At 42.8% G+C, this 72,089-nt stretch overlaps 2 protein-coding genes across 6 annotated transcripts; both read right to left on the reverse strand.

Annotated features, from left to right (window-relative positions):
• Nucleotides 1-1,650: 1,650 nt before the first annotated feature.
• On the reverse strand, nucleotides 1,651-27,609 carry tspan17 (tetraspanin 17). The gene is made up of 8 exons (XM_080415345.1): nucleotides 27,049-27,609; nucleotides 19,532-19,582; nucleotides 16,269-16,415; nucleotides 14,811-14,981; nucleotides 12,244-12,369; nucleotides 11,505-11,552; nucleotides 7,590-7,706; nucleotides 1,651-7,097 (listed from the first exon to the last, which is right to left on the reverse strand). The coding sequence occupies exons 1-8, from the start codon at nucleotides 27,136-27,138 to the stop codon at nucleotides 7,032-7,034; spliced, it is 816 nt and encodes a 271-aa protein (XP_080271471.1). The 5' UTR covers nucleotides 27,139-27,609; the 3' UTR covers nucleotides 1,651-7,031.
• Nucleotides 27,610-32,560: 4,951 nt separating this feature from the next.
• Nucleotides 32,561-53,041, reverse strand: synpo (synaptopodin). Of its 5 annotated transcripts, none has more exons than XM_080416184.1 (4): nucleotides 52,957-53,041; nucleotides 47,113-48,610; nucleotides 38,464-40,595; nucleotides 32,561-35,600 (listed from the first exon to the last, which is right to left on the reverse strand). In XM_080416184.1, the coding sequence occupies exons 2-4, from the start codon at nucleotides 47,303-47,305 to the stop codon at nucleotides 34,770-34,772; spliced, it is 3,156 nt and encodes a 1,051-aa protein (XP_080272310.1). In that variant the 5' UTR covers nucleotides 47,306-48,610; nucleotides 52,957-53,041; the 3' UTR covers nucleotides 32,561-34,769. The 5 variants fall into 5 exon arrangements, with proteins under 5 accessions (XP_080272310.1, XP_080272306.1, XP_080272308.1 ...); XM_080416180.1 differs by having other exon boundaries at nucleotides 32,561-35,603; XM_080416182.1 differs by lacking the exon at nucleotides 52,957-53,041 and adding an exon at nucleotides 52,766-52,784 and having other exon boundaries at nucleotides 32,561-35,603.
• Nucleotides 53,042-72,089: the final 19,048 nt, after the last annotated feature.

A 72,089-nucleotide genomic window follows, 5' to 3' on the forward strand; every position in this document is an offset into this window, starting at 1 on the left:
TTTTTTACTTCAAGTGATTTTCACTTGAAGATCAGACCACTTAGTGACATTTATATAAGGGATACAATTCACTGCTGATGGCAAGATATAGCTCCATTTCCTCCATGAATAAATAGCAGTATTTTTCACAAGATTATAATCATGTGCCCACAAACACTTTTCTCTTGAAAGTCATTTATTTTCAGCGAACTTGTGACAAGCTATGAATAAGGCTTATGAAGCAGAATCATAAACCACCTCCGCTCATACAATATGATTGTATTGTTGGACTTTGTTTCTGGAGGAAATGGAGTTATAACTTGCAGCCATCATTTAATTGTACCCCATGTAAATGCCACTAAAATGGTCTGGTATACATCCCCATGCTGTTTGCTGTAGGGGATATGATGTCAATTCCTGTACATTAAATGCTCCTCATGGGTTATTGGGTATAGCTGGTGGACACATAATTATATGATAGCCTCTAAGAATTAAGTTAGGCAAAAGCAGAGCTTGTGAGACTGCATTGAAGTATTATGGCATGCTGCTAGTAGGAAGGAGAATGCCATGTAAAATCTCATGAATTCTGAACAGCTTTTCTGATGTTTCCAAGACCGATTTATACCGTCTTACAATGGTGTCTCCAGCTGAAAATAGCATATCTACAAGCTCACGTGTCGCATCTGCTGTCTTAGACGGCGTACAACAGAGCACACCAATATACACCACACTGACCCCTGTGGACAGAATTTGGAACTTTATTTTTGTGTTTTCTTGGAAAGCCAATTAAAAACTATTTGGATGTAAGGGCCCAGGGGGAACTGTACAGCTCTAACATTCTGTTGTCGTGGTTGCAGCTCCAGTCTGGGCATATTTTAACAACCACAGTACAAAGTGCTGATTTAAATAGTTCCACAAATATATTCTGAGCTTTCCTGAACTGCCGAATTCATTTGTGAATGATTAAATCATGAATCGCTTAAAAATTAAACCCAAAATAGAAAATGTAAGTAGACCTTTATGGGAGCGCCCAAAACCCACTTCAACTATAAGATGGCCTGGTAATTCCTCATCACATACTTGTTTTTTTTGTTTTACATAGAGACAATTTGTTGCTAAGTCCTTTTCTTTTTTTTATTTGGATAAAACAAGCCATTGTATCAGAGATATTCATATTTGCCTCCCTCTATAGGCTGACTCTAGATTGACACCCATCATGTTACAAAGCATCTTCTAAATCCATGGTCCATGGCATAACCACAAGTGGTCCATGCAAAAATATTTAAAAGGGGGGGGGGGGGGGGGTAAAGGTTTTTTACTAATAGTCGTAGGGTGGTTTTTTTTTTAAGTGGTGTATTGACTGTTAAGGGCTTGATATACTTTGCACTGTGTGACACGACATGATTAGCTTGAAGCTCAGATATTTTCTGAAACCAGTGTTCAACTACAACAACAAAGTACAAATCCGGATCATTAATGTTAAATATTAATTTATAAACAATAGAAATGACTGTTAGCCGACTGGGTTTGTCCAAAAACGGTTGAGAACCATAGTTCTCAACCAAGTCATTTACTTTGCTTTAAGTCTAGAGAAAACAACAAATGATTTGTACTTATGCCAAACACTAAAAGATAATTAAAACAAAAACAATTCCACCCTTTTTTCATAAATCCTTTATTTTAATATATGAAAGGAGCATATCGTTTAACACAATATACAGTGTAACAGACCATGTTCCACAATTATTATACAAATCTTTTGTTTCTTGACAAGGGCTACCCTTTGGAATAGGCAGGACTAAGTTAAAGTAATGGATGGTCAGTATGATCAAAGTTTCATACATTCTCCGGCAAGCCAGGGTCAACCAAGAAAGAACACAAAACAGGGAACAAAAAGCTTGGCTTATTTAAAAAGAGGAATGCTTGGTGTGTCTGTGAAAGAAAAGTGTCCATAAAGAATCACATCCACAAATCCTTTTAATTGGAAACAAAGATGCAGGAGTTGCAAGTCAGCTGTCTCAAGAGCAAACCCCCGTCGCTGGCTAAGAAAGGCTTTCACACAACAGAAAGAAAAGCGAAAACATAAAAAGAGAATTACGGGTGGTGCTTTGACCAACAAGTGATATGGAATGACACCTGGAAACTGTGCTGATAGCCACTGTACAGAAAAGAGTCCATTACGCCAATTCTCTGTGGATTACAGACTGATGTGAAGCGATGTCCGCACACCGTGAGGTAGACGCGGTGATGTTCTACACCGCCGCAAAGCATTGTGGGAAATGTAAACACAAACATTTTAACCTACTAAACCATACACAGCCTGAACTGTGAAAAATACTTTTTTTTACACCATAGATAGATTACCATTGACGTTACCAGACTTTAATCGTATGAAATGAAAAAAAATTAAGAAAATCTGAAAAAGAAATTGAGCCTGTCAAGACTCAGCAATTTACACGTCATTAAAATCACCAGAAGCACTGTGCTGTATTTGGAATAGACATGTTTGGGTAGATAGTGGTGATATATTTGACTTTATAAAACCATTTTGGCATTAAAATGTCAAGCATAGAGGAAAATCAAACAGTTTTGTTTTCAATTATTAAAAAACACAGTAAAATTAAAATGCATGTATACAAAATCACTGGTAGGCCTTCCACACACATCTAGGAGATAAAGAGGTGACAAAACAGAACACACGATGGAATGCTCATGTACACAAACAAGATTATGAAAAAAAAAACTCTTAATAGAAAGCCATAATATAAAACATAATAATTATCTCTCTAAGACATAATTTTCTTTAATTCACATTCCTTAATTTCACATCTGTTGTGCATTGTGCTGCATAAGGGTAGAGAGAATAAACCAAGTGTGGAGGAATAGGTCCACTCAGATAAAGACTATAGCTATATTCACGGTTTGCATAAGGCTTCTCCTCGGGTAATGCCCCGAATCCACAACAGGGAGAGGAGAGAAATCAAATCAGGCATTTCACGTTGCAAGGCCATTCGGATAAAAGGACGAAACATAATTAGCAACTGAATCCCTCACCCATTTGAGGAACACAACAAGATCCACTAGAGGTGGTAAAACAAACATCAGATTCTAAAGTAACTCAACAATCTGAATATGAAATACTCTGCCAGCTACTGAGTTTAGGGCAGGGCGACATGGACAAAATCTAATATCACAACATTTTTTACCAATATCGATATAGTGACAATAATGGTATTGTGACCATAATATCAAAATATAAAATAGGGATTTATAGGGAATAATGATAGGAACTGAAAATAGGGAAAACAGCAGATCTAAATCCCAGACAATATCTAGTCTTATATATCAACCCATTTCCCAGCCTTAATCTAGTTGTATTCATAAACTGATGCCATTGCTGCAGGGTGAACAGGGGAGCACTGCAGCTCTCCACAAGACAGACAGCCTCGGCTTTCCACCTGCCCTCGGCCGGATCCATAAAATCACTGCGAGGATGCCCTCTATTTCATTGTGCACAACGGAACAACGATCCCCGCGAGCACAAACAGAGCTTTGTTGTGTGGGAAGAGATCCTGAGCGAAGGAAACTCTGCCAGCTATAAGTGGTTACCGAAATTAAACACTTCTTCCAAGAATCACTGAAGCAAACGGGCGCAAACGAGCTGCCACATGAAAACTGGAGGAAAACACAATGAGGAATTTTCACATGATCGTCTGATAAAACTCAGAGGCAACGATTCCTTTTTTTTAATATCACAGTTTCTGTCAATTAATCGGCGCCAGTCTGAATTCAAAGTATCAGGGTTATCATAGCACCGCTGTGACTTTTCTCACATCCATACTGGTGTCATACTTGACCACTTTAACCCATCAAGACCTGAGGCGATTCTTAAAAATGTTTTCTAAATCCTTTTTTTTTTTTTTTTTCAAGATTTAAAAAAAATTGCAGATCTACAAGCTCATAGCGCGGCGCGCTATGAGCTTGTATATCTGCTATTTTTGAATAGTCAAAGAAATCTAAAGTGACACAGATGCGTTCCAGGTCTTAATGGGTTCCCATTTTAGGCATGTCATTATAGATGAAACTTTTCCTAAATGTTAGAAGAATAGCAAAAATACCAGATCTACAAGCTCACAACGCGTCGTGGCGCGCAGTGATCAGGTATTTTCACTATTCGTACAATGAAGTATATGGCTTAAGTGTTTAACAGCTGGTTCACATGGCCACTTGTGTGCAACAATTTACAAGAGTTTTGTGTGTTTATGCCCTGAGGGGAACATTCCTGTCTGTCAGGTGGGGAGAAGTTGGGCAGAATTTAAGAAATAACACGGCTCTCTGACAAAGCTTGGAAATGGGACAATTTCATATGCTATTTTGGAGTGAGACCAGACTTTTTCCCCACTCTGCCAACCACAAGATGATTGTTCTTGGCCTACTGTACAGCGAGAACCATTTTTAAGTCAACAAGCCATAGATTATTAAAAAAAGAGAGAGCTATGCAGAAATCCATTCTCTTTCCTATAAAGCCGGCTTTGGGAGGGCAGACAGTCCCGGATTGCATCCGGGCTCAACCCTCTCCCAGTTAAACCCACATGAGCTGCGGTGGAAAGACGGCCTGACAGGAGGACAGATGAGGAAGATCCAGAGAGATGATACCGAAAGTAGTACAGAAATATCCACGGGATTTCACACAAGCCTGACTCTCAGATACACACTGCTGGAGCAGGGCTCTTGTGTGCCTGCACGGTTCACTAGCTTGTAATGCTACCAGTCTTTCACTTAACATCACAATTCAAAATGTGACGTTTCTGTTAGTGTTTTCTCTCCTATGGGCAGAAAAGGATGTGTGTTCACTGTATTTGTATGGTTGAATAAATCCCACACAAGTACTACCTTACTGTGTGCATCTCACACAAGATACTAATACAATCTTAAAAATAAAATAAAAACTGTAGTGGTTAAATGCAGAACAGAACATACAAACGATCGCGCTGACCCAGTCACCCCTACGCATACCAATAATGTCCATGTTCTACGAGTGATTAAATGTCCAATAGAAAAAGGGAGAAGGGCTACAGTTCTTCCCCTGATTTAAAAGCAGATGACCGTCTTAGGATATGGAAGCTGTTCCTGACAATGAAAAATGAAGGGTAAAAAGTGTAAACCTTGTGTGGACAAACATTGAAACCCAAGCCCACATTAGCGTATGGTAAAAAAATATCTATATGGCAATATTTGTCATAAACCATCACTGGTAATGCTTTGATAACCATCTTACTGAACGGATGCAGCATGTGATATACTGTAGTGTACTGTATGTAACAAGATTGATATTAATATAACAAAGGTCACAACATACATAGAGCGAGATTTAAAAGATTAACAGGATACTGTGACATTTTTTACGTGCTTTGTTATTGGACTTAATCAGGCACTTGTCACATAGTGGGGATCAGCATTAGCACACAAATTGACCAAGAAATGGCTCGTTAGCGTTCGTAGAATTCCAAACGGAAACGAAATTGTAACAGACAGCTGAAATGTGGTCAATTAGCTTGTGGCTAGCTGCCACCTTTTAGTTTCCAGTAGGATCACTAATGAAGCTAACGAACCATATATTGGATCACTGTGTGTCAATGGAGTGACCTGTGACCAGAGAAATGAAATAACAGCCACACTGAAAATGTCACTGTATCTCTGGGGGGGGAGGGGGTAATCTAACAACTGGCTTATTCTCTTACTTCCATACACAGTGGACAAAATGAAAGCATCAAACCATAATTGCTAACACAAATCAAGTAAAAAAAAAGGCCCCGATCCAGCAATCCCACGTGCTTCAGGGACGCTCAGAGATAAACAACATGAAACCCCCTTTTCCCTGTACAGTGTAGACCTATTATATTAACCAGGCCATCCCATAATGATACACTACAATAGCCTTCAGCAAAACCACACCATAAGGGAAACAGGGCATCATTTGAGCAATTATAGGATAGTTTTTTTTTCCCACCAGTCTATCTAAATTGAACATGGGGGGGAAAAAAAATAATATATATATATATATATATATATATATATTTCAGCCTGCAGTATAAAACAGGCAGTTCAGTAACATGCATTGTTTGTAGAACCTGAGGTCCACGTTGACACCGGCTCACAGATATGACATCAGGACCAGGGTAGCAGAAATTCCAAGTCAAGAATAGAAAAACAATAAAACACTCAAAATTAATGGCACTTTCATAAAAAATAAATCTTTGAGCTGGAATTTCAGTTTAGTTCCCTGAACCGTGTAGAAGTCACCCACTCGTCCCAGCCAGTGTGTCCAAGTCTTTCAGTGGTCATGAAAGGTTATGATGAGGAAAATGACACCCGATGGGTCCGTGCGCCCACTGTCCCCGACAGCCACTTAATTCTCCCCAGCGGGGGAGCAGGGACAAGTGGGAGGAAGGGAGAACGAATGAACAAACCAAACCTTGGAAAAAGGCATTTTCGGGGACGTGCGATTACTTCTCAAGTTGAGCGCCTGAGGCTGTGTGACAATGCAAAGTGTGACCGTTAAAAACCTGGAGTTAAACCCCCCCCATCCCTCTGTGTTTTAATGTTTGGCGTGTGGCTCTATCCGTCTCTTTTCTCACTTGACAGGAGTCCTCACACAACGGTGTCCCAGAAATGCACCCAGCTGAAGAACCAAATCAAAAGGAAAATACAAAGTCTGACTTTGAAGCAGGTTTTAAGGAGACGGCCGCAGGAGGTCCCCAGTGTGTCAGAGTTAAGACTCAATCCCCTGGCTCAACAGTAAACAAACAAGGGTGTGTGTTGACTGTCTGAGTAGTAGGAATGTTTTACCTGCGATTGTCAACCGGGAAGGTAAACTGTGCATGTTTTGGGATGTGTATTTTTCCTGTGTGCATAACATTACGTCTACGTACATGTGTGTGTGTATTTGTGTTGCCTGGGCTCAACGTGGAACGTAGGTGGTCGTATTGTCGTCAGCGGTGTGGTGCTGGGCTGTCTGGGGAGCGTCTCGCCTCTTCTCTGGGGGCCTTGCGTCACCAGTTGGCTTTGACTGCTTTGACGTCGCTCACCAGGTTCTGAGCCAGGCAGATCCCAAATATCTACACATGAACACAAGCCAGGAAGGAAATGAGATCACACCGACGCACCTGACTGCTTAAAAGGGGGGAGGGAACTAGAGGTGAACTGGTCAGGGTTGCCAGATCTGCTTATTATAATTTCCCCGCAAGATTTTATTTGAAAATAGCCGATCTACAAGCTCACAACGCGTCGCATCGCGACGCGTTGTGAGCTTGTAGATCTGCTATTTTCAAATAGCTGATGTATATGTTAAAGTGCTCATGTGGCCCATAGTCGCTTCTTTTGGGCTGGTTTTCCTAGGCCTGGTTGCTTGTTTCTCTTACAGAATCTGGCAACACTGGAACTGGTCTGCAATGACCTGATGGCTGGGCGTGCTTGATGTGGAGAGTTTTCACCAGCAGATGGCGGCAATGACCCAAAATCACAAAGCACTGCCGCATTCTTGGCTTTAGATAAACATTTTACTGCAAGAGGCAGACCAGCTGTCTGCATGGAGATAAAATACTTCTTACCTGTAAAAGTGCAACACCGACAAAGACCCCGGCCACAACTATCAGGTTGTCCTGAAGCCACTTCTCAAACTGCACCACACAGCCCTTGGTATAGATATATTTCTGCTGGTCCAACTCCTTTTCATAAAACATACAAAATAAATGAAAACGTTACAAAAGTCTGACAAATAGGTACATTTAAAAAATGACCTAAAACATAAATAACTGGGTTTGAGACGGATCTTTGGACTTTGCATAATGAGTCAAAGCAAACCTAAGCATTTGGCCTATGACTAACACACACACACATCATTGCGTACATTTCCTGTGGCACAGATGGCCTGCTGACAGCTTTATGAGGGAACAGGACATACTTATTCTGAGATCACACTTTTGTACTAAGGAACCAACTTAAATTTTATGAAGATAAATAAAATAAATAATTATGTTAGTTCAGTGTTAACCACTCAATATTTTATACTTTGTCATAGGATGCCGTCGTGTGGCCAATCTACAAGCTCCCATTTTCGCTACTTTTGAATAGTTTTTTAAGAATTAGAAAATTACTGAAAATGTCGACCTATAACAGCATGCCTAAAGAATTGCCTTTTACCGAGTCAAATTACCACATGTTCACACAACCGTAAAGCCACTCTAAGCAGTTACTGCTTTTTGCATTTGCAAGATGGAACACATCAAAGCACTTAATTTGAAGGTGTGGCACAATATGCTGAGAAGATGGACAGCAGATCGCTGACTACTGCAAGGACTTGTCATAAAATCAGGAAGGGCTTCCTGACTTACAGTACAGATGGCCGTTTTGTGTTGGGACATTAAGCCAATGACGTACGAGCTCCATTCATGGATGACAACAGAAAAGGTGTAATTTAGAACCTCCATTGACACTGAGGTGGGGGGGGGGGGCGTTTCCCACAATGGTCTCTTTGTTACTCCTGTGGAGATAACTCCACCAAGAAACTCTTTGTTCCCCATTTTCCTTCTTGCAAAAACCTGGAAAATGCCTCTCAAACCAATTGGATTGTTAAAGGCAATCCCTGGGCGGCCAATGAAATGTCAGGAAGCCATTTGTTGTTGTGACCATGACCCACCCCCCTGGAGCCATTTCAGCCGCTCTGTCTTTGTTGTTTTTGTCATCCTCCCTCTGTCCCTGCCCTCTTCCTCTTTCCCACCGTAGACACACCGCTAACGACATGGCAGTGGGGGGTGCTGCCCTACGGTATGGATTTTGACCATGCCAGGTCTTTTTTTCTGCTGCACTAGAAGTCGTTTTTTATTTTCAGTAGCTTGATTTTATTGTATTTCATAAACAGTTTTTTAGAGATGAAAATTACTAGTGTGTACTATGTGAACTATGTCCTAGTAATGCATTAAATAGTACCATAATAGCTGCTATGCCATACCAGTGCTTTACCCCTTAAGAAGCATTTAACTTGAAATTTGAAGGAAAAGGAATATAACGTGATATATATGCTACAAATTATACCGTGACATAAATTGTATTCCATATGCCGCAAAGCCCTACGACGCGGGAACGTAGCGTGACGCGTTGATCGATGCCACTGGCCTTCGCTGCGCTTACAGAAAAAAGAGCGTGCATAGGAAATGGACCGTGGCGATTGGCAGGTGGCTCACTGTGTTGTAGCGCGCCTAGCAACAGCACTCCTGCTGACTGCAGTGCAGTGAGTTGTTACCACCACACCCACACATACACACAAGAGGACTGGCATAAGCCACTGAGCCGCCAATTACAGAGCATAGATAGGCTGGTCTCTGAGGCTATAACTGGAGCCTAATTATCCCTGTTAGAACGCCAATCTGTCATTAAGGCAAGGAACAGTATGCCGGCAAATTAACCCTATACATACTCTACCTTCTCTCTTCCTGTGTTTGGTGGTCGGATGTCATTCGAATATATACATGAATCTCAGCAGTGAATGCCCCGTCGTAAGAATTATAATAAAATCCCTTATATTTATGTGTATGTCTATGCTGAAGGAACAGTTAAGTTAAGTGATCACATTTTAACCACGTTCAACCTGACGTCCCTATTTTGGGCATGTCATCAAATCTTCCAAAATAGCGATAACGGATCTACAAGCTCACAGCACATCGCATTGACAACAGGACTTAACCCATTAAGACCGGGAACGCATCCGTGTAATTTTAGATTTTAGCTATAACCATTATTTTATACGCCAAAGTATTCAAAAATAGCAGATATACAAGCTCATAGCACGGCACCGAGTGTCACGCTATAAGCTTGTAGATTTGCTATTTTTGAAAAATCGATAACATCTGTGCAAATATTTGAATATCCTATATATATATATATTTTTTTAAGGGAACATTTTTAACTCAAATCTTTGCTAATGGCGGGTCCCTGGAACAAAATATTTTCAGATGGGGGGTCCGTGGCCAAATACATGTAATTTTGGAGGTCCTTGACATGAAAAAAGTTTGAGAACCACTGATATTATAGCAACATACGTTTTTCAGAGAACTGTTCGGATTTAGAAGACATTTGTAGATGCATTCCCGGATCGAAAGGGTTAAACCCCCCCCTACGAAAAGGAATCCACCATAAGTACAGACCGTTTCAGATAACAAGTGGACTTGGTCTAGACTGGCACCACCACTCCTAAACAGATGATGAAATCCTTCCAATTGGGCAACTTTGCTGAGTGAATACTCTCTGGCATGCCTCCACTTAGCAGCTCTGCATCATGTTGTTCAGGGCAGAGAACCGTTGCCTTCCAGCCATGTTATACTACTTACTTATGTCTGTCACCACCAACAGTGTGTACCATCGTCTAAGCTATAGTTCTTGGAAAAACCATCACAACCCGAGATGTAAATTTGACAAAATAAAAAATAATGAGCTCTAAAAGTGAGATTATGGGACTTAAATTATATAGCTGTTTAAAGGGAAACCTACATTGTTTTAACCTGAATCCTATACCCTCTAGTCTATACAATAGCAGAAAAGATATAGTACTTCCCAATGTGTTTGGTATGTTAAGAGAAAAACACAGCCAGCCTGCATAAAACTATATATTCTTTTCCCAGCGCCAGGAGGAGAGCGATCTCTCGAGACGGAGCGCATTGGGAAATGTTACAGTATGTCAGAATCTCACATATCTTCCTCACAGTAGAATGCTAGGACTGAAGTTGAAAACTGGTGAAGTTTGGGCAAGGCTTTAAATAAGTTCCTCCTGACCTCTAAACTGTGTTATTCTGGGTGATGGACCCAGGTAGAGTGAGGGATAGGTATACGGTCAGACCATTTCTCTAATCTCTATCAACAGTTATTAGATCTAATCAATTTAATCAATTATAAAAAATAAAAATATATTTTTTTGCAGTGCAACACGTTGTGAGCTTGTTGATCGTCTACTTTGTTATCCATCTGCATTTTTTCATGTTGATTCATTGTTATAAATTTTTATGATTACCGTATTCAAATTATTTTCTTTCAGTGTTAGTCTGTCTGTTTGGAAGATGTAAGTAAATGGGTAATGGTTTAACAGGCTAACTGTCAGTACTTTGTAACGTATGTGATGTGTAACTTTTCCTTTTGATGTGTCACCGTCTTTTATTGTTAGTTTTTTTGTATTTTCTCTTCTCATTTGATGATACACGAGTCTCTTGTTGATCACTAGATCAACAGATATTTAACCCAGAGATTTGCAAAAATGATCAAGATTTTTCAAAAAAGAACAGATCTAAAATCTCATCTCGCTATGAGCTTGTATATCTGCTATTTTTGAATAGCCAAAGTATAAAATATGGATAAAGTGGTTACACAGATGTGTTCCCGGTTTGAATGGGTAAAAAAAAGGAAAAACTTATGAAGTTGCCCTTTATGCATGTAAAGCATGATCTAGAGCAGTGGAAAATACAAGTAGACATACTAACCCCTTGGAGACGAACATCATATCCACACTGTGTGTTGATGACGTCCTCCTGTAACAAACAGCATATAGCACACATTAACGTGAGGAAACAATGAAGAAACACAAAAAAACAATGCACTTTTTGACTAGTAACTTGTTGACTGTGTCACCAGCTCATGATAATGGAGGAATTCTCCACACCAGAGAGGTTAAGGGAAATTACACAGTTGTGTGGTCTGAGCACATTTTTATACGAAGTATAGAATTGTGTTTAATCAGACTAATTAATCAATAAATTAATTTGAATATATCTATAGTTGCAGCCCTTGCAAGCTCTGCCCTTTCTGGTTGAAGATGTGCTACCTGGTGTAATGAAACAATAGAAACATGAATACACTCCGAGCTTGGTGGCACGCCATTGAATAGCATCTCACTGGAGTATGTTACATCATTTCTAGGTGGGGAAGCGTTGTGTTTTTGTATACCAGTGGTTTTCAAACATTTTCAAGGTTGTTGCTGAAAACAGCAGATCTTCAGTACAAGCTCATTGCTTGTAGATCTGCCATTTTCAAATAGCTTATGTACTGTATACAAGGTTAAAGTGGTTAAACACATTTTTGATACCATCTTAACTCATTTTGCCTTGCACAAAACCTTTTCAGAAGGGTGTCCACGGCCAAATACATATCAAATTGCGGGTCCTTGACATGAAAACGTTTGAGAGACCACTGCTATAGAGAGTGTATTGAGGGTGGTCTTACGGCGGGGTCTTTGACACAGCAGGAGAAGGGCACGCCACATCGCTCTCTGCTGGGGTTCAGCTCAGTGCAGTTGAAGTAAATGTTCATATTCCAGTCGTTGGGACCGTGAGCGCCGCAGCATGACCACTGTGCCAGGGGAGGACAGGACAAAGTAACAACACTATTATTCACTGGAACTATTATGAACTGAAATATCACAATCTGTTCCGTCCATTGATTGTGTTCGATTGATGGCTGTCGGGTGTCCTATCACATAGTGTGGTGGGACACAGTCACACAGTGGTGACTGACGACATGCATTAGGAACAGGATTAATCTCACTTGCTGCCCATTGCTCCTAATAGATAGGATGGGTGAAATAGAATTGATGAATGAGTTATTAATTTACGAATAAGATTGTACATTTTCATGGACATAATTGTTTCTGGCCAACTCCAGAACAACAGAACAACATGCATCACTAGAACTAGGTTGAGAATGACATGAGAACACTGCATTAGTGAGTTGTATAAAATGGTGTTGAGCAAAGTGCACAAAGCAGGCTTTATTTGCATTAAGTGAATTAACCCTAGCGTCCCTCTGTTTTGGCATATCTTTATAGGCAATTTTTTTTAAAATCTCACAAATAGCAACACAGTACGACAAATACAAAATTATAATACATGCCATTGGGGCTGACATCAGCATACTAAAACGCAAAGAGACATAATATCAGTGCTTATGAATCATAAACTTTCTCTGATTAACTACTGTGCACATCTTGCTGAGCTGTCGTAAGGCGAATACGTACAAGTGGAAATCGGCCACCGGCCTTGATGATGAACAGAACACCCCGCTCTGGTGAGTTGTATGGTTTGGCATATAGATAACAGCACTTAACTTGTGTCTAAACGTTGATACATTCTATGTTGCACCATAAGGAGGGAGTTGGAGAGTTTGATTGAAAGAGAGAAAGGATTCCCACACATTTTCCCAATTAATTTTCTAAACTTTTCAGCAATATTTTACACAATTTCAATGACTTTTGGAGAGCAAACATTAAATCTGAACCGAAATCTGGATGTGCAGGTCCATCTGTTTACGTTGGAGAGCTTTGTTCGGGCCTTCGTTGAACATCATTGTGTAAGCAGCCTGGCTGGTCACCTCTCTGACAAGCGATTTTAAGTAGATTGCAATACCAAATGTGGACAGGTATGCACATTGTTTCCCACAAGTACATTTGGCCACTATTCGGCATACTGTAGCTCCGAAAAGCTCACTCGTGTTAGCACAGGAGCTGTATGAATAATGTGAGTCCATTGTTTTCAGTGCCCAAACCACTTCAGCCGATAGCAGGTTGCATGATGCGGTAGTGGATTGGTTGAGCATCAGTGAAGTTGTCTTGCTGTGCTTGTCGAAGCGGTAGGTCTAATGTTATCTGGTCTTGCATCAGGCGTGAAATATGTGCAGAAACTGGCAGTCTGTGCAACAGCCTTTTGGTTGTCTTTATGCTGTTTGCCTTTGGCATGGCTGACCAGAGCTACTTGTTGCCATTAACATAAGTTTTGGTGCATAGGTAGCCTGCATCCAGTGAGGCTTCGGTCTCTGCCTCTCTCTCGATCCAGTTATTATACAGTATGTTGTGTTTGAAAGCCATACATTATTGAACACCCAACTTCCCAGCCATTTTCGCAGATAAGCAAACTGTGTGTGTGTGTGTGTGTGTGTGTGTGTGTGTGTGTGTGTGTGTGTGTGTGTGTGTGTGTGAGAGAGAGAGTTTTGCCAGGGAACTTCAGATTTGCATTCCCCCCATGTCTTTTCCATGGAGCATACAGTGACTATGCAAATAATTGTGTAGACGCAACTTAAGAGCAATCACATTACTGATATCCATTTGTGTCAATATTGGCTGATGAAACCTATTAATCCTATTTCTCGTTGGCATGTAAACACACTCACTGACAATATTGCTGTGTAATCTAAAATGAATATGCGTGCAGACTGGTGAGGTTTCTTTAGGCTGCAGGGAGTTTTCAGTTCAACAGTGGCTGGGCCAGGTCATCAAAGAAGCTTGGATATTTGTAATTTGTTATATCATCTTATGATATGGGGAGATCCAGTGGTGCACTATGTGTATGGCGGACTATACATTGGGCGGGACTAAACTGCAGAGAAAAAATTCAAAAGATTAAAAACTATTTACCCCCCTGCAGCCATTGTCACAGCGTTTTAACAAGCTGCTATGGCCAATGAAAACGGTCTTTGTTTGTTGATCTGGAGCTCAGGTCAGCTTAAGCGTGCACACGCATGTAGCTACTGTGCTGCAGATCGTGTGCCATTAATGATCAGGCAGGATTACACGAGTGTTACATCACACCAGAGCGATTACACATGAGATCCAATTATCTAAATCATCTCATTCAAATGATTGAATAACTACTCAAATCCACTACAATGCCATTCGTCATGGGATCTACTCAGCAGTGGGGGGTCGAATTGATCGTCGTTTCTACAGAGAGACGCTTAAGAAAGATACAGACATAAACAAGACCACTTGACATGATGGGAGACACTAGCTGTAGACTCACATATTCCTGGGCAAAGTCGATGAGGTTCTGCAGGTCGATGTCATCGCGGTAGGCCTTGACGTTATTGTTGATGAAGAAGTTGAGCTGGTCTTTGATCCAGTCTTTGAAAACGAACGCTAGGATGCCAGCGGTTAACTCTAGGAAGAAAATCAATCCCAGGAACACGGAGAACTGTACACATCCATGCACACACACACAAACACACAATGGAGAACATTCAGCCTCTTATTTTAGGATAGGATGGGATAACACTTTATTTTCCCCCAGGGGGGAATTCTGCAGCACAAACTAAGAAGAGTAAAAGTAAGAAGTGCATAATGAACAATACATACAGCAATAAATAGATACATTAATAGACTACTAGTACTCACTCACACGACTCACTCGTAAGCAGACCCACCCACACAATAACAATACACATCACATACATCGATACATTATTCTCACTCACAAACACATGCATACATACCGTGTACACACACCAATGTGCTTGTTTGTTTGCAAACAATCCATGAATAGGGAAGGGAGGAGGGTATTTTTTATATGGACAGTATTTATACATTTTACATATATATTTGTTTTTAAATTATATTTTTTGGGGTGGTGGTGGGGGCTGTAAAAAAGGAACGCATGGAACCGCTTTGTTTTGCACCTAAATATTCACACAATAAAATCAGTTTTGAGGGGAATAATGAGGACGAAACAAATTTGTTCTTATAGCAATTTGCTTAGGAAACTACAAAAAAACAAACAGGAAAATTACTTTGATCTATTACCCCTCTGTATACAGAAAGTCTGGTTCCAAGGCACGGAACCTGGCTGGCCGAATGAGAGCGTGGCTGTGAGACCGCCAGTCCCAGAGGTGCCATCGCAGCCGTGCCTTTACAGTAAATGCGGGAGGAAAAAAAGAGGGGGCTAATGATAAATGCACCGGGTCATAAAGAACTTCCCGAGCCCAAAAGCCACATCAGCTTCCCATATCTCCTCTGTTGCCGGGGCCTAATGGACCTGGACAGCAGCTAATAGGTGCTGGCGGCAACCAGGCTAGTTTGTCTCTCGTCAGTCACGTGACGTTACCACCGCACAACAAAGACAACCTTCTCCGAAAATGATGTGTCATAGCTCCGGGGAGTGATGTTTTTTTTATTTTTATCCATGGCTTGCCAACAGGCCGTGGTACAGATGGGGAAGATATGATTTGATGAAAGAGGGAAATGATGCGGTCCAGTATGATGGGCGGATCGGTGTTCTGATGAGACCAGACGTGGTTTGTGTAAAATATTTGAGGCAATAATATCACAGTAAACACCTGCTACACTGACGATGTTAGCTGTGGTGCGAATTCTCCATGTCGAGGTGTGTGACGTGCGCGAGCGAGGTGTGAATTGGTTTAGCAACACTTGGTGTCCCTATTTTTGGGCATGTCATAGCGCAAACATTTTGGAAATTTAGACTTACAAACTTTAACAGGAAGGTGTTTTCTCGCAGTGCTCCTATACAGCCGGCAAAGCCCAGAATGAACATGACCCCTCCGACCACGATGAAGAGCCACACAGGGTCGAAGCCCCCGAGGTCTGTGATGGTCGAAATGTTGGCCAGGACCCCCTGCAGGGAAGGAGGACATAATTCAGGTTTAAAAAAAAGAAAAGAAAACACTACTTCCCTTCATTCCTCTCGTCAAGTGCGTCTTCTGCAAGACACACACAAAACATACACACAAAAAAGACCTACAAGGGAGCTTCTGATGTTTGAGTAATTCAAATAAACACGTACGCTGTGTGCCAGCAGGCCAGAGAGCCTTAGATTGACCCGTTAAAAACCCCAGGGGGTGTAGCTGTTCAGGTGTTTCACAGAAAACGTCCTAACTTGTCCTACGCTTTTGTTCTGTTTGTTTTCTCTTTTACACACAAAGAACAAAGCCTGCAGCCTGATGACTTCTTCAGCATTCTGTCTTGATTTATTTACAACGTTTGCGTTTTTTTGTGCTCTCTGGCAGATCTAACGCATGCCTAAAACGTGAGATATTTTCCACGGAAGGCAGTGTTTAAAACCTTCCACAAACAGTCAAAAACAGACATCCATCCTTCCTCTCCGACAGCCCTGCCCCCACAGCCCTCAGTGTGTGTGTGTGTGTGTGTGTGTGCGTGCAAGCATGCATGTGTGTGTGTATTCAAGATGACTTCCTGTCAGTCTCTGGTCTGCTCCAGTTCCTGCATCCTCCCTGCTTCTCTGATAGCGTACAGAAGTGTTTCCCAAACAATGGCTCAGGACCCATTTGTGGGTTGCGGTCCCATATGGGTCGCAAGAAAAAGTCCCTTTATTTTTTTGTTTTTGATTATTATCATCATTTCAAAAGATTTTCAAAAATGCCCACCCGAAAAAAAAAAGTTGTAGTGAAAATAGCCGATCTACAAGCTCACGGCACATCACATGAGCTTGTAGATTTTCACTAGTTTGAGTCCCGGGGAAACATCAAATCTTTCTTTTGGGGCTCGTGATATAACGTTGGGAACCACTGGCGTACAGGACAAACCCAGCTACAGCTTAAGCTGGTAGTAGTGAAGTTAATAATAACCATTTAACTGTTAACCGACATTATGAATTTTGACTGATTAATACAATCACTTGTCATCTGTTTTTAATTTTTTCTTTGAGGATTGTACTTTTTTCCCCAGCCTGAAGGCTCACTGCGTTACAAAGCTGCAAACTGCATGATCGCTGCCTTATAGACGTGACTCAGGGAATTAAGGAATACTTGGGCACTTAAGGCAGGAGACTGCTGTGGGATTTTCATTTCAATAAAATTATGATCTCAATCAATCGAATCATCATATTGTAGTTTTGGACCAGGCTGTCCTGACTGTGCTAGGGCATGACTTCCTGACTGTGCTAGGGCATGACTTCCTAAAAGGCCATTCACATTGAGCACTACAACTATAACTATAAAAATATAGTTTTAAAAAACGTTCTAAGTAAAGAAGATGTCAGAGTTCACACCAACTATATATATTTTTTTAAAAGGTGAACTATATAGTTATAGTTATAGTGCTTAGTGTGAACGGCCCTTTTAATCTGCAGGGAGAGCCTGTGCATTTCATTATTTTGAAGTCATATGACACTGATAATTCAGAGACAACAGTTTGATTTGAATTAAGCACAAACCCTGCAACAATAAAAGTCTGTCTGAGTTGAGCAGGCCGGAGGCTCATCATCTCAGTGACTCAGAGACCCAGCCTCACCCCTTTTCGGTCCTTTAGCGCCTGCAATTCATTATTATTCACTCAGTTTGACTGGTGGTACTCCTGGGCAGGCCAATTTTAACCCATTTAGACCTGAGGCCGATTCTAAAAACGCCTTCTAAAACCTAACCATAGTTTTCTGAAAACGTTCAAATTCTTACTAAAAATAAAAAATATAAAATTATGTTACTATATTATAGCAACAACTAATGAGACACAGAGGTGGCATCCGGATTGAAAGGTATAACAACGTATAGGTAGCAACAGGTCTCAATGGGTTAACAGAGTTCATGACCAGACGTTACTAATCAGTGCATGTTTCCATGCTGGTGGGGCATTTGCTAAATCAATTGGTACAATTTCCAGCTAATTAATGAGCAAATTGACTGCTAACCCAGCTGGAAGAAGATCCGAGCAGCAACACATTCCTTCACACACGAGAGGGCAAAGTCACCATTTGACCTTTATATGTAGTGTAGAGTGAAAACTAACACAATTGCCCACAGAGGATCCGCTGCTACAATAATTTCCTGACAAATGTGTAGCCTGCTAATCCAATTTGTCTGCAGATGCTGTCATACTGCCAAAGACAATGCATGCGTCAGATAAAAATGTCCATATGGCTTCCCTCTTCCCAGCCTTAAAGGGGATGGAAGCAATATTAATTTGTTGGGAAATGTATATTGCGACAGTAATCATTGCTACAAATAAAGTGTTTCTCCCCATCTCTCCAGTTCTTTAGTAAACAGAAAATACATTTTCAGGTGTGATCCTGTTTAGCCCATAAGTGTTTTAAACAATAACGTTTCCGCAAAAAAAGCCATGTTTGAAAAATTCTTTTCTCCATGTATTAATTTCAAATCTCCTATGTCAGCTCCAAGATGCTGTTACAAATGAGTTTCATATACGGTAAATCCTGAGAAAAATAAAACAAAAGAATAAGAATTAAAATAAAATATGTGTGCACCAGCTAAACCTGTAATACACAATGTTTGTTAATGGTTGTACATTGTACTGGACCTTGCAACTGTAACATACATTATATTCCATTCCCTGAGAGGCTTTTAAGGCCCTCATCAGTTAATAATGGGTTAAGTACCATAACGTGTTAGAGGAATGGTGCTACAGTTGTGCACATGGTGAAGCACTAAAGTCTGAGTTATACCGTTGCAACGCCGGTGTCGCACACCAAAAATAGTCGATCTACAAGCTCACAACGCGCTTTTGTCAGCTTGTAGATAGGCTATTTACGGAGTGCACCACAAATACTGTATATCACCCTTAACCACTTCTCCTTGCTCCAACTAAATGCCCTCCAGAAAAGAGACCTAATTTCCTGCTTAAGTAACATGGGTAATACTAAGGGGAGGAATGTGAGGCACGCAATCGAAACAACAGTCTTGTATTCGTGTTTGTGTGTGCGTGTGCGCGTGTGGGGGGGTGCGCGCGTGTGTGCACTTCAAGTGTATACTTATTACTTACCTTTTCCGCCCATGCCCACAAGCCTATGGCGAGGAATGCGGCTCCAATTAACTGCAAAACAAAACACACAGGAGAGGCAACAACGTTAGCTAGAGCTATATAATGATGCTACCAAGTACCCCTTAAATCTGGGAAAGCATATATGTCATTTTTGATTTTAGCTACATTTATAGCAACATAAGTATTTCAGAAAACGGTTAGGATTTAGAAAGCATTTTTAGAATCGGCCTTAGGTCTAAATGGATTAAAGATGTAATCATCAATGTGCTGTGGCCTGAGTGAGTCCTCAAATTGGATACTGGGATAACGTTTCACTTTGTTGTGTTTACAGGCAGTGATATCCATACATAGTGCCAATATTTGCCTGCTAATATTGCCCTAAGCCCTAAGGCTTGAGGCTTAATCGATTTATTGGTCGGCCTGGTCTTAGTCGACCAAGACTTTGTTAGTTGATTAATCATTATTTATGCTTTTTTCCGTTCACAATCTCTTAACTCTAGACAACATGCATAGAACAGCATACCCATCTGCCAGCATCTCAGTAAAGTCTTACCACTTTCGGGACCACATTATTTACAAATTAATGCAAATCCTTTAAAAAAAAACACTTCATTTGTTGCATCTTTGCTCTTGACTATAACTTCTACTTACTATTTCTCCATTTGTTGTTCATTCATTACTTTTATGCATCTTTTTATTTCTGTATGCTTTATGTTTTTTTCTTCTGTATTGTATTAGGTCTCTCTCTGTCGATATGAGGTGTCAGCTCATGTGGGATGGATCAATGGGTTAGGGTGGGAGTAGACTTACAAGCAAAGGGATTATTAGCGATACCGTCTCAAATACAATTTTTTTCTTGTTTTTCTTTTGTTACTGACCTATAGTGACACCATGGGGAATTGTATTGCATTTATTTTGTTTTTGAAAAGAAAAACAATCAATAAAATGAAATGGATGGAAGCAGACTCACTTGAGGCACACACACATTATATTAGCGGAACCTAATTGTTTGAATTTGTCTAAATCATATTGTTAGAAGCCCTCGCCTTCCCTGATGTAAATCAGGGGAGGCAAGTAAAATAATAAATAATGTCTGCATACACACATCAAGACAAATGCTCAACCACTTAAAACAAAGATTTTGTTGTACATCAAATATATTAAAAAAAAATAGATCTACAAGCCCATGTCTTCACATTTGAAGCGTTGTGAGTTTGTGATCTTCTATTTTTGCTAAATGTTCCAAGTGTTTGCCTGCTTTTAACGAATGCTGCCTATTATGCCCAGAATAGGGATGCCATGGTTCATATGGTATGGCTAGAACAATGCTCTATGCTAACCCTAATGGAATTCTGAAGACATACTGAATTCATTCGGCATGGTGGTGGTGACTTCGATACGCAAGTGACAGTGAAGGGGAGAACTGTCAGACAGGGATCAGGTGGAGGGGTTCAGACTGACTGAGAGACAGTCTAATCTATTTAGCCTCGACTTTAAATCGCCCACAGAGAATTAACGGTGAAACGTACATTTCTGAAAGTGATGGGTGTTGTTGTTTGTGTCTGGGTGTATTTTGTTCAATCAATTCCCAAATGTAAATTGTATTCCGTTTACTTGTGCAGCAGGATTTATTTCCAATTAAGGATAGTTCTGGACAGATTGGATACAAACAAACACCTTTTCTTCTTTGCAGAAAAGTTTTTCAATCTGTTCCCAGAAGTGAACCCTGTCCAGTGTGTGTGTGTGTGTGTGTGTGTGTGTGTGTGTGTGTGTGTGTGTGTGTGTGTGTGTGTGTGTGTGTGTGTGTGTCTAGACTATAGATCAATCTTTTATCGCTCTCTGCTCGATCTATGCTTCATTGCTTCTGTTTAGATGTTATCATATCAACCGTGCCGTTTCCCATCCCAGCTATTCAAATTTCAAATTAAGCTATGAGCTCTCTCTTACTCTCTACCACACTCACTCGCTCTCTGTGCGTGTGTGCGTGCGTGCACGTGTGTGTGTCCACTCTGAGGCGTTTCAAGTTTTTTTTTCCCTCTCCACGTGGGGATTATAAACACTTGAGGAGATGCCCTTCTCAGCCAGCTGATCCTATTAACCTCGACTAACCAACAGTCAAACCAAGTGCCACGCTGCCAGTGGAGATACACACATCCATGCATGCACGCCACACGCACACGCGCACACATGCACACCCACAAAAAGCTATAGACTTACTCGAGCATGACTGCCCTCTCCATGACTCCACAGACTGCTGAATTTCAAATGTGCGAGGCTGTGCCAACAGTCCTTGCATTGGTGATATATGATACCAGCAGCTTTGCACGACCAATATTGTGGAGTTCATCTCAGCTCAGAACAACACAGAATCCCTTGACGTCATCGTTTCCCAACTTCCCACTTCTTTATCCTGCTTGGTCCATCATCAAACGGGCTACTAACTGATTACACAGGGACACACCAACTGCTGTTTTCCCTGGAGCAAAATGAATGTGCTTCATCAGATGGCCTTCATAATAGAGATTTAGGGGGAAACCATGATGATTCAGGTTACTGTGGTAACCTGGATCCTTGGCACAGATTTTTGTGCTGCACTGGTTTAAGCCATTCAATACGGGAACGCATCTGTGTCATTGTTTTCTTTGGCTATTAAAAAATAGCAAATATACAAGCTCATAGCGTGGCAGTGAGTGCCGCGCTATGAGTTTGCAGATCTGCTATTTTTGAAAAATCTAAAACAAAATTGCAAATCTTTGAATATATATATATATATTCTAAAGCGAACAATCTTTGCTTCAGGAGGTACCTGGAACAAAACATTTTGAGATGGGGGTCTGTGGGCCAAATACATATCTAAAAATGTTTTATAAATCCTAACGGTATGTTGCTATATCGCCAACTTTTCTATGTCAAGGACTTTTTTTCTTTTTAATTGACCCTACATCTTAGACATTTTAGACAGAGAGAGCAAATACAGTGCTGACTACTTACTATGCAATAACCAGCACTGTATAGCGAGCTTCTAATGCAGCCCTGCACCCATCCCAGCTCAGCAACTCATTTACAGCCTAACAAGCTCTTAATTACAGCATGCACAACTCCCCCACATCTCAGCTGCTGGGGTGGCTGAAAACGTGATTAATTAGGTGGATGTGGGGATTGGAATGAGTCTTTTCCAACCACAAGAAAAGGTGTGTCGTCTCTTGGCGAGAACGTCTGGCTGTCGACAGCAAGCTGCAGTGCTGGAAAATATTCAAACGGCTCTGGCATGTTTACTCCATTAGTATACTTCTGTTCACAATATCTAGGCCTCATCACACTTTTGACTAAATTTAGACTCCAATTTCAAGCCTGAGAAAAGCTCTACGGCAAAGATAAATGGGCTGTTTGATGGAGAATAAAGCACAGATCTCTCCACTTTGCCAATTTACTGATTCGTCCCAACAAAAAGCAGGTTTCACAACTCACAAGCTGGAGGCGCGCATCTTTTGGTGATTATTAAGGGAAACAGCCAGCAAGCTGGAACTTGTTCCTACAGACTCAGAGACAATGCTGTAGGCCTGACTTAGCCTATAGGTTCAACAGTCACAGTCAGACAAGAGAAAGCATAAATATGAGTCAGAGACAGCAGGGCTGCATGACGATGACTCAACCTTTCCCTCTCGATTAGCTGGTCGAATTTACAATACAGAGTGCTCTTTATGGGAAACAAGTGGTTTGTGTGAGAGTCGTCTGTGTGTGTGTCTGTGTGTGTGTGTGTGTGTGTGTGTGTGTGTGTGTGTGTGTGTGTGTGTGTGTGTGTGTGTGTGTGTGTGTGTGTGTGTGTGTGTGTGTGTGTGTGTGTGTGTGTCATCTACATCACAATGTACACATGTGTGTGCGAGAGAGAGAGTGACTCTCAATTTTGAGCGTAGTGTTTACAACTAAAGACTCTACTCTGTGGTTACTAGTGGCAAACAAAAAACAAACAAGACACTTCATAGGCGAGGTGTGATCCTCTGACAGCGTGTCAGTGAATGCTGGAATGAGGAAGAAGGTAAAGGCGAGTAGGAGGAGGAGGAGAGTGCATGTGGATCACATCTGCTGACGAGCCTGGCGGGTCTAGCATCAGTACCACCCCCCCTTCAACCCAACGCTTTGTTCTCATCCCTGTGTGTGAATACGTTTTGTGTTTTAATGAGGGGGAGTGTGTGTTGTGTGTGTATGGTTTGCGCGTGGGTGTCTGTGTGAGTGCGTGTGCGGTTTGGTGTGTGTGTGTGTGTGTGTGTGTGTGTGTGTGTGTGTGTGTGTGTGTGTGTGTGTGTGTGTGTGTGTGTGTGTGTGAGAGAGAGAGAAACAATGGCATCATGCAGTGCCTGTATACAATAGCGGTGGTGGGGGAGTGAAAGGGGTGTTTGAATGGAGGAGGGCTGGGTTGTATTCAAACCCGTGTGGCCTTTCCTTCAGACAGTGTGTGGGAAGCTCTTCTGAGGCACGCAGACATGCCATCCCTTCAGCCACTGACTTTCTAAACTACTTGCAGTCAGGGAGCAGGAATCAGGATGGCAGTGAGGGGAGGGGGCGAGGGTGGGATGTGAACAGCAGGACCTTTCAGACTGGGGTACTGAGACGCGGGGGCTGACATGTCGTGTAACTCACATAACCCAGTCAGTGCTGAATGGCAGCTAACAGAAATGAGAGCTGAGCTCACCAGTGACACTCTGCAAGTCTACAGACGACTAGTTTGAAAGGATTTAACCCTTTAAGACCGGGAACGCATCTGTAACCACTTTAACCATTATTGTATACTTTGGCTATTTTTTTTTATTATCGTAAAACATTTTTAACTCATATCTTTGCTTCTGGGGGTCACTGGAACAACATATTTTGAGATGGGGGTCCGCGGCCAAATACATATCATTTTCGGGGTCCTTGACATGAACAAGTTTGAGAACCACTGATATTATAATCTCTCAAGAACAGATTCTGCTCTGCGTTGGAATCTGTCGTGAAGGTTCGTCATAACGTGTACACACTGGGCTACAAGTGGGCGTGCCTTCAGATCAGGAAGCAGGCCGCGCTTTACCCAATCAAATGTAGTGGGCGGGATTTACGTCCGCCGATCCTTCCCCACTCGAAACCAACCAAAACTAATTTAACAATAGCGTCCGCGGAGCAGACAAAACCACGAAAAGATATTCACATTTTAACTTGCTCTTCATCATAGAAACAAGTGGGCTTATAACCAAAACGATCCATGTTCTCTGGGAGAAGTGGTGTTAGTGTTCCGTGTAGAAATATTGTTAGTGGGAATGAAAACATAGTCGCACCACCGGAAGTGAAACGCTGAAGGCAGACCAAAACCCCGGTTTCCTTGCGCACGGGTGCTCCGTCGTCATTGTCCCAGAGCCAAGTGAGATAGTACAAACAGCAGAGGGCGCTGTTTTTCCTTCTCAATTGGCTCTGGGTTCCCAGATTGCTGATATTATAACGATATACGTTTTTTCAAAAAAACTGTTAGGATTTAGAAGACATTTGCAGAATCCCCAGAAGCAAAGATTTGAGTTAAAATGTTCGCTTAAAAAATATATACATAATACGATTTGCACACATTTTCACGATTTTATTTCCAAAAATAGCAGATCAACAAGCTCATAGTGCCGCGCTACGAGCTTGTCGATCTGCTATTTTTGAATAGCCAAATAAATCTAAAATGGCCACACAGATGCGTTCCCTGTCTAAATGGGTTAATAAAATCTGAATATAATGAAAATACATTCACTTATTAAATAAGAATCCTTTCAAATTCCTTATAGAATCTTTTCAGAAGTGGACAGATTAGATTGAGGAGTACTCTGTACAGCTTTTAGTGAACTTGGTGACAATACCATTTCAGCTTTCAACTCAGCCATTCAAACTTGGAGAGAAAAGATCTGATAAGAGATTTGTCGACTCAGAGTTTCTCGAATCCAAATCATATGCCCACTCGGAACCTTTTCCTAAATGGAATCAGCTATCAAACCCTAACCCTTACCCTACTAGGATTGGTTAGTCGAAAGGATTTTTCAATAAGAATGTAAATCTGCTTATCAAATCCAAATCCTTTTGAATCCCTTGGCGAATCTTTGGGGTACATCGTTAGAGTACAGAGTGAGAAAAAATATTTCATATCAACAGCTTTTAGTGCAACTGGTGATGATTCGGCCTTCGAGGACAACAGAAATGTAAATCAAAATTAAATCATGTGAAGCGGACTTCAGATTTGGGATGAAAATATTCGACAAGAGATTCATTCGATGCAAAACTGATTTAATCAAAATAATTTGCCTATACAGAACCGCTTTCACCGTGAAACTGGCTACATCGTCAAACCCCAACCTTACACACAACTGAGATGGTTTCCCAGAAAGATGGCAAGTATAATGTCCAATAGAGTTTAACAAGCAGGAAACATTTTATACAGAGAGTACAGAGTGGAGTTCATTATGTTCTACTAATGTTTTCTCTGGCTCAAACCAGAGGGAGAAATTCACTGAGCCAATACGAGCAGCTGCCAAGTTTGACTACTACCTTAAGATAAGCTGGAAGCACTTGGAGATCCAACTCTATTCTAAATAGACATAGTTGGGTGCTACAATACTGTAAGTAGTTGGGACCTTTTGAGTAAAGGTGAAACAGCTAATGAAACTAATCGATTTAATCAATTATAATAAAAAATAATATTGATAATTCAATAAAAATCATCATTAATAATCGATCCACATTTTGTGCAGGTCATTATAGGTGAAATGAAAATAGCTCACAACACGTGCACATGCCAATGTGTTGTGAACTTGTAGATCTGCTATTTTCACTATTTTGCATGACATGTTGTGTGAGAAGAATAAAATAATGCTGTTTGTGTGGTTAAGTGGTTTTAATTCACTTCTAGATAATTCGAATAATCAAAAAAGTAATCAACAGAATACACTAAGAGAGCATATAGTTGCAGCCTTACTTTCATAGATATAATCATCAGTGTGTTGTATACAGAACCCTGGTGGTTCCAAGGGCACACACAGGTCACCAAGAGCAAGGATCAAGGATGTGGTAAGGGTCAATTAAGGCTGACCAGATCAACAAAAAGGTCAAGGCAAAGCAGTTATGTCGGGCCTAAAGTTAGATGGTTGTGGAGTCAACCAACAAATGGCCAAAGAAGGACAGGTTACACACACAGTCACACACACACACACCTATTAATTAAAGTGCCAAGCAATCAAAACAGCTATTAAAATAAACTATCAAACAATTAGTGCTTGCCATTATTGTTTGATAGTTTAGCATCAGTACACAGTACGTACAGCTCACACACACGTCCCAAAGTAACCCTTTTGTTAATCAAATATCTATTTGACTTTTTTTAATAATTTCATGTGTGAAACATCATATGACCCAAATTGTAAACTACAGTTAAGTTAATCAAGAGAGGACAGCAACACACACACACACACACACACACACACACACAGAGAGAGAGAGAGAGAGAGAGTAACACTTACCCAAAATATAATGTTGAACCCGAACAAGAAGTATTTGACACAGCAGCTGACCTCTGCTCCTTTATAATGCTGGTTGTTTTTTCTGCTCATTTTCTCCCCCAGATCAGTGGCTAGCAGCTGGCTAGCTAGCTAGCTAAGCTAACTACTTCTTAGGGCTAATAAATGCTACTCCAGTAGCTCAACTAAAGTTGTAGTAGTGTGTGTGTTAACTAGCTCCATTAAAGCTACACGTGCAACGACCTGCCAGGCGGTCAGCATTTAACAAAGCAGCTCAATTGACTCGACTTTTTCGCCACTATTGCGACTAGCATTAGCAGCTAAACTAACAACAACACATCCAGAGCTACTACTTCTTCCTCCTGAGGCACTGATTCATCTGCAGTTTTTTCAGTCGACATCCAACTAGCTGTCGTTCAACTGCCACTAACATGTGCATGCCGAGGTCCAGGTCGGTTAAAGTCCTGGAAGTTTGGTATCAAATGTCAACCCTGTCTTTAGTTCCGTTGCTGTTGTTGGGCTCTTTTTAAGTGTTCATCCTGGTTGTTTTGTGGCTTCAACAACAGATCTAACCTCCTCACTGTCAGACGAGGAGAGCCACTGCACTCACTGACTGTATGGCCCTTCATCCTGCCTCCACGACGACCTCTAGTGGATGTGACTATGCATAGCTGCATGGGGCCAGTTGCACATCTCACACTAAGTTCAAACTTAGCCTAGTTATAGCTTAAATGGCTTTTAAAAAAGCCATTTAACCCATTTAGCCGGGAAAGTATCTGTGTCATTTTTAGATTTCTTTGGCTATTCAAAAATAGCAGATATACAGGCTCATAGCGCGGCACCGAGTGCCGCGCTATGAGCTTGTAGATCTGCTATTTTTTGTTTTTGATTTGAAAATGTGTGCAAATCTTTAAATATATATATTTTTAAAATATATATTCAAAGATTTGCACTAATTTTCATGATTTTTCAAAAAATAGCAGGATTGAATGTGTTTAAGCTATAACTAGGCTAAGTTTGAACTTAGTGTGAGGTGGTGCAACTGGCCTACTTACCTGGTGACTTACCTGGAACATAGCCTCCCTTGTATGCTGTTTTACTGTACTACTAAGTACTACTCAGTGGTGGAAAAAGTATTCAATTTTTTTTTACTGAAGTAAAAGTATCAATACCGCAATGTAGAAACACTCTGTTACAAGGAAATGTCCGGAATTCAAAATTGACTTGAGTAAAAGTACAAAAGTATTGGTATCAAAGTGTACTTAAAGTACCAAAAGTTGAAAGTACTCATTATAATTTTTTTTCAATTTCAAACTGTATAAAAATCTTTTGAGATGCGACGCATTGTGAGCTTGTAGATCGGCTATTTTCAAATGGCCAAAATGTATGAAAATAGCAGATCTACAAGCTCACAATGCGACGCATATTGTGAGCTTGTAGAGCGGCTATTTTCAAATGGCCAAAATGTATATAGGGCTGAAGTGGTTAATGTATGTTTTGTAATAATAATCAAAATCTACAAAGTAACTAGTAACTAAAGTTTTCAAATAATTGTAGTGGAGTAAAAGTATAATATTTTCCTCTGAGATATAGTGGAGTAGAAGTAGAAGTACTGACAATTGTAAATACTCCAGTAAAGTAAAGATAGCCTACCGCAAAATTGTACTTAAGTACAGTACTTGAGTAAATGTACTTCGTTACTTTACACCACAGGTACTAAGTACTACTGCTGCTCAATATTTTCTGACTCAGACATGTAGCCAATATGTCTTAGAAAACAATCTGCAGTGTAGCCTAATAGCACATGTTATTCTATCTAGAACCATGCACAGAACAGTGATATGAGGAGATTTGGAATAAGACAAAGGTTAGTATGTACTGTATGTGTTCAAATCAGTACATAACCATCTGTTCTTGTGTGTACAGTCAGTATGTGCTTAATTAGAACTGGCACCTTACCCCCTGGTTGGCAGATTCAAAGGCATACCTGAATAGCAACTTTAACAGTATGTAGGCTACAGTACTGTTTGTGATCTAGCTGTTACCTTAGAAGAACTTCATTTTATATTCCATTGCCCTATAGGTATAGTAAGTACAATAGGCATAGCTATACATTTCCACAAAACCTGTATAACCAATAATCTGTTCATTGAAACTATACACACTATAGGATGTATGGTATATCCAGGACTAAAAGTATCGTTTCAAACATGAGAACATGGTATTTCCATGATATTCCATTTAATTGGTAAAACACTTGAAGGTTTGTATTTGGAACTGAGTTTGACCTTTGACCAAGTACTGTAAGCTAGGGAGAGATGTCACCCAACTTTATGTGGGCTCAGCTGTAATGCAATCAGTTCAGAGTTACTGTCCATTGAGCTACAGTCCAGGTGAGAGGTGAGAGTCACAACAGTCATTCTGATAAACCTTTTGTTCCTGGGTTCAGAGGCATTGACACCCTCTGTCTTGTCTTGATCATCAGGGCAAGTATTTTGTATTCATTTGAAGTAATCAGAGTAATCATTGTTCCTTCCTGGGCATAGGTCACAGACAGCAAATGTGTAGTGATCGAAGCCAGGTCAAGATGACTGAGTAGACAGTAAAATATATACACTTTTATTATTCTTCAGTCTTAGGTCTGCAGTGTGTAGTTAAAATGATTAAAGTCTGGATAACTATGACTTGTGTTGTTAACAAAGAGAAATGTCATTTAAGGAAAAATATTCAGTCTTAGAGTAACTGTTGTCTTTGTTGACTCATTGTATTTCTAACTGCTGTTTGCAATTATGAATGTATAATGTGTGTGGTCTTATTTGGAAGATAATAAGATGTTAAACAAAGATTTCATAATATGAGCTTGTGTAAAAGTATAGTTTTATAGATAAGGGTTAAAGTAAATTGTCACATGTTTAAACCAAGCCAGATGTTAATTTCTTGTGCCGATTGAGAAGGCTGGCCCAAGAAGCCTTTTGTTTCTAAAAACCTGTTTTGTGAGTGGTCAGAAGGAGGACTGGGAGGTAGTAGGTCCTAAGTCAAATGTCTGTCTGTATATAATGTACTGTCTCTGTGATTTAAGTACACTCTGTGGATTGGCAATGCAGGTGTCACGTCTGTGGAAATAAAAGCATTTCTGTGGACAAACCCATCAGTCTACATAACATGCTATCTAAATTACATTGTTGCCTTCATAAGCCTGCAAGGTCGTCAAAGGGCAAGTGCTACAGGCTAAGGTGTAGTCTGAAGAGGTGAGTCTTCTGATTACGGCGGAAGATTGGGAGTGAGTCTGCAGTTCTAACTGCAATGGGGAGATCGTTCCACAGTTTTGGAGCCAGAAGGGAGAAGAAGAGTCTGGGACGTGTGGAGCGTTGTCCTGGATGTTTTAGGGAAGGTTCTGACAGCTTCCCTGTGTTAGCTGATCTGAGTGAGATGGTGGTGGAGAGCACAGTCTAACACGTTGGGCCCAAATCTCCCATAGGTCTGTCCCACTGGGTTGAGATCTGGTGACTGCATAGGCCGTAGCAGTAGCATACATGATCACACTCATTGAACCATTCAGTGACCCCTTGTGCCCTGTGGATGGCGGCATTGTCTTCATGGAAGAGACTCCCATCAGGATAGAAATGTTTCATCATAGGATAGATTTGATTATAGATCAGATCAGATTTACAGTCACCCTTCACCAACCTTTTCCTTAACTATTGCACTAATGCATGAGCATCGTGGCCATCATCGGATGTGCACTTTCGACTTTCGAAATGCAGATGTCACTTTAGTCACTGTTCAAATAATAGCCAACTGAGCAGTCCTTGTGACTTATAACTCCTCCCATCCTTGCTCCAATAACGAATCCTCTTTCATAGTCACATAGATCTGTTTTCTCTTGCCATTTTGATCCAAAATAGAGGTCAACTGGACGTGTTCATCCTTTTTATTCATACCACAGAGCACAGAGAACATGATCTCATGTTAATTGCTTGTTGTATAAAGCAGTACACCTGTATGGAAGCATGTGCATTCATGATGTTGCACAAAGTAATCAGGATTTCTCCCTTAATTTTTCACCCATCTGTATGTTGTATAATATACAACATACAGTAATTATTATTATGTTCTACTACTACTATTACTACTACTACTACTACTACTACTACTACTACTACTACTAGGTTCAGCTTGCCTGGCAGGTCAGCTCAGGTGAAGAGCTGCAGAGCCGTGTGGGGGGAACATCATCCGTATCAGTTCTTATTAGACCTCCATCAGGTAAACACCAGTAATAACCTGATAATGGCCTTTTTTCCTGCATATAGACAGTGTGCAGGAGTTCTCATCTGTATGCCTTTGTGTCCTCTCCTACGCACGGTCGCACCTGTTTCTTTGTAGGTGTGCGACTGACTGTGCAAAGAACATTATACTGTGGTTCCTTGCATCATATTCTGTACGGTCCCAAGATACTCTCTGTGGTGCAGCTGTGGAATTTGCAGAGTATCCTTGAAGAGGAGACGTTGTACGTTTTTGAATTGAGTTGAACTCGGCATGGGTGAAGTGAATTTCGCTCTGACGTCCTACAGATGGCAGTATGATCCTGAAATGAATATGACATTGACGTGCAGTTCCCTGTAAACATGGGGCAATTGTGCATTTGAATGTAGTGAGTGCCATTTGTTACCCAGACTATCAACACATTTAACGTGTTACGACAAGGAATGTGAGATAACAGAAAATAATTAAACCGCACTACCGCAGTAATGTGCCAAAGAGCTTTGTTACTGGCACTGCTCCTGTATAACTATGTTTTGAGTGATAGCGGTAATTCACCTTTATTAAAAGAACAAGCATCCTTGAGTTGGTTTCATCATTAAGGACCATGGTGAGAGCATTGGTCATGGTCTGGGCTTCACAACAAAAGGATATGAGTAAATATTCATTTGTAAATTTTACAAATTAATTAATTTGTAAAAAACATTAACAACCATTATATATATTTGAATTACCATATTATGAATTAGTATTAACTAATTATATTTGTATCACACTAAGCCAGTTAAGTTTGTATAAAAAGCATCAGAATATTGTATCTCATCACTCTTTGGATACTATCGGAGGACGAGAAGAAATCATTAGCACCATCTTGAGTTTGTTTTGCAATAGACATGGCATGGAGGTTATGGTGGTGGCCCCTGAGAGGGTAAATTATTCATTCAACAGGTTGATATATTGTTTTAGAATGTAATTATATTGAATTGACATGCCTGATGATTTTACATTTTAGTGCTTCAAATATAGAATATAGAGAAATTATCCAGTATAGGCTTGCAAAGTGTTATAGAGTATAATACATAATAAAAAGAGTTTGGAAGCTGCTCACTAGTTTACTAGTTTTTGCAAGCTGCTTAATTGCAAAAAGTTACACTTTTTATTGGTACTCTATATAGAGCTTCCAATCTCTTGTAATGTGTCCTGTTTTGAAAACATCACAAGAGAAAATAAAGTAACAAACCACAGCCACTATAAGTCATTTTAATTAGTGTGTCATCACTTTTTTTATTTTGTGTTCAGATTCTGGCATCACACAGTTATGAATTGGAACAGAGTTTTATAGACAGTTGGGGCATGCAGTATCAGCTTTAATACTACCTAACATGATCTCCTTCCAGAGAGGACAGCTGATCACCGACCAGAACTTAACCCAGTTTGAAACCAATCCATGACAGTGACAGGGTTATTCCTGCACAAGGTGCAAACTGAACACACCATGCAGCAGGCGTCCTTGTCACTCAAAACATGCATACATGTAAATACAAATCTGCTGATGCCTTTAGTCGTGTCAAAGAACAGGTGAATGGTCCCTCTTGTGTGCTGCATTGTGGGAAATGGAGCTGGTGCAAAATGACCTTCAGTGAACCTTTACTTAAAACAGAAAGTAAGCTGTACATTTGGAGGCTAGCTCAGTCACGTTTGTGGCTAATTATCACCTTTATGTCAACATGCTATAGCATTGCATTCTGCTGAATGTGTGGTCTGATGTCTATAGTAGGACTTCTAAATATTGGACCGAGCCTGCTAGTGAATGACACCTATTTTGGTAGTTCAGGTCAGAAACAATGCTTAGTTTGCCACAAAAAAATGAATGAAAAGTGCAAATCAAGTTAAAATAATGAAAACGTAATAAGTTTAGGAGCATGTGCATTACAGATACTGTATGTACGTATGTGATATACATACCGTCCTTACAAACCTTCCTCTTTTTGATACCATCCTTAAAGCTTTAGCTGTGTATCTTTAACAACATCCTGCCGACCTCCTTGCTAAACGTTCTCTAACACTCTGCATCTAAAACTAATCCAATACAGTAAAATCCCAAAACCAAATGGACCCGTTCCACTTGTACACTCTTTAGAGTTAAATTAACACTAAGGATTTTTACTGTGAGGCTCACATTTCAAAATGCTGTACTTTTGTACCCTACACAATCCTTGTTAATATGTCATTGGTGCAGGACATTAGCAATATCTTAAGATTTTTCAGAGCCCTATTTCAGCAAACACTGTTCAACTTCAGCAAAGCTATGTCTAAGCATAGTTCAGTGCACGGTAGGAATATTCTAATGAATTTGCCATTTAGTTTCAATCTTTTGACATCCAAAACACTGGAAATTGAATAGCGCTTGCATTACAATACTGTCAGTATGGGTACAGTGTTTCATTGAATAGATGCCTTAATGCTCCAGACTTTACTCATTCTCTCATTCATCTCCCCTCTTCAAAACCAACTTCTATCTGTCTCTAAAGCAATACATTCATTAGAACCAAATGCAGTACATAAAACAACATATATACATTGTGATTATTGGATTATTGCACTGCGATATTAGGCACCAGAAGCTTTTTCCTCCCCTATTGATTAAAAAGAAAAAAACTGTAATGAATGTTTTGACCATTTATGATATCACCAACACCACTATGGCCGTTCAACACCAGGAATCAAAAAAGGTTAAGGAATGTGAAAGTAAATCTTACTCTATTCTAAGTCCTTTTTCATTATGAATGCACCGCATACTCTCATCTACTAATACAGTACTATGTCAACTTTCAAAAGAATAACTTTATGAAAGCACAGTCCAGTAAGCTATGTATTTACACGTCCCTAATTCCCTTACAGGCATCATAATTAATAATCTCTTCCCCATTTGACTTGTGTCAGTCCAGCAAACATCTTGTCAATTCCTGACCTTTTCTAAAAAATGAAAAAGCAAAACTCCGCTATCTGAATAAAATAACCGGAGAAGTTACTGTGACAGTCAGATCACTATGGGGTAAAAAAGAAAATCTAACACTGTTGTCGAAGAAAGTAATTCAAATATCTTTGGTACTGGTACATTTGTTTTTGGTATGTTAAGAAGCCTAAAAGCTACTGCAACTGCATTATATAGAAATGCTTGTCTTAATAGGTCCATACAATGAATATAACATCAAATTCTGTCATTCAGGGTCATTAATAAAAGTTACAGACAGGCATTTCTATACTTTATAATCCCTTAATTTCCTTTCATGTGATCGAAAGTAGTTTAAAATATAATTCTTATCAAATTCCGTCTGTGTTTTGGTGTTTGGTCCCATATCCCCCCCCCATATACATTTCTTAGGGTTGTACAGACCCAAAGAACATCTTTTAATTTGTTCGCCTTTCGACGGTCTCCGTCAGCAAAGGGCCCGAGCTCCTTCCTACAAGTCCGTGGAGACGCTGCCCCTCTTCACCCTCAAGCTGCCGCCCCACCCGCGCGGACAAGTGTTGTAGGTGCGCAGGCCGCCGGGCGACCTCAGGCCCGAGTCCTCAGACTCCACGGAGGCGTCGGAGTCGGTGAGGGAGCGGGTGTTGTAGAGCCTCACCGGGGAACAGATCCTCTGTGTCGGGGTGGGGGGCGGGCTGGTGAAAGTCGGCGACTGGGCCCCCAAGGCCCGCGACTGGAAGGGGCTGATGGATGGCTTGGTGCAGTCATAGCCGTGGTGGGAGCTGCCAAGAGGTGAGATGGGGAGACCGTGCCCGCTAAGAGCACCAGGGGAAGGGCTGTTTTTGCGCTTGGCTGCGTTGATGATGTTCTTGGCCAGGAGGCGATGGTTGGCCTTTGAGTTCAGGTTACTAACGATGGGGGACATGCAGCGACTCTCCCTGGCCGGAGACACGGGGGAGGCGGCGGTGGATGTGTACAGGGGTTTAGTGGGGGAAAACGGCTGGTTTGTTTGGCATACCATGGGGGACTGGCACCGGGAACCCCAGGGAGGAGAGACGGGGGAGGCCGTCGTAAATGTTTTGGAGGAGACGGCGGAAGGCTGGGTGGTCTGGCTAACCATCGGGGACTGACATCTCGAACCCCAGGGAGGGGACAGAGGGGACGTGACGGAGGGTTTGGAGGGGGGCTGGTTGGTCTGCGGGCTGGGGGACCAGGTACCAGGGGTGGGGCCCTCTGGGGTGCTGAAACGCCTGGTGAGACTTGGCGTCCTGGTCGGTGTGGGAGTCTGGTTGGCGGTTGCCGTGGGAGAGAGCTCCTTTCTCATCTGCTGGGAAATGACAAATATTGTGCATTTTAGTCGTTTGTCCTCTTCAAGACAGAAATATGGTATTGTTTGTAAAGCAGTGCTCCAAAAATAAGTTTAGAGTGCAGAATATTATCATCTTGGAATAGAAAAACCTTAACATAGCATGTTTTGTTCACTTGTTTGTAGTGTGTTGTTCACTCTTGATAAACTGAGTGGAGCCTTTTCACAGTAGCCATATTTACGCATAAACATAGGTTGAAGGTAATAACGTTAATTGAGGCTGTGTTCCATTTAGGTGTGTATGTATGCCAAGCATGAAGTTACAGAATAGCACACAGTAGCACATAATGAAACACATCCAATATGAACGGTGTTTATCTGTCAAAAGGTTGTGGTAAAAAATATTTTATTCCAGGGACCCCCAGAAGCAAAGATTTGAGATACAAATGTTCGCTTTAAGATTTGCACAAATGTTCACGATTTTTCAAAAATAGCAGATCTAGAAGCTCGTAGCCAAAAGCCAAAGTATAAAATAATAAAGCTCAAATCTAAAATGACACAGATGCGTTCCCGGATTGAATGGGTTAATAATAGACCAAAATAGACATAGGTCATCCCCATGTGAACCCCCCACCTCCCTCCTCCTATTTGTGTTTCTTCAACGAGTCTGGACATCTCTAGACAGGCCTGGTCTTCAGTGTCCATCTTAAGTTACTGTCATTTGGTCTGACTGGGATGACTAACCTTTACAGGGATATGAGGTTACGCTGCGAAGGGCTTTCACCTCAAGCGTGTACTTATGTAAAACAACATTACCTCTGAGAGTGCTAAAGGTTAGACACTGTCAAATCCTCAGTGTTAATTTATCCATTTGTAACCCTGAGAGTGGACCCTTACGGGTCCATTTGGTTCCATTTATACTATCTCAGAGTTGAATTAACACTCAGGATTCTACTGTGTAGTACTGTATACAGAGAACCCTTTTTGTAGTTGGACATGATTGTACGGTCAGTATTCAGAGATACATCATCATTGATCTATTATATTGTATACTATCTGTTACATCACAAAGAAGCAGACATTCCCTTGAGAAATCAGGGCCAGGTCAAAGGTCAGGACCGTTTGTCTGAAAGTCTGAGCCCCTAGGGCCCCTTGAGTAAAACCAAGACTGTAAAAGGGGAATGTCTGAAAGCACACACACGTCACTCAAACGTTTGTCTAAAGGTATTTTTGTCTAAACTAAGTGGAAATCGGTACTTGTCACATATATTATATAAAGAGTAAGACTAATTTCTTGTTTCATGCTTCCAATTTACTTGGCAGAGGCTTTAAAACTAAGCTGTTACCGTTCCAGTGAAATGAAATGTGTGAGTGCAGATTTCAGAAAGGCAAGAGGGAAAACACAGAGCAGGCGAGGAGACGCAAGGAACTGAATTAGCAAACAGGGCAGCCAAGAGTAGATAGGAGGTCACAGCAGGGTGTAAGGATAAAGCTTTAATGAAATGAAAGACATAATCAAACCCAACACCTCAACCAACAGAGAGGCACAATCAGCAGGGAAAAGTGCATCAGCATACATCAAAAGAGAAAAGAGACAGATACCCCGTGGTCATAAGCAGAGATTTGATGCTAGCTTTTGAAGTCTTGCCGTTTAAGAGCTAGATGTTCAGTTACATGAATTTTGAAAGATTTTAAGCATAAAAGAATCCAAGCGTATTTGGGTAGAAGATGTTGGAAAGCAAAGTAAATTACCCTGAAGAAAAGGAGTCATAAAAGGGAGTTCTTTCGCTGCAACTTTCATGTCTGGTGAGCTCATATTAAATTTCAAATCATAGATCATAAAACAGACGCCAGAACATCTGCTAAAGTGCTTTGAAAGCAGCATTATTCTGATGCCCACAGACTTTGGAGAAAATACTGGAAAAAAGTGTGAATCTCTTCTTCATCTCTAACTGACAGTAAATGTTTCATAACGGACATAAAATGTAGGTTGTCAGTATTGTAATGGCCCTGTTGAGTTGGACATAGACGGACTACATACAAAAAATATGAATTCAAGTCACATTTACACACTGATATTAAATTAATGTGCCATATAGGGATTTCAAAGCATTACTTCAGAAAATAAACATTTACATATTCAGTCAATGGCAACGCGTAGACCATATTTAACCACATTAACCCTGGCACCACTATTTTAGGCAATTGCTAAAAAATAAAATATGTGTTAAATAGCTAAAATAGCTTAAATAGCAGATCTACAAGCTCACAACCGGTCGCAATAGACACACTGTGAGCTTGCAGATTGGCTATTTTCACTATTTGTCGTACGGCAAAGTATGATATAGGCCTTAAGTGGTTAAATAATATTTAGATGCACAGTATTTTCTATTTGCATGAAAGAAATTTGTTTTATCAAATAGGTTCCCAAATTGGAAACAAAGTAACACAGAAAATGAGTTCTAAACGAGGAGAGTTTAATTTAGAACTGTCTTTATCCCACACATAAATTCTAATTTATTCTTTGTTGCATAACTGTCGCTTGACGAAGATAACTGATTTTCGCAGACTGACACGATCATATGATGAAATATAAATTAGCCCTATGAACCATTTCATGTCAATCCAACAGTCGTTTTTGAAATTACATTTGAATAATTATGTTGCAGTAATTACTGTAACTGCTTTCTCTTATTAGATACACTACAGGCACAACATAAACAGGATAAAGTGCTGTATATTATAATTGCTAGGCCAACTAAAATAAGTTACTTTTTGGGTGTGGATGTTTATACACATTTTCAGTAAGATCTGTTGACTCTGATGAGCCCTGTTGTTGTAAATAGATTATCTAATAGTAGTAGAAAGAGGGCCTCCACACCTGGGGTTCAATCCCTGCCCTTTTAGCCGAAAATGTGGGTCTCGGTGCTTGAACTCCTGACCGCGGAGAGGCAACCCGCTCTGGAGAGAAGGCCGACACTGGAGAGGTAACCCTGTGCAGTCCCAGGGCTGAGGCTGACCCGTAGCATGAGGGAGAATCCATTCTTCCTATGGGGCTGAGTGGGGGCTGGGGAGACATGCATTGGGCCGGCCTGTAGCTGGCAAAGGAACCGAATTGGCCCGGACTGCTAGGCAAAGAGGCCTGTCTGGAGTAAGACTGCGATGAGACCAGAGGCTTGGGAGGCGGTGCTCCTCTGGGTAAGGAGTTCATAGGATCCCTGACAGGGTTCAGGATGAAGAGGGAAGAGTTTAGTTGATAGGGCTGGTGCCTGGAGAGGTCCATCTCTATTTGGGTGCAGCCGTTCTCCAGGGGAGGCGGTTCTGGTACCAGCGGTGGAGGCGGAGCCTTCTTAACGGGCTTTCTCTGGACCGCCTGCTGGGCCTTCAGGTTCTGCGAGAGCTGAGCACACACGTCCGAGTTTTTAGCGATCGCTTTGACCCTGCCAGGCATATTTGATTGGTACACCCAAGATGGCGGCAGAGACATGGTGGGAGACGGGGACCGCATCTGTCCTGCTTTGTGAACCTCAAACTGCTCCATCCTCGACTGACGCTTGGCGAACAGCTCCGCACCCTTCCCTGAGGCGTTGGTAAGTGACTGCTCCGGTTTATGTTCGACCCTCGCTCGGGTCCTTGAGCTTTTCAGGGAGGAGGCCCACTCTGGAGATGTCGCCTGCTCCGTCTTCTCCTCTTCAGCCAGGAAGTTGGAGGCTTCGGCCCCAAGGGCTAGAAGCTCCTCCTCGGACACCGGCTCGGGCACAGGTCTATGTCCGTGTTTCTTCCTCTCATCTGCCCCCTGAACCAGGGATAGCAGCTCAGGGTTGGGAGATACAACTGTCTTCTCTTTGAATGTGAACATAGCCTTTCTGTTTGACCGCCTGGCGCCCGCGGCGCCCTCTTCAAGTATTCCTGTTTTGATTGGCATTGCAGGCTTCTTCTCTTCAACAGGCCGTGGAACAAAGGTGGAGGGTCTAGGGGCTGTCGGTGGGCCGTAATGGGGGGCTGGTGGGTTGGGGGTACTACGATGGGACATATGTGAAACTGCACTGGGGAACTGGGACAACGGAGGTGGGGATGCAGGGGACATGATAGGAGACATAGGAGGTGGACTGGAGTAGCCCTGCGGGGGCTGATTGGTGAAGGCCGGTAGAGGAGGGGTGGGGTATGACGGAGGAGGGGGTGGGGGTGAGAACGCCACGGGTCGAGGGGCTGTGAACGTCGGGAGAGGTGGGGTGGGGTAGTTAGCGACCGGAGGAACCTCCATGACCGGACTGACGCGCTCCGGAGACTGCACCGGCGCGGGAGAGAAAAAAGGCCGGGCGGTTCTGTTGACGATGGCAGCTGCCGGCTTGGAAATGGACACAGAGACCTTCTCAGGACCGACGCTACTGTAGCAGCCATTCAGAAGCGCTCCGTTAGGGACTGGCCCCTCTAACACAGCCGGAACGCCGTTTACACTTTCAGGAGAAATCTCATCCCTAACTGTGTCCTCCAGATCTCTGAGGGCTTCCTCTCTTTCTTCTTCCTCCTGCCTTGCCTTCATCATCTCCTCCTCCTCCTCCTCCTCCTCCAACTCCTCTTTCTCACTGACAGGTTGGAAATGTCTCTCCTGGATGACTTGGTCATCAAGGTCATCCACCGTGTGGAAATGCTCGGCCGGTTCCTCCATGATGTCACCTACTCCTCCCTGTGTTCTCCCAGTGGGCGACCAGAGAGCCTTGGTTGCAACGTTCTTACAGTTCAGTTCTCTGTCCTTGTCCTCACTGCTCTTCTCTGCCCATGTCAGTTTATTGGACGACGGGCTGGCTTTCACATTCTCTGCTCTGTCCTTGCCTGACCCCTCTCCGTGGCTTTCTAGCGTAAAGGCGTTGACTCTCTGCTTGCGTCGGTTAAAGAGCTGGACGCCCCTGGAGTTGGAGTTGGAAGGAATGGTGAGTTGAGCTGCAATGATCTGACTCCTGACACGAGCCTCCTTCAGTTCCTTCTCAGACAAACTGGCGCTTCTGGTCAGATCTAAAGTGCAACACAGAGAAAGAGAGGAAATCCTTGTGAGTGAAATGTCCTTGTCCACTGTGTTTATGACAAAATAGCGATTATGACTACAGAAAATATAAATCAGGTTCATGAATCATGATAGACAAAATGCATAAATTGCATTATGGGAATTGTAGGAACACCAAGATATGCTGGAACAGACAGAACTGAAAATGTCAATGTGGGTTGTGTCGTTAATGTTGTCATATTGCATATCAACAGCATGATTGTGTACGTTTAAAGGAGTGATCAGATCAGTTCAAAATATCAGAGCTTAAACACAAACACACGTTTATTTTTTTTTCCTGTCTTTCATTCTGTGGCAGAGATTTTACAGAATTACTAAGTCAATAGAGACTTCTTTTGAGGAGCTTAAGTACTATGTATTCTTTAATGAAAGCGCCCTCAACATCTCCTAAAAGAGCTCAGCACACAATGCCTGTAAATGTACAAACAGTGTGAACCAACAAGGACAAATTCTTAACAAGTCTGGGAAGGAATATGCTGTTTAAAAACCCACATAATCGTTTCTGCACCATATGTTTTTGATTGTTCCTGTGCTGTACATATGATTCCACCCAATGTAGCAAGAAAGAATACAGCTTGCTTACACATTTTATCCAGCAGACCAGAGAAGTAGACAAAGACATTGCTAGACTAGACTGAGCGCAGTTTTCAAATAAACATTTTCACTGGAAGTGAACATAAAAAAGTATTCCAAAAAAATTAAGAAAACAGTTTGACTAATGCTGAGTAAATATAAGAAACTGAACCGGTCTACTTCTATCATTTTTGGTCAATCTCAATGTTGGCTTGGCAATTTTGCTCATCATTTCAAAAGTATGTGATAAAACAAACACATTTCTGTCGAAAATGACTGCAGTTTATTGTACGTGCTTCTGGGGTCCATTCTAGAGAGCAAAAGCATTTCCTCTGCCATCTGCACTGCTCCCTCCCAGAGCATTCCTCAACTGCCGAGAAAATTCCCTGCTTGAGTTTCCAACATGCCTTTGGTAATTTCTTCAAGGCTGCAGCTCAGCTCCTTAATAATAAAGCCTTTATCACAATCTACAGTGTCCAAAAGGCACATCTGTTGACAGCCCAACGCCACTGCAATACAGTCAAGACTGTAAACAATAAACATAGTTTCCGTACTTCAAAGACAGTTTAAAACATTTTAAACTGCATCTGAAATATAACTCATTTCTAAGTGTTACCATGCCCTGGATCCTGCTCATCAGCGACATGTTCCAGTGGGCTTTAGGTTTTTATGAAGGGTATTTCAGTTTGTCACAGAGCAACTGATTGAAGCGACTATTACATCTGACAGCCGAGCTAGTTACAGAACTACTGTTCTGGTAGCGAAGGATAAGAATAGAAAGAGTCCATGGTGTCTTTGTTTAGTCATTCAAATCCATCTCTCTGACAGATGGCTCAGGCATAATTCCCTTTACATTTATTGGTATGATGATCCAGACTACATAATTGTATGTAATTGTGTGTCAATCAAAAAGGATTGCAGGTAAATCAATCACTTGTAAGGCTTTCCAATTGTGAACACGATGCGAGCAGTTTTTCCTGGCTCTGGCGTTACGCTACGCATGATCATTGCTCCAGCCAACCTGGAATAAAGTGCATCTGTCTTTCATTTTACAGGCAAAATCTCCCCTTAATTGAATTAACTCACAGAAAGGTGCCCTCCTGTCTGTGGTTGAGAGTTACTTCTATTCAGATCCACACAGTACAAGCAGCTTTTGTTTATTTTTTTTCATCTTTAACTTAGTATATGACTAAAGAGGGATAAAGCCACGCTGATTTTATAAACATCCAGAATGTAACTCAAGCAAAGAATTAGACCACATTTTTGGTAATCAGGGTCGCATGTCCACGAGGAAATGCATCAATGTCAGTACCCACCATGCCAAATCAATCAGTCCCTGAATAATTTTCTGTGATCTGCCTGGCCTCTCCATCTCACACTCACACTCACACACACACACACACACACACACACACACACACACACACACACAGGTTGTTGCTATAAACACGGAATAAGAACGTTCACAAGCACAAAATAACTAGTTGACATGCAGTAAAACAAACACACATTGAAAGCCATCACCAAGCCTAAAAATTATCAGATTTATGGTGAATTAGGATCACCCAGCTCTAAACTCCAGTGTGTGTGTGTGTGTGTGCGTGTGCGTGTGCGTGTGCGTGTGTGTGTGTGTGTGTGTGTGTGTGTGTGTGTGTGCGTGTGCGTGTGCGTGTGCGTGTGCGTGTGTGTGTGTGTGTGTGTGTCTGTCTGTCTGTGCGTGCTATACCTGCGGGTTCCCAGTAAAAGTACATTCCTGTAGTAAGCCATGTATGTGCAGCCCTGGAATAACACTTAGCCTATGAAATGTCATCAGCCAACTTTGTTTACGGTAACCGCTACCTCTTCTGGATACCAGATGACATCTTATCAGGTATCATGCCTGCACATACATTCCTTCATTGATTGATATCATTCATGACTGAAAATGTGAGAACCAGTGGTGGCAGAAGTAGCTCACATGTTTTACATGAGTAAAAGTATTAATAGCATAATGAAGAAATACTCTGTTACAAGTAAAGGACCGGTATTCAACATCTACAAAATATACTTAAAGTACCAAAAGTAAAATGACTCATTAATATGCAGAATGTCTCATTTCACAGCTTTACAAAATGTATAACATTTGAAAATAGCCAATCTACAAAGCTCACAACGAGCTTGTAGATCGGCTATTTTCAAAAAGCTGAAGTATATGTAGGGCTTAAAGGGGAAGACCACCCATTTTCAATATTTAACTATGTCATTAATATAGCATAAAGGAGTTGTGTGGAAATAAGAAAAATTTTAAATGTTAAAAATTTTAAATGTTAAACCCAAATTGATTTTGGGTTTAACATTGCAAATTACACCGTGATGACTCATCATGGTGTAATTTGCAATGTTAAACCCAAAATCAATTTGGGTTTAACATTTAAAATTTTTAACATTTAAAATTTTTCTTATTTCCACACAACTCCTTTATGCTATATTAATGACATAGTTAAATATTGAAAATGGGTGGTCTTCCCCTTTAAGTGGTTAATGTATGTTTTGCAATAATCTCAATCTAAAATCAAAGTAACTAGTAACTAAAGTTGTCAAATAATTATAGTGGAGTAAAAGTACAATATTTGCCTCTGAGATTTAGTGGAGTAAAAGTCAAAGTAATGAAAGTTGGAAATACTTCAGTGAAGTAAAAGTACCTCAAAATTGTAATCAAGTACAGTACTGGAGTAAATGTACTTAGTTACTTTCCACCACTGCTGCGCATACATTCCTTCATTGATTAATATCATCATGACTGAAAATGTAAGAACAGCAGTCGCAGTGAAAACCATTTTTCTCAATTAACCAAGTCTTTTTTTTACTAGCATTATTAATTCGAAAATGTGTAGGCTACAATAAAAACATATATAGCCTAGTAGTCATCTTTTTGGATAAAAGGATAGGTGGGCACTAGGGACATCTGGGCACCTCAATGTAAAATTGGCTATTTTGTCCAAAATGTAAAAAGAAAATGGACATTTGAAAAATGGTCTTAGGTAAAGTAAAGTATACATGATTAGAACATGCTTAAACATTCGACAAGTTGCAACAAAACCTGAATATCCAGTCATTTTGGGGCATAAACAAGAAGTTGAAGGATACATTTAAGTCTGATAATGATGTGCTGTGCTGTGCATGTTCACATCATGTATACTTTAAGACCATTTTTCAAAAACAAAATAGCCAATTTTACATGGAGGTGCCCAGATGTCCCTATGTGCCCACCCATCCTGTATCCATATTTTGACTTGAAGATAAGTTAACACGAATTTACCAAAACGCTCGCCCCAAAACACAGTCACCCCGGAGCAAATCCGGTGGTATTCACATGGTATTCGTACCGTCGTACGTAACCTCAATAAACTATTATGAGGGCGCGCCGCGCGTGTTTTGGGGCGAGTCTTCCGGTTACCGTTAAGACGGTTCATCACATAAGCAACCGAGTTGGCACTGCGTGCGTTTAGAAGTTGTGTCTATAAGCTGATCCAGCCTATTCAAAAGTGTGTAGGTAGCGGAATGTTAAAAGATGTGTCCTAAAGAATCGTATTTTCCATAATAGCCTACCCAGGCAAACTTACGCTCATTTTTAAGATAATACAAAGTAAACGTTCAAGTTATCCACGTTCCACGCCGCATCCCCTCTCTATTCCTTACCTTTCTTTTCTTTCTTTTTCTTTTTTTCAAATTGATCAGAGCTCCACTCTTTTGTAGATCTGTTCCGCTAGCTTTTCCAATGTAACTGCGTGTGATACAGATCCCTCCATCCACACCCCCTTCCTCCTGGAGCCAGAGAGACACGATCCGATTTCTATTTCCTTGCGAAATAATACTGGTCCACAACAACCCGCGCGTAACCTGCGCGCTAAACGCAACTCCAGAGTCTCCGGTCTGCAGCTCTTTGGCGCAGGGAGGGTGAGTCTGTCCAGAGTACAACTTCATTTCACTTTTAAGAACTAATCCAACTCCAGTAGAGATCCCCGCCTCTTAATGTCTGCATTGATGTGTCAGCAGTTGCACACAGGCAGCACAGGGATTGTAAGGGCTATGTTTTCACAGTGTGCTGCTGGAGCTGTACAATCAAAGGGTAGCCTAATGTTATTGACCGACCCATAACGGGAAACCCAGACAAGTCTACTCTAAACTTATGCATAGACAGACTTTATGGATTAATGTCGTCTCCAGAGGTCCTGGCACCTGACCCCTTTACTGGACGTCAATGTCAGTGTGTGTGTGTGTGTGTGTGTGTGTGTGTGTGTGTGTGTGTGTGTGTGTGTGCGCGCGCATGCATATGCTGTGCTGTGCTGTGCTGAGCTGTGCTGTGTCTGTGTGTGTGTGTGTGTGTGTGTGTGTGTGTATGTGGGGAGGGGGGTGTGTGTGTGGGGGTGGGGGTGTGTGTGTGTGTGTGTGTGTGTGTGTGTGTGTGTGTGTGTGTGTGTGTGTGTGTGTGTGTGTGTGTGTGTGTGTGTGTGTGTGTGTGTGTGTGTGTGTGTGGTTTGCTTCGGGCAAAGTGATGCTGCCTGCCCCCTGTGAACGCAGGGGGAGGGGGCTATGAGCTCTAACCCGCCAGGGAAGCACAGGCATTTCCTGTCCTGCAGCAGAGACATAACCTGATGAAATTGATGCAAGAGGCTCTGAATCAATCACCCCCCCACACACACCCATTTGCTTGCCCCTCCCTGGATCAGACGCTGACCCCCCCCCCCCCCCCCCGCCCCCCCTCTCCCTCCAACACAGGAGAGGGTTGAGTCAGGGGCCAGCCTTCGCATTTGTATATCAAAGGTCAGATTACCACGTCGGATGTTATCTTTCTCTGTGACGGCAGTGGGGTGACAGCGCGGCCCCCGTGGGTGATGTGTGAAGCGGTATGGAAAGACGGGGATTAACAGAGGTCCTGGGGGTCTCGCTGGATTGAAAGTGACCTAACCTCCCTCTGAATCTCATGGGGGAAACCGTAAACCAGCTCAGGGGCTTAAATCAAGCTTTTTCTCATGCTGTCAGCTCTACGCTTCACTTTACTTTTGGAAACGGTGGAGTCGTGGGACACAATGTTTAGAGATTGCATTTGTATTCGTATCGTTCTCTATATTTCACCATGCACGAAGATCTGGCTCCTGTCCCATATCAATTCAATTTGTTTTCCTTTTTTCTTTTGCAAACAGATCAGTGGATTTTGAACGACCGTAACAATTATTTTATAGGTCTGAGCTTTCTTTCTATTTCCGTGCAGCACAATGTCTTGTTAGTCTCTTTGATTAGCACATATGTTCTGACAGTATTTTCTCAGCCCCGGGGCTAATTGTCTTGCCAGTTGTCTATTGTTTTATGTTTTTTTTCCACATTAGAATTTAACAGTCTAACAACGTGCGCCGTGAGTGCTTGTTAACTCCACTTTTTCATATTTAAGGACTGACAGCTGTGAAAGTACAGAGAAGGATCTGAAGGACTTATTATGGATTCTTTCCTAGTAGCTTTTCCCACAAGTTAGTCCATTATGGTCAGTGGCTATGTTGCATATGGAGATTGCCCTGTAAGTATGGTACATGATTGCATTTCCATCTATGTTGGGGAGAGCCAGCGTTTTTTTACAGCACGGAAACAGATGTCTGAAGTTGCACTGAAAAAGGCAGGAATGTCTGTTTTCTCTATTTGTTGTCCCACTCGGTTTCTCCCCTATTTCAATAATAATTTTTCATGCATGATGATATACTACCAATACAGTAGGCCCAAGCAATGCAGCAGCAGTGCTCAAAATAGCCTTTTGGAAGTGTACCTATTATGACTATGTCATCCTGTTAAACAACCACAGTACAGTAGCAGTCAGATTCTTCAAATAAAGCAATACGAAGACCAATAACCAAACGGCAGACTTACTTGTTTTGCGACCAATGTGATTGGTGCTCGATAAAACAGTCGGTTGCCCCTTTAGTCCCTCATTCTCCCATGATGCATTGCACTCCACGCTGGGGGCATCCATGTCCTGCGTTGCCTGGAGAGGCTTTCTCACCCCACCTGGACTCCAACTCGTGCCTCTCCTCACAGACACATGTCCCTTTCCCACATCCATCTCTGGTACGAGTACAGTTCCTCTGCGTCCGGCGGAGGAAGCAGCACCACTCCACCAGTGGGTTTCTGGAGTCCGAGGTCTGGGAGGAATCAACGGCACTCCGCCAGTGGGTTCTGGAGCTTTAGTTCCAATGAGCTCAATCCTCTTCTCTCCTGATCAAATGAAAACCTCCCCATGCACCCAGCTGAAGAAGGGGGGGTGGTCGTGTGCTGCGTTTACAGTCCTCAGAGGCAGGGATCGAATAACTTGGGACGTACAAGAAAATACACAAGAAACAAAGTCTTTCAGCTTTCCCGCTTGCTGCTTCCGGTCATGGCTCTCGTTTCAGCAGTAATCCCTCCAAAACGTTATCCCGGAGTGAGTCCAGAGTTGACGAGAGAAACTGTGCACTTTTACTTTTGGTCCTCGCAGAGTATTATTCACAATCTAACAGGACCTCCCAGGAGAGGCAGCTCCAAAAAAGTACCCTGGATGAGTTCCCATGGACATTTGCCAAGAAAATTTCACAATTGCGTCGTGCTCCGCTGCAGATCCCAGAGAAGGAGGCTGAAGAATCATCCAGTTCTCCCTACTTTTGTGTCTCTCTCTCTCTCTTTCTTTCTTTCCAGCCTAGACGTTGCTCTTCCTTTTCTTCTATTTCCGTCCTCAAAACATGTCTGTTGTCCGCATCACAATCTCTCTCCCTCGCACATCATTTTTCTATTGGAGGAGATCTGCTCTTTATCTTGGGAGGCCATAACTCTACAGCGTTGCAGAGGAGGGAGCTTGCATTTGGTGGCTTCCTGCTGCGAAGGCCGACGCCACGAAAAACATTTCACTCTGAAAAGGTCATTTCTGAGACTTGCTTGTTCTGTGAGCTCCAATTAGATTTGCTTTATTATTTTTTCGTCTACGCCTTTATGTCTTGGCCAGATGGTTTCCTGTGTATTTTAATGTAAATTAAGGCCAGAAACTCCCTCAGTCAACACCTTAATTAATGTCTTTCCCAGATTTGTCCGATGTTAGCCTTGATAAGATGTTGAGATATTGCCCTACTGTCAGCCTATAGGAACAGAGGCCCCCTGGTCGACTTCGTTATTCCTCATTCAACCACTCCTCAAGTCAAGCTGCCAGTCTGTTTGTTTTGGTATTGCAGTGATGGATTTGCTGCCTGTGTTATGGCAAGTACATTGTACAGTACAGCAAGTCTGCCAGATGGTTCTTTCAGCTCATTGGGAGTGTGTAGGATGTAGATAACAGGATTACAGATGTAGATGATAGGACCACAGATCCACAGATCCCACAAGGTGTCCTGTCCACAGCCACCTGAAAAACAAGGAAAAACAAATTAAGACAGGAAAAAAAGATGTTAATGAAAAAATGTATCTCATACATTTTATGGACTTTGATTATTTACCGAAATGCGGCATTTACCAAACCAACAGCCATTTCATACTTCTAAACCCACAACTTTGGCAAGCCACTGGAGCAAGAATCCTCCTCCATTTTCCCATGATTTTCCTGTTGTGTAACACCATAATAACTATAAAGCCATTGCTTTGTACAGGATTAAAAGTATTACCCATGATATTCCCAAGGAAGTTGTCTAAAGTAGCATGACGTTCATGCTCAAAACAAAGCCAGCCTTTTTATTTGTTTATTTTTGCCACAGTTTAGGGGCGGACGCCTCTCTTTGGGGACAATGGGTTTAAAGGTCCTTGTTGATATATCGTGCTCTGCCGAACTAATGTTTTTTAATGAGAACCTGTTTGCTGCCAAATACCGTAAATCTCGACCTACTTCCATATTTTGCCGACCCACGCTCTGTCTTCAGAGCTGATGAACTGCGTTCCCACATTGCCCTGCCATCAGGCTAAAGGGGCGTGGAAGGAAACCAACAGACGCCTTCATAAAATGTCTGAACATGATAAACTCTGTATTCTTTTCAGAGGGGGAAGGAAGGTCACAATTCATTAAGCTGTACATGTCGGAAATCTCTCTTAAACCTGCCAAAAATTAGCTTCATCTCTGCCTCACGGCCCGTGATGTGATACATTGCATCCAAGAGCTGACAAACTGATAGTTGGATTAAAGATTTCCGTGCTGTATAGAGTTATAAAAATAACAATATAGAGATTTCCAACTCTTAATTACAGCGCCGTACACTGTATCCATCACGCCCTCCGTCTCATCCACCCATAAAGCATCTACTGACATTAAAGCCCACCGGCGCTGGTCTGTAATGATAAACCAATGTTAATGCATCCGCGTCCGTGATCAGACTTGTCTTTCCTTGACACCGATCAGGGTCGTGTTTGTTGCGAGTGACTCACCAAAATAGTTCTCAGCAGAGGGAGGGATCTGCAGGGAACTCCCAAAAACACACATATTATAGGGGAACGTTTGCCAATTTTAGACATCACAATCTGTTCACCTGTCATGTGAGTGTTACATAGCGTGTGGAAAAATGATTCTATTTCTACTGTAAGTGCTCTGTGTCTCAAGAGCGAATGGTGGAAAGTCTGAGGAAATTACCTGAGTGACATCACTCGAAAACATCTGTTCTTTTTCAAGGTGCATGAGCTCTTACCGGACGCAAAAGCTGAGTCATGGCAATATACAGAACTACTACTGTTAGTGACCCCCACTGACCCTGAAAGCAGCAGACAATCATCCCAAACAAAACACTGACCCCCCCCCCCCAACACACGCACACACACACACACACACACACACACACACACACACACACACACACACACACACACACACACACACACACACACACACACACACACACACACACACACACACACACACACACACACACATTTTTGGCCTACTGGTACGATCCTGCCTAGTGGAGAAGAAATGAAGGCCACCATTGTTTAGACACGCTGACAAGGGTGCTTTGATTTCCCCAGATGTGTGAAAAAACAGCTCTGCTGGGGTAAGTCTGGATCAGATTTTGTAATTTACGGCGCGTTTCTTTAGATTGAGTTTAGGACTTCGCCGTGTACCTCATTCTGACAGCTACAGCAGTTTCTGATTGGTAGCTCTGTTTTATTTCCCGCCATATTGATTCGATTTCCTCAGTCCCCAGTCAGTTTTTGTGTAAATATGGAATGTGAGCAGAGGTGAACACATGCTGAGGGCATGTTCAGACTGCAACACAATGATCTGGATTTGGTCTAATTAGTATCTTTGATCTAGTCTGTAAATATGTTGTAATTGCTCGGACAAAGAACATGTGTAGCCTGTCCTAAAATTGACATCAGCAGAGGAACGGACCCGAATCTGGTTCTGAGCTAGGGAACCCTTGAAACCATCATCTGCCAGCATCAATCTCCTACTTATTCATCCCAGGTTGTTGCAACCCAGTCTTGACTTAGTCTTCCTTGTGATACTGTATAATATCTCCCCGATTGCATCCTATACCAGATGCTCTCTCTCTCTCTCTCTCTCTCTCTCTCTCTCTCTCTCTCTCTCTCTCTCTCTCTCTCTCTCTCTCTCTCTCTCTCTCTCTCTCTCTCTCTCTCTCTCTCTCTCTCTCTCTCTCTCTCTCTCTCTCTCTCGTACCTGAGATCTGATGTCATCCACCCACCTTCTCTTCTGCTCTCCAATTACCTCCAAGTTAAAAGAATCAAAGGTATTCTACTGTACCCGTCCGTGTGCGACCCCACCCCCACCCCGGCTCCTACACACACCCACCACACACACTTTTAGTTTTTCCTGTGACACCCATTGACCTCCATGACTGGAGTCAAGCATATCATTTACAGTCTGCCCCTTAGCGCTATGTCAGCATGTAATCACACAGTTCCTGGTGCATCTTCAACCAAAAACGGATTTATGGCTAAGCAGAACATCTGTCCATCAGGTCTCTGTCTGCACTGGATCTGCGGTGGTGTGCATTTACAAAAGAACAGGCATTTGGCTACATATGTCTGTCAAACTGTGTCTGCAATCACTCCCGTGTCCCTGGTGGCTGTTCTCCTGCTACACTTTACGAGACGTCTGTGTCAATAGAAGGCGTGTAGAAAGCATGTCAGCCCCCTAATAACTCATAAATGTAATGCATGACCGCCTTAGTTGTGGCGCATTTTTGCCGACAGTCACAGGGAGCGTACATGTGTCGAGGAATGCCAGATGTGCGACCGTCAGGTGAGTGTGCATTCCTCTTGGGATTTCAAGTGTATCAGTTACCTATAGCCTATAATGAGGCGTCTGGTGAGGAGGACACTGACTGACACGGCTTTTTGACAGCGCCCCTCAGGGCAGAACCACCGCTGTGTCTATAATCTCCAGCCCTCTCCTGGATCCATTACAGTAGGACTTGCACAAATCATTCAGGCACAAACGCAGACGGCCTTTGGTGGGGCCTTGATCTCTCTCACTCACTCACTCAACTCACTCGCTCACCCAGACAAAAGGACCATTCAAAGGCCCTTTGAGCATTCCAAAATAATGTTGGGTAGTGCTCTGAAATTGACATTCCTGCTCCATAATTCTTTAGGAGGCTGTGATAGTCAGCATGCCTTGGCCTGAGCCGGGTGACGACTGATATCCTAAACATCGTCAGTCAATGACTCCTGCAAAACCCAGTAATGTTCAAATGTCCCTGCCATCGCTTCTGATGGACTGTCAGTCACTTGTGTACAGCTCTTACACACACAATCACATTTACAGGTGAAAGACAAATACCATTAATAGGTGTGGATAAACCACCAAGAGAGAGGAACTTCTTAAAACACTTAAAAGTATTGAATTCAATTGTATTCTTTTTTTTATTACATTCTTACTTTGCTGCTATTACACCTGCATTTGTCTGTCTGTCTGTCTGTCTGTCTGTCTGTCTGTCTGTCTGTCTGTCTGTCTGTCTGTCCGTGAAATGTTTTGCAGAAAAGTCACAGTAACATAATTACTATTTTAACATTAAACCATTACATTAAACAGGGTTCGTTTCAAAGCAATCTTCAGTTACACCAAAACGAAGGCAGTATCATTGACTAATTTATAGGGTACCATATGGCTGAACAAAACCCACTGCCGTCCCCCTGTAAAACAGTTAATGGACCTCACCTGTTGTGTTAACAGGAAGCAATTACTTATATATGTAAGTCAATACAGACTCTCACTGGATACACCTTCTAAAGTTACACTGTGCAGTTCAAGTCCTCAACCAGCTTACACAGCGTGCTCTGCACAGCCCAGGACAATAGGCTGCTAGGCTACCAGTGACCACTAATGTAGTACTGTAGCAGTCAACCCTCTTCAGCAAGTCTGCAACTTCCACTGAGGTACAGAAAATAAATAAACAACAGCCACAGATGTTTGTCATCTACTCAAACAAAAGAGAGTTTCTCCTTCAAAGTTGCCTCCCTCTTCCGTTTCAAATCCACCGCATCCCCTGCTCCCCCCCAAACAAAGATAAAGTCTTACCCCAGACAGATAAAGATAATTGACTGCAGGTGAGTTCACCTTCGTGCAGCAGTCAGAGTCAGGAGAGAGAGAGATGGGGACAGTAACAGCAGTCAAACAAACTTCCACTCTTCTGCTCGTGTGTGCGTGCGTGCGTGCATGTGTGTGTGTGTCTGTGCGTGTGTGCGTGTGTGTGTGTGTGTACGGTATGTATATGTATTTGTGTGTTAGTATATGGTCGAGCTGCTCACCTGGACTCCGGTGGGGAAGGCTGTGTGAGGCAGTTAGTTTGCACTGCCCCTTTTCACTTCCTCAGGCTCTGGACCCACCTCCCCCCCTTCTACCTCTCCGAGTCTCTCTCTCTCTCTCTCTCTCTCTCTCTCTCTCTCTCTCTCTCCCTCCCATAGTCCCTTCCTCTCGCTCTCTCTCTATCCTTTCCTCTCTCGCTCTCTCTCTGGCTCAATTGAAGCAGACAGGGTGGGTGGGGGGGATTGGCGGGGGGGTTGAGAACAGGGTAGCTGCAGCAGTTGGAACACAAGGCTCTTTGTCTGGGGACCTTTCATATGGTTTCCTTCAAGCTTGCATACTGAACACATTATTCTATCATATATTTTCATATTCAACACAGGGATGTCGGAGGACCTGTGGGCCCCTCTCTCTGCAACCAACCCCCCACCCCACCCCCACCCCCCCTCCCGACCCTTTTTCTTCTCTTCCCCGACCCGTTTTCCCGCCGTGCACACGGGGGCAGACAAATCCAAACAAAGTGCGAGATATATGCAGGGAAATGACACTAGTGGGCCAGAGCAGAGACTATTTGTTTATGCTGAGCCTGTGCCTGACTGTTATGAGTTATAAAACGAACCGAGGAGAACAGAACAGCATTTCCTCTCGAGATTTAGGACAAGGGAACGTAAAACTGGGGACATAAAGACCCTGCGGAGCGTTTCAGCAGGCGCAGGGTTGGAGGGGACAGTAACTCATATGCAGTGCAATAGAGGAACTACCACCCACTCGGCTCTGTGATGCTAACTCAAAGCTTCTGGTATATTTTGATTTGATTTGGATAACTTATTAGTACATTGGAGGAAATTCAGTTTCAGCTTCACCCAGTTGATGGCTGCTCAGGTGGTTATGATGATTGGTGGGGGGGGGGGGGGGGTGGGGGGTTTTGGGGGCCGAAGGGGTTAAGTTTCTTGCTCAGGGACACTTTGACACATACATACTGTTCGCAGACCGGTGACCTTCTGATTACCAGACGGCATCTCTACTCTACCTATTAAGCTACAGCCGTATATAAAATATATACAAATAAAAGACGCATGTCAGAAGCATCTCGTGCATTCAGTACTAAGACCGTTGTCCAGTCTTCACCATGTTTCAGACCTTTAGCAGAGAGAGGTGTTATAGGGACACTGATTTCAGAATAAAACATTCTTTTAAAATCCCTCCAACTGGATCCTGAAGGCCCTCAGTGAGATGGAGGCTGACAGTTGGGCTTGGTCCCCCGGGGTCCTGGTTGACAATGCATGCAGACAAACGTAATTTTATTTGGCTTAAAACATATAAAAAAGAGACAATCTTCTGGATGTCTGCCATGCATTATGAGAACAACATTTTAATCACCACGCCGCCATAGGATAAGTTCACTTAACGCTGCATTTCTCCTGCTTGTGGTAGACCACTGTTTTCAAACAGGAGATTCCGTAAGTCACACAAAGTTTAACCAAAAGCCCAACAACGCCTCTCCGATTCCCTCCAGAAGGAGAACATCTGAACGTTTTCCCTCAGGATGTGACAAACTACCAAGAAATGAGTCAAACAGATTTTTGTCAATAAAGCCACTCTGAAGGTGGCGGTGGTGTTTCGGTGTGGCGTCAAATGTTTGTCAGAACCACTCAGCGCCATACTTCACCTGACGGATGGGCCTGCCAAGCTGCCGCGATGATCCATCACTTACGAGCTGCTTTAAGTACCTCCACCCCCCCCCCCCCCCCTACGCCTATGCCTCTTCCTCCACCCTCCACATCTCCCTCCTCCTGCTATAACTCTCTCCCTCTCTCTTTTCTTTCATCACTCGCTCACCCTCCCTCCTTCCACTTACTCTCTCACACCTTGCGTCTAACCCCCCCCCCCCACACACACACACACCCCACGCCCGAAGGTCTCTCCATCTTTGCCTCCATGTTTTTCCTCCTCATCATCCCCCTTTACTCCATTCTGCCCCCCCCCCCCATCCTTCAATCTCTCAAGCCCCCCCCCCCCTCCCACGCCCCCCCACACCTCTACCACATCCCTCTGTGTTCTCTCCTTTGAGACCCAACCTCTCCTGACATGTTTGGATGTGTAGGACCCCATGCAGCTGGGAGAGCAGCCATTAGCCCTCTCTCTCTCTCTCTCTCTCTCTCTCTCTCTCTCTCTCTCTCTGTGTCTCTTTCTTTTCTCTTTCTTTCTTTCTTTCTTTCCTTCTTTCTTTCCCTGCATGAATCTCAGAAGGGAAGCTGTATGTGTGTGTGTGTGTGTGTGTGCGCGTGCGTGCGTGTGTATGTGTGCATGCATGTGTGTGTATGTGGGGGGGGGGGGACGTTAGTGCACATTCCTTCCTTTTTTTTTACGCTGCAGAGAGTGCCGTGGAATTTCCTAAGTGATCTGGTTTGCATTCCGTCTCCAGTCAGACCCATGGACTCTGTACTGGGAGACGTTATTAGAGAGTGCTTTGCTTTTTTTTGCTTTTTTGCAATGGCTGGGCCCTGAACTGATTAGACCCAAACACAGGCACACATCCCCACTGTATGTAATAAGATACAGCCATGGGACTGTTCAAAGGCAACGTCTTAGTATAAACAGAAAGAGGGAGAGATTGAAGGAATGAGTGAAAGAGAGAGTGACAGAAAGGGGGGGGAACAGCGCGAGGGGAGAGGGATGTTTTGATGTCCCTCGTCGCTGATATGAAGGAGCACTCCAGACCAATTACCTTCACGTCTAACGGTGCTCCTCAAACTGTATTCCTCCAGACCAAGTAGCTTGATTACCGGTCTCCGTGGATACGGCGCGACGTCGTTCCGCACGGGCTAATTTGATCAAAACACACCCAAGTTTGAAACTTTTTGCCTCTGTTTATTTTGGGTTGGCCGGTCGTCTGTATTTCACTCGAGCTGTCTCAGAGAGGGCAGTGCGGTCTGCAGCGGAGATGTCTGGGGCATGGTGAAGTCAGGGTGTGTCCGCCCATGGTCAGATGATGTACAGTAGTAGACGAAGGCCTCCCGCCCGCATCGCAGCACGGGCGCTGAAAATAGACGTGTATGGATCTACGGGAGACCAACACTTCGAGGAATAATATGGTGAGGTGGACGAGCTCTGACATTTCCATTTGAATGCTATACCAAACGCGGCTGCTGACGGCCTACAGTAAAGCCTGGTAATGTACTAAATCTCACCAAAAGGTTTTGCCAAATCCAATATACACTCAATGGCACAAATCCCAGTATGACAGGGCTTTGTGGTCTAAATTGCTTTCACAGACTAGGCAGGGCATGGAGCCTTATGGAGGGGCCAGGGGATTTCTTAAGAAGAAAAAAAAAGAACGTGTGTGTGTGTGTGTGTGTGTGTGTGTGTGTGTGTGTGTGTGTGTGTGTGTGTGTGTGTGTGTGTGTGTGTGTGTGTGTGTGTGTGTGTGTGTGTGTGTGTGTGTGTCTGTCTGGGTACGTGTATACTGTATGTGTTTGTGTGCCCGCATTACTGTGTGTCTCTCTCTCTCTCTCTCTGTGTGTGTGTGTGTGTGTGTGTGTGTGTGTGTGTGTGTGTGTGTGTGTGTGTGTGTGTGTGTGTGTGTGTGTGTGTGTGTGTGTGTGTGTGTGTGTGTGTGTGTGTGTGTGTCGTGTGTGTGTGTGTGTGTGTGTGTGTGTGTGTGTGTGTGTGTGTGTGTGTGTGTGTGTGTGTGTGTGTGTGTGTGTGTGTGTGTGTGTGTGTGTGTGTGTCTGGATATGTGTATGTGTATGTGTATGTGTATGTGTATGCGTATGCGTATGCGTATGTGTTTGTGTGCATGCATGCATGCATGTCTGTCTCTCTCTCTCTCTGTGTGTGTGTGTGTGTGTGTGTGTGTGTGTGTGTGTGTGTGTGTGTGTGTGTGTGTGTGTGTGTGTGTGTGTGTGTGTGCGTGTGCGTGCGGCCGTGCGCGCGCGCACATGTGCGTAGGTGCACACGCACGCGTGTATGTGTGTGTGCGTACATGCATGTGTCTGTGTGTGTGTGTGATTGCACACATACAGTACTTGTGCATTCATATTCTTGAATATGCATGTGTGTGTGTGTGCATAAATTTTTGGTGTGTACATCCTGTATGTGACATGCATGTGTGTTTACTGTATAGTTTGTGTGTCGGGTATGACAGCTGTACAGATTCTGTCTGGGTATGACAGCTGCCTGTTTACAGTAGGTGAACTGCTGTAAATGTGATAGATGGTATAACACTCACCATATTCACTGTTGAGAGACAGTACATTTATTCTTCATAATATACCACTGTCAATAGTCTGTACAAATAGGTCGATTTCTGTACATATACTGCATAATAATCCATTCATTGATGAAAGATATACAGTATGATCATATTACTGGTGATAGATTGTTCATACTTTTGCCTATTGCCTATATGTATATCTATATTATTAATAGTTATACATTATGATTGTGCTAACTCAGTGCAAGTGCAGATGGCTAGGTCAGACTTTAAGCCTACGCATTTTTTATTTTATTTGTACTTTTATTGCTATTCTAATTTGCAGTTGTATCTCTCTTTAATCTTACTGTACCCGTATCCGTCCTGTATTTCATGCTTACTGTGGTGCTGCAACACCTGCATTTCTCCACAGGGATCATTAACGGTCTGTCTGTCTGTCTCTGTGTATGTGTTTATGTACAAGTTTGTATGTGTGTGCACTTGCATGCATGTGTGTGTGTGTGTGTGTGTGTGTGTGTGTGTGTGTGTGTGTGTGTGTGTGTGTGTGTGTGTGTGTGTGTGTGTGTGTGTGTGTGTGTGTGTGTGTGTGTGTGTGTGTGTGTGCGCGTGTGCGTGTGCGTGCGAGGTGGGGGCGTTTACAGGAAAGATGCAGGACAGATGGGCCTGGGGGAGTGGAACACTCATCACTATACCCATGCTGGCTGAATCCATGGATCCCCAGTCAACAGAAACTCTCCCTGTTTAACATGGCAAAACAACAGAAATAGCCACATCGTTAATCGTTACATTATCCACGATAAAGACACATAATTCTTTTACACAGTCATCTCTATGTGAACGCAACTGAATCAATATTGCCCCCCTCCACCCCCTGGCTGCAATGGTAACTCACACATGAATCAGCGTAAAGAAATTAATCTCACGGGACACTGCCTGCATGGACATAATCATAATCACCATTCCTTTCACTGTCAGCTGCTCCGTGTAGCTTTTTTAATAATGAACGATCTCCTGCACTTTCCAGTTTATAATCACACACAGCAGTGCTCATACAGGCCAGGTGGCCAACACAAACAAACTCCGGATGTCAGCAACAAGATTACTAAAGACATTTGGTCATTAGTCTTAGTTTATTAGCAACAAAGGGGTCCTCTTTTCAGTCCTTACGTCCTAATATATAGACAATGTTCTAAAAACGTAGTGCCCGAACAGAGTTCTACTGGGTGAAAACGACATGCACATGGTCAGCAGTGGCTTTAAGGTTTCTCACGTTTCTGGGTGGGGTGTGAAGGCTACCGTCCTGCGAGGTCTTCCACTCTGACTGTACAGGACATTACTTGCTTCAGAGGAATGTTAAGGCAGCACCGTATCACTCCTTATAACTTCTACTGCTGCGCTAAGTGTTAGAGAATGAAGGGAAATGGGTGGGAGCTTAAAGCCCCATGCCTCGCTACTTAACTCCATCTACACTTAGTTTAACCCAATGGAACTTTTATTTTTGTCTCAAATCACATCTGGTTTAAACATTGAAATAATGAATGTGGTAAGAGGTAAATTAAGTGGTCTTGACATTACACAGTTTATCCAGCAAATGGGCACATAACAGTTCACATAGGTATTGATAAATGACATTCTGTTTTGTGGGCCAAGTTTGCGTTCGGCCCATTTCCACCGCCGTGTCTTTTCTCCGGGTCGGCGGGGCCTCCCTGCTCATGAGGAGGAACAAGGAGGGAATTATTCTCCCAACAAGAGGCTCTCTCTGTTTGTTTGGATCAACTCTTCCCCTAGAACGTAATCAAAATTATACCACACAACAAGAGACAAAAACAAAATACCAAACGTTGATCTGGTTCACTGCCACACAAGCTAATGACTTAATCTGTGTCACACAGCGCTGGCTCTGAACGAAAATATTTATTCCTGTCTCCCCTCCTACAAATGACATTAGTGCATGAGCCAAAAATATCTGTGACCGCCACTGCTGTGTCTGCATTATGAGGCGGCATTCCTGGAAATCAGAGGCCCTGAGGTGTGAATGTGTGCGTGCGTGAGTGCGCGGTGTCATGAGCACCTTGGTACTTACCTCTCCATGCACACTCCTGTGTCATCAGTGTATGAGTTTGGAGACGGCGATGCTTGCTTTTAAAACTTGACTTTGCATCATCTCTGCCACCCCAGTAGCCACCCCCCCCCACACACACACACACACATATCATCACTCTCTGACCCTGAAGCAACAAACCCATCAATGATGCAAACCAGACATTGGCAACACAAAGGGGAGAAGAAGAGCTTTGTACAAAGTGACAGTCCCCCATCAGAGATCAATAGAAGGCACTGATGTCATCCCAATGGTCTCTTGAGGCCCCCGGGCCTTACTAAGCAGCGTGCATGAAACAAATACCATTTGTTGGGGGCTTTCTTTTGTCTCGCTTTGCGTATGCTAACAAGGTCCTCTTTCGATTGACCCCGATTTCCATGGGTTGACCTGTGAGCCGGCCGGTGTGCACTTTGATTCGTGCCAGTGATAATAAAACAATGCATAGCATATTAAAAACAATGGAATCAGACCTGCGGGCGAGGTTACCGGCCGTCAGTCGCTGCTATAATGAAGATTACAGGATGGATAATTGCCCGATGCTTGCCTTGTCCAAAGGTAATTGGACCCGTTCAGACTCACTGACTACTAGTAATAACATTGGTCTCCATCAGAAGTCTCTCAGGATGTATTTGTGTAGCTACAGTACCCAGTAACCTGTGCTGCTTCCATCATGTCTGGGAGCCATTAAAATCATACCTCCTGACATCTGGAATCTGGGATTTTCACATTTCTACTCTCTGAATTAACACACCAGGTTGGGTCTATTTTCCATTCAGTGGCTCAAGGTATTTTTATACTCTGGACATTGGAACCTTTTTCCATTATTTTTCTCCACCTTTCTTGGTTTAAAAAAAATAAGAAAAAGTTGGCCCCCGTAGGAGATTGCAATCTCCCGTCTGGGATTAAATTAACAAGATTGGCTGAGTTAGAGTGGAAATGATTCCGTGATAAAAAAGAAAATATTCACGTGGAGTTGAATCACGGTTGAACAGTTAATCGTGAGACCTTACACACAGTGATTTCATGCCTTTTGCAGAATCGACTTTCCTGTGACTACTCACTTCCTATTACCGGAGAAATATGATCAAAGGGCAGAAAATGAAATGAAAAAGTTCAAACGCAGAGTGAAACCAAAGCTCAATGTCATTTCAACTGCAAGGTAATGTGCCTCAATGTTGGCCAGGTGACTCACATTTAGTCCACTCTAAGCTCTGCTTATTGAGTCATCGCTGTCCCTTCACTCCACTGGAGGAGATCCAGGACCACTGTCCACTCCAATTTCACGGTCCACACTGGATCCCAGTGCACCGAGCTGAGTGGAGACACTGGGCAAGCCCATGAGTTTTCCATTAAGGTCATCGCGCTACAAACAGCCTGAGCACGCTGCACGCATGGTCTGTGGAGGCCGCTTGCATGTGAGGGTGGACAGTGTTATTTATGCTCCGTGTCCAGGCTCCAGAGATCATGGGAGGTAAGGCAATGCTGAAGAGGACCCCTGTGAGCTGTCCAGCAGCTGCCTGACAGATGGGGGGGACCAGCATTCTCCTGTAATCTGCCTGGAAAAGACATGAAGAAGCACCAGAAAATGGATACCAACGTGTTGCTCCCCCTCTCCCCGGGTCCTACATAAACATTATATAAACACAGCGCTAAGTGCTGGGATGGGTTTCATAGATTCACCTCTGGGCCAAAGCAAGGGTTAGGATGAATGAGTATTGGCAAAGGAAAGACATAGGAACCCTTTAACATTAAACATCTATAACAACTATGTCATAATATTCAATGTTTTCAGTGGTTGAAAAAATGGGACATACCGTCTGGCCTGTAATTTCATACGTGATTGCAAGTCTAATGCACATAAATATCAATGTAACATGGATGAACAGAACACCCGTTACGTGCATTTGAATCATCTCAAAGACCTGTGGAAATGACCCAAGAGCTGTGGGGGCTTGGTAAATCTTGTCATTTTATGGCCTTCAGCTATTGGTCTGTGGAACCGCAGTGACTTGTACAATAGTGGTTTGAGCCAGTAAAAGAGAGTCAAATTCCCCTACTCTAACCCCACAAAATCTTAGGAAAGAATGTCCTGTGTGAAAATTACAAGCAACTTGATAACAGTTGTACGCAGAGGGAAAGTACTGACGTTGATGGGATGGGAGGGAACACAAGGTTCATCTATACTATGAAAAATATGATGTGATGTATACACATAAACTCTAACTTACTTTATGCACACAAAGACACCTTTGTGGATGCACATGCAACCACCTGGATTCAAACTCCGGTCTCAACCATGGGAAACAAAGTAGCAGTCGGCCCGGACTGCTGGCCTAGAGGTCCGGGCGCCTAGGCTCATAAGCAGACTGACTGAGCACCGCGGGTTCGAGTCCCGTTCCCGACGGTCTTTGCTGCATGTCTCTCCCCATCTCTTTCCCCCTGTTTCCTGTCAGTCTCTACTATAAAAACTATAAAATAAAGGCAGAAAAAAGCCCCAAAAATATCTTTAAAAAAACAAAGCATCTATCGCTCATCCAAAGGGCAAAAAAAGCCTCAGATTTAAAATGCGTTTAAAGGTAGCAGCTCTGTTTATATGTGCAGTAGGTCTAGAGGTCTACTCGGGACACTCAATGGTTAGTAGTCCTTAGGGTGGTTGTATTCCATTGGCTAACCTTCTTTTATAGCAACAGTTCACAAATCTTGCTGCTGTGTTCGCACATTGCTGTATTTCTCCCAGTAGGTATGGGAGTTTTTGTATACACTCATGTGTGTGTGTATACAACACACTAAACCATTTAATTTAGAGTGCGAGAGAGAGAGAGAGAGAGAGAGAGAGAGAGAGAGAGAGAGAGAGAGAGAGAGAGAGAGAGAGAGAGAGAGAGAGAGGCAGAGTCTCCCAGGCCTTATTAAGTTCATATACAGTCACACAATAGAGGAATAGCGGATACCATTAAGGAAGAGGGTGGGTGTCTACAGTGGGCGAGGCCCCTGTCAACAAGCGTTAAACCATCAGTCTGGGGCTTTGAGTGTGTGTAGAACATATCCGTGAGTTTCCCTCCGTCTTCCTGTGTGACGCGCTCAGGACGATGGTCCTGAAGAGAAATTTCCTTTCTCCCGGGAGGAAGGTGCAGTTCAAGTAGGTGGAGGCGGGGTAAGAGGAGGGGGGGGGGGGCTGAGTGGTTTGACTTCTTGGAAGACGCATGCAGTGGTCAGCCAGGGCACATCGTGACTCAACTCATGCAGAAAACACTCTTATGAGACCCCGTGGGGGATGAGCGTGTACTGTACCAGTCCGATCAGAATGAACACTTTCAACGTCCATATTTTGGGGTATGTCATTGTATAGGCACACATTTTCAAGAATGTTCAAAAATAGTGAATAAGCGGCCCGGACTGCTGGCATAGCGGTCCGGGCACCTAGGCTCCAAAGTAGCCTGACAGCGCGTCGCGGGTTCGAGAGCCGATCCCGACGGCCTTTGCTGCAGGTCACTCCCCATCTCTCTCTCCCCATTTCCTGTCAGCGTACTATCCTATCCTATCAATAAAGGCATAAAAGCAAAGTATAGGGCTTAAAGGAGTAGTTCAGCCAAAGAATTACTTATTTTCTATCAATTACACACTCCGCCTTGAATTCATGGAGATTTTTTTTTTTTTGTCGCATTCCTATATAATTTGATGACCGGGTTTCTGCTCAGTAGGACACTCAACAGACTCTTGAAAATCTCCATGAATTCAAGACTTCATGGGGTGTGTAATTGATAGAAAACAAGTGTTTTCTGTGTGAACTACTCCTTTAAGTGTTTTCAATTTAAAGGTCATGCCACTGACAAAACATGTTACTGTCTAATAACATGTTTTGGCCATGTATCATACACAAACATACTGTAGACAATTCTGCTAATGCTAATTGCGCTGTTTTTAGATGTCATGTTTGTTTACAATTGTTACTTATCTGAAAAAAATGTGTCAATATATTGGGTAAATATCACTGAGCCAAAAGACATGGACGTTTGAACTGCATAATGTAAATCAATGTTTTGTCCAAAGAGTATTTTTCAGCTCGATTTTTCAACCCAATCCACAACAATAATGAAACTCTTGCAGAGAACATAATTGGCATAGTGAAATTTAGCATGTTGGATTATCTGTCTCAGGCACATTTCAAGTCTCTACAAATTGATTTTCATACTGAAACTGAAATGAATGGAAACATTGGCTCCCCGAAGACCAAACAAACCACAAAATGCTTTGGAAAATGGTTGACAGTAATGTCAGTGTTACGGTGAGTCATAATCAATAAGCTCCTTTAAACTTGACTAGACAGACTTCAATGTCCACAGCAGAGGGGAATAATGGTGAACTAGGTCCATCTCTGTTTGTCCTGCTCTGCTCTGCTCTGCTCTGCTCTGCTCTGCTCTGCTCTGCTCTGCTCTGCTCTGCTCTGCTCTGCTCTGCGCTTCCGTGTGCGCTGCTCTGTGGCTGCACCGTGACCTCAGCGTGCCTTGTATGCCTTGGTGTTTAGTTGTTTGTTTTGTCCGTGTGTCTATATGTCGTTACATGTAAAGATGTGCAAGATCGCCAAGATGAGAGCCGTAGAGGTAGCTCTACTGATCCTGTGTATTAGTAACTCCTGTGGAAAGTGCTGGTCGGTAGAACCGGGGACCCGGCTCGAGGCAAACATCTGGCGTGAAGACGGGGCGACCGGGATCGCCCGTGTGTACAGCCGAGCTGCACTACTGGCATTACGGCCGCCGGAGCCGAACACAACGGCGGGCCACGTCCACTTGCCCGTGTTGGATGACATCCCCGTGGAACTGATCCGAGGAAAAAGGAGGAGGAGACGAGGAAAAAGAGGGGGAATTCGGATCCGATTACGGAGGAGATTCACCCGCCCCCCGCTCCCCTTTATCGTTCTGGCCAACGTGCGATCCTTGGAAAACAAAATCAGCACGATAAGAACATACACAAGGTACAGCTATGAATTTCGTGAGGCATCACTGTTATGTTTCACTGAAAGCTGGTTAAAGCCATCAAAACCAGACTCACTCTATGAGGTCCCCGGATTCACTCTGGTGCGACTGGACAGAGGTGGAGGGAGCGGTTACGGTGGAGTATGTGTGTACATAAATTATCTCTGGTGTCGATCCCATTCCGTCAAACTCAGGATATGCGACGATCCCAACGTGGAGATCCTGGGCATGACTTTAAGACCGTTCTATCTTCCCCGTGAATTTGGGTGCATTCTGCTGTTCCTAGTCTATGTGCCTCCTAAAGGGCCAGGAAGAGCCACACAGGCAGCAAAAACAATTGCTGACTGTGTACATGGACAAAATTGGCACATAGACAGCATCTAGAGGATGCAAAATCACAAAAAGGCATGGGATACTATGAAATCCATGACAGGAATGTCATTCCCAACCAAACCTATTGTGACAGACAATGAACTTGGCTTTGCCAATGACCTAAATACTTTCTATGCCAGATTCGAATCATTAGGTGATTCCTCTAAGTGCACTGAAATACTGAAGGCTGTAACACCTGCCCCCTCAGACAGAATTATCATCACTGAAGAGGATGTCAGGAGAGTGTTTCGGTGTACTAACACAAGGAAAGCTAATGGGCCGGACGAGTGCAGTGCTTTTCTCCTCAAAAACTTTGCATCTGAGTTGGCTCCTGTGTGGCAACCAATATTTCAAACCTCTGTAGACACACACATAATTCCTCTGTGTTGGAAAACCTCACACATAAAACCACTACCCAAAATCCAATGTCCAAAAGAACATAAGGATTATAGACCCATAGCTCTCACTTCAGTGACCATGAAATCACTGGAAAGAATACTGTTGCAACATCTTGTGAGTATAACTAAAGACAAATTTGACCCCTGTCAGTTTGCTTATAAGAAAGGTTGCGGTACAGAGGACGCGGTTGTCACACTGGTCCACTTCATTACAAAACACCTAGATAAGTCTAATAAGAATCATGCAAGGGTGCTGTTCTTAGACTTCTCTTCAGCCTTCAATACAATACAGTCTGATATTCTGGTGTCAAAGATGGTACAGTTGGAACTGAATCCATACTTAATTCACTGGTATGCTTCCTTCCTTACTAACAGAGTACAGAGGGTGAAAGTGAACAAAACCCTCTCCTCAGCATTAACTACTAATGTTGGTGCTCCCCAGGGTTGTGTAAGCTCAGCTGTACTTTTCACCCTTTATACTGACAGCTGTCGTACTGAGGAATGTCTGTCTGAATGTCGCACTGACAAACCAGACCAATACATTCTAAAGTACTCTGATGATACAGTCTTGATTTCTCTTTTGGATAGTTCCAGTGATCCTGGACTGCACCAACACAGAGTAAATAAGGTGGTGGAGTGGAGCGATAACAACGCTCTTATCATTAACACAAAAAAGACAGAAGAGATCGTTTTTGGTGCTCCACTAGAGATACACAGATCCCCCATTACTATTCATAGTGAACAGATCAACCAGGTATGTTCGTATACATACCTAGGAGTAGTAATAGACCACCTTTTGTCATGGAAAGACCAGATTGAATCAGTGGGTAAGAAGACAAAACAAAGAGTCTATTTCCTTCGCCGTCTGAGATCTTTTGGTGCTAGTAGACAGATTCTTCTTTTGTTTTTCACTTCTGTTATTATGAGTGTTCTGCAGTACTGTAGTACCACCTGGTATGGATGTCTGTCTGTAGCTTTAAAGTCACAACTGCTGCAGCAAGTGAACATTTGTTCAAAGATTGTTGGACAACCACTTCAGAGGCTCTATACATCTACGTATAATAACAGTATGATAAGGTTGGCAAGGAATATCACTTCAAACACTAGCCATGCTTTGTATGGAGAATATAGGTTGCTGCCTTCAGGAAGGAGATACGGTGTTCCTACATACAATAAGGTCAAACTGAAGAGGTCCTTTGTCCATCAGACGACATTGAGGCTTAATCAGGAGTTATAGGCCAGGGGTAGGCTGAGTGGTGGACATTGCTCTTGTCTTTGCATGTCTTTATGTATGTATGTTGTTGTTTTCTTGTGTCATGTCAAATGTGTGTACTGTTATATGTTGCATACATGGCTGTTGGGTCGCAAGACAAATTTCAAATAAAGTATTATCGTATCGTATCGTATTGTATCTGTTGGCTCACAGGCTATTATTTTATCAGATTAGATGGTTAATATAATTTATTAGCTTGGCTAACAAGGTTTATATGCTTAAATGTTTTGGGAGGCATTATTACATTTATTCTGAGAGAGCATAATAGCAACTAGATGTTTGGCGTCCTGCCGTCCTCGCTTGACTAGTGAATGTCAGTCAAACCTAGTGCACCACTGCCAAAACACTGTGTTCTTATTGAAGACACAATGCAGGATTGTGAATATGACTTTGATTTATTCAAGGTATGTTTGTTTGATTTGGAATTGCAATTTTTAAGCCACCGTATCTCAAAATGGTGACTTACCGGTATACAAAATGAATACTTATGCTGTCAGTCATTAGTCATTGAAATTGTCTCCAGACTTAAATAACTATGATGTCAAACAAACATAAAACATAAAATGAAATCATGTGGATCTCATGATCCACATGGAAACAGCATCAGCGTGGCTCCACTGTGGATCTCAGACTTCATGTAGCCAGCCTGTGATGTCAGTCATCTAGACTATGACGTCATTCATCTACTATGACCTATGACATATAGTTAGTGCCTACTCATTCTGTTGGATTTCATGTAGATTTTGTTTTTGTAATGACTTTACATTTGTCACAATTTCAGTCCGATCAGAGCCCCATTGACACTATAAAATTAAGGTAAAATATTTAAAAAAAAGTATAAAACATATTATGTAAATATGTTTTATACCATTCTGTTTAGCGTATTATGCAAATAGGTACTTCTGTGGCCTACTGTCAGTCTGCATAAGAAAGTTGTCTAGACTAGCAGTTTAGAAGACTAGTTCCGGACACACCGACAGACCCTCTTCTAGAGGGGTAGACTCCTGCAGTGCCATGCTGCAAAAAGAAAAAGTGCTTTTATCACCAAATATCTTATTGGTTGGAAAATAAATGCAGTTACACCAGCAATAGCAGACCAGTGCCTCATACCATTAATTATCTTTAAAACGAGTCAGCTGATCACTGCCATCAGCTTCAAATTGTCCAAATCTTGATATGTGCCAAACCCCACAAGATGGCTCCAATATATTTCAATAATGCCAGACATGGGTATTAACTATTGTGACAGAAATGGGATAGAACCCACAAAGCACTATAAGCAATTTTGAGAGAATTAGATACTATTAGTTCATCGGTAGAAAGCCTCGATTGGTCCCAGCTACAAGTGGTCTGGGATATGGCCCTGATGGCTGACATTATATAGCCCCATTATGTGCTACATGGCCACAACTGTTAACCACTCAAACCCTATATGCTTCATTGTGCAGCGAATAGCGAGTATAGCCAATCTACAAGCGTACAACACGTTGCGATGCGGCTACCTTGTGGCAATTTTTCCAAAATGTTTCTAAATATTTGACATGCCCAAAATAGGGGCAACAGGGAATTACACTGCTATAAAGTTGTCCTCGACTAAAGACATTCTTAGTCGACAATTCCTAGGAATTGGTTGACTAATTAATCAGTTGATTAAATCAACTATTCGTGTTTGTTGCATACACTCATGTAGAGACCAGATTTTCAGGTTGATGAGGGTGATAACTGAACATTCTAATGTTGATTTCACAATAGCTGCTAGCTAACTAACTATACTAACAAAGTCTTGGTTGACCAAACTGTGAGGGGATAGCCCTGCACTACTGTGTGTCACCTTAGGAGAAGCTTAGAATCAGGCGGCTTGTACAACAACAAGGATGGCTAGCAAACCTTGCAGTGACCAACACAAATATTGCACAATGCAGCTTTAACAACAGCGCTTTTACAACAGTGCTTAAAGCCACAATCCAGAGTTTCATTTAATGAATAAAACGTTATTACATTAATGAGAAATGTAGACCCTGGTGCCTACTGCCTGAAGCTCATAAGTGCAGTGTTTGGTCTCTCTCTTTGTGTGTGTGCGCGTGTGTGTGTGTGTGTGTGTGTGTGTGTGTGTGTGTGTGTGTGTGTGTGTGTGTGTGTGTGTGTGCGCGTGCGTGCGTGCATGCCGCACGCCGATGACACGTAACTTGAACAGAGCTTGTTGCTTAAGAACCAGACGGTACTAAAAACATTCTTTGTACCGCAGGTGAATGATTCACGCAATAAAAACAAAAAAAAAACATTCTTCCCATGATAGCTGGAACATCTTCAATTGTTCTTTGAACTTGTTCCACACAGAGCACTGGCCCTTCTAGTCGGCTGATTCAGAGGAGGCCTACAGCTGCACTGCGTGGGTGTGTCCAGGTGTGTGTGTGTGTGTGTGTGTGTGTGTGTGTGTGTGTGTGTGTGTGTGTGTGTGTGTGTGTGTGTGTGTGTGTGTGTGTGTGTGTGTGTGTGTGTGTGTGTGTTTGTGTATGTGTATAGACACGCATGTTCACCCTAGGAGGGCTTGGTCAGCCACACATATACTCAGAGGTACTGTAGCATCCCGCCTGTAGACATTGCTTCACCCTGGATGTCTGGAGAAGATGCCTCGCCGATGACATCATTGTCTTCTCCCATACAATGTTCCACACTCTCACCATTCGCTGTCCTGCACCTGACCCCCGAGAGGCCCTAACTAGCAAGGCAGGCCAAATGTGGGATCAATATTAAAATTATTCAGACACCGTGTGGGAAGGAAGTCCCCCCGTGTAATTTGGACTGAACTCATTTGTTATTACAAAGAGAGGTTTATAAGGTGAAGCCATCCACACCGTTTACACTGAGCGGTATAATTAACTGTGAATGGCGATTATAGCTTTACGGTTCTGAGCTCATCTGCTCGGCATATGGGCTTAAAAATAAAAGTTCTATGTGCTTTACGGCGCGATAATTAAGGAAACGTGTTTTCTCTCTCTCGCTCTCATGACACGGTTTGTAATGGAAAAGCTGTCTAACCCTGAAGAAATCCCCTCATCCACTACTGATGAAGCCACCCACCTGGATGATAATACGATAAGCAGTCGACTAAATAAAGGAAACAACCGGATCAAGGTTTGGGTTACTGCTTGTGACCCGCTGGTTTGACCGGGGGAGAAATGTAGCACGTAATGAACGATCAGATCAATGACCTTATTAGGGCGTAACAGCTTTTAAACGGGGGCCAAACACGCGGCTCCCAACATTATTGCTGCTCTGGTGAAACTCAGGCATTCCAAACATCAGCCATGAGTGTGTCATAAACAGACAACATGCTTCAACAGGCTTCCTGTACAAAGTCGCTTCTTTTTTGGAAACACTATATTTGTTGCTTTCCCTTTCTTTCTCACTGAAAAGGGGAAAGCAATTTCCCCGTGTGGGAAATTCTCGTACACTTCATTTCTTGCTTTCTCATACGTACTCCACCCACTTTATTAGGTCTTCTAAGACCACAGGTATTCGGACTTAACCATGCCAGTTCAGTTCAGAAAATAAGAGCGCAGCGAAAAAATGTCCTTCCACAGCAGAGCCAAGTCTTTAACAGACCTTCAACAGACCTCTGCAGTCACAGAGGAGCGGAACGCTCCGGCCTGCTACCCCCCCCCCCCCTTCCCCCACCCCCACCCACTCTCTCCACAGCATCTCTGGTGGGTTTGTGTCAGAGGGGTTATTGAATGAGAGCCCTCTCAGAGCTCTGCGGCAAGGACAACACAAGGTAATACATCAAATGCATAGAAATAGTAATCTAGGATCATAAGTAGACCAAGAACCCTGTGTGTTTGTGTGTGTGTGTGTGTGTGTGTGTGTGTGTGTGTGTGTGTGTGTGTGTGTGTGTGTGTGTGTGTGTGTGTGTGTGTGTGTGTGTGTGTGTGTGTGTGTGTGTGTGTGTGTGTGTGTGTGTGTTTAGTCTATGTGCAGTAGAAGAGAGGCCTGTGGTTTGACAGAGACAAAGTGCTGAGTTTTTTCCTCTCCGGTGAACAGAGTATCTCCGGATGACATCATCTCCTTTCACATGCTAGCTGGATGCTTTGAGCACACAGTGCCCAGGTGCTTAAACATAATATACTCTACAGGACACACGAGACATCATCCTCATCGCATATCACACAGCATGTTGATTCTGATGCGGCCACACCTGCACTCTCACGCCCTTCTGTCGAAACACAGCGTGTTTTGGGGGAATGCCCAAATTCGTCAACAAATTTGCCGAATGATGAACCAGTGACTTGTGTGATGTGGTCACAACTCGAAAAGGCGGAGGCGGTTTACTGCACTGGTTGAGGGAGGTTATAAAAACGAGCTGTTTTTTTGTGGATTTACCCTGTCTTGGAATATTTATCCTCCATAGAATAGAGTCATCAGTATGGGAAGGGTTTGAAAAGGGGGGACCGGGGGGGATTGAGAGAAAGAGAGAGAGGGAAGGGAGAGGGAGGGGGGGGGGGGGAGACATGCAGTGGAAACAGGGAGGGGGAGAAAGAAAGAGGCAGTGGGTGATTAGGTTAGTGGTATGCCATTGTCAGACAGTAGAGCAGGCTTGCCTGTTGGCATTATCAGAGTATTAACTACATCTGCTACTGCAGCACAAAATTATGCTGAGCAACAGTCCTGTTGCTGCCATGGCGATCGGATCAGAACATCCCAATGACAACAGACGACCGGATATGACAGAGAACCACGTAGGTGGGTGAATTAACCACTTAAACAGTGGCGTCTCTATTTTGGGTAATTTTAGGCGACATGTTTTTTGCGACACCGTCGTTCAACAAGGAATAAAATAGGGCTGAAGTCGTTCAAACCCGAGGCTGTAACATCAGTACAAACTGTATGGACTGCTTATTCCGCTGCGGTCAGTCAAACGCCTGCGCTGTCACAAGTTCACCACAGACAGACACAGAGAGAGTTGTTCCCATAGCAGGATATCAGAGCCCTGAACAATGACCAAACTGCCAGGTCAAACTTATTCCATCTGTAAACACGCGTTAGCTCACAACAGAGCACAAGCGGTTTTGATTCTTTTTCAGTTTAATTTGGGGTCAAATCTCCAGCATGTACTGTACGGAACAAGTCCCAACAACATTTCGCTGCTTGTACTTATATAAGTTAGTGACAAATAAAACCTTGTTTCATGTATTGTTCTTTTCACATATTGTACTTATGTAAACTATGTATATACTGTATATATACACTACTCTGTATATCCCTGTTGGTAAATTATGAACCCATCATATTCTGTACACTCTCTTTATTGCAGCTAAAGGTTTAGCTTTTTGTTTACTTTTATAAGTTGCGATATTCCCTGTTATTACATCTTGTTTGTTCATATATTGTTAGCACAGTCTGCAGAGCATGTCACACCAACATTTCACTGCACATACTTGTATGATTGAGTGACAAATAAAACCTCTTTGACTCTTTGAAACTGTATACCTCAGTGGGTCGCATTAGACTCTGTGTGGCACTGTCCCCTTCTGCTTCTCAAAGCCAATGATGCCATTCAGTGAATCAAACGTAGAACAACCCAAACATTTTGTCACGGTTGCCATGCTAACGTATATTTACACAATATTTAAATCCAACGAAAACAGATGTGTGTGCACACCACACCCCTGGTTTATAAGTCTGCCGTTACTCCCACAGAGTGCAGCTGATCATAAATGGTAGCTAACCCTATTGTATGAGAAACCACACCAAAACCAGCCGCAGGATCACAATGAATTCACTGGCTGGCGCTGCGGAGCAGCATTGTAA

Source organism: Gymnoscopelus braueri (genome assembly GCF_963280865.1).
Source record: "Gymnoscopelus braueri genome assembly, chromosome: 20".
Taxonomy (NCBI): Eukaryota; Metazoa; Chordata; class Actinopteri; order Myctophiformes; family Myctophidae; genus Gymnoscopelus; species Gymnoscopelus braueri.

Excerpts from the sequence above, each read along its gene's own strand:
- tspan17 (XM_080415345.1), bottom strand. The coding sequence starts at position 27,138 with ATGAGCAGAAAAAACAACCAGCATTATAAAGGAGCAGAGGTCAGCTGC. Across the intron at positions 16,416-19,531 it reads TGTGGGCATGGGCGGAAAAG|GGGGTCCTGGCCAACATTTC; the intron begins GTAAGTAATAAG and ends CCTTCCCTGCAG. Across the intron at positions 12,370-14,810 it reads TCGACTTTGCCCAGGAATAT|TGGTCATGCTGCGGCGCTCA; the intron begins GTGAGTCTACAG and ends CCCCTGGCACAG.
- synpo (XM_080416180.1), bottom strand. The coding sequence starts at position 47,305 with ATGGATGTGGGAAAGGGACATGTGTCTGTGAGGAGAGGCACGAGTTGG. Across the intron at positions 40,596-47,112 it reads TCACATTGGTCGCAAAACAA|ATCTGACCAGAAGCGCCAGT; the intron begins GTAAGTCTGCCG and ends GTTGCACTTTAG. Across the intron at positions 35,604-38,463 it reads GGGCAGGGATTGAACCCCAG|CAGATGAGAAAGGAGCTCTC; the intron begins GTGTGGAGGCCC and ends GTCATTTCCCAG.